Here is a 55,904-nt window from a genome sequence, read left to right on the forward strand (position 1 = left end):
AGATCATAGGGGGTCATTAGATAGCTTAAAGACCGTTGCAACTCAGTCATGTATATAACAGAACATTCACATACTGTAAATCTTAAAATTCATACTTGTAAACTCATCACATATCAATAAAATTACAATTACAATTTCTACACTATCTAGGACTTCCCGCTATTATTGATAAATCTAAAAAGAAAACTTTTGCACAATTGGTTTCCAGGTGCGTAGAAGGTTTCTAAATGGAAGAAAAAATTCCTTTCACCAACACGCAAAGAAATTCTTATTAAGGCAGTGGCATATGCTATACCAGTATTCCCTATGAGTTGCTTCATGATACCAACTGGAATATATAAGGAAATTAATCAGATTCTAGCTAATTTCTGGTAGGGGCAGAACAGGAAAAGGGGATGCATTGGATTGCTTGGAGCTCGCTGTATATCAATTGAGGGACTGGGGTTTAAAGATCTTCAGGGATTCAACATTGCATTGTTAGCGAAACAAGTTTGGCAAATGATTTCTAAACCAGATTCTTTAATAGCACAGGTCCGCAAAAGGAATATATTTTCCAAATTTGGATATTCTGCATTGTGATGTGGGGTCGAACCCTTCGTGGGCATGGAGGAGTCTATGCAAAGGAATGAATTTAATTTCTTCTGGCATTCGATGGCAAATTAGTGGTCATTCAGTAAAGGCTTTTAGAGATTCATAGATACCCATAGATTCCCTACCAGTAATACAAGCATTGCCCTTTTTAATCCTGATAGATAAAAATGTGACTCACTTTATTGATTCTGATCGCAAAGCATGGAAAGTTTCTCTCCTCCATCAACGCTTTTCACCTACACAAGTTGCTGCTATTCTTGGAATTCCCATTAGTATGAGAAATTCAGATGATATCTTGATATGGCATTTCCAGTCATCAAGATGCTACACAGTAGGATCAAGATATTTTCTTTGGCGCACACAACAACGACTAGGACACCCAGTTCCTGTACCAAATATTGGTTCGATGGAGAGTCGTCGATGGAAGCATTTATGAAAAATGAATTTCCCAAATAAGATTAAGATGTTTCTGTGGAAGCTTTTATCAAATGCATTACCAGTGGGATCTCTCCCATACCGAAGACTAAGTAAAGAAGGATGTTGTCAGTGGCGTGGCGCCTCGGAATCTAGGATGCGTCTTTTCTTTTTGTGTTACTTTTCTCAGCATATTTGGCGTCTGTCTCCCTTAGGCATTATATCATCAGTCTTTCAGTTGGACTCATTTCTATCAGCAAGGGATAAGCTTCGACAAGACCTCTAAGATGAAAGTAATGATGATTCAACAATCAGATTGGTGGCATTCACTCTATGGAATATCTGGAAAGCGAGGAAAATGTTAGTGTGTCAAGGAAAATGGCTTTCAGAAGAGGATATCATATTAGCGATGTTGCTAGCAGAAGACATGTAAACAGAGGTAGTGTTGGTTTTCTTCCCAGGAACGCAAATGACCAAGTAATACAGTCTTTCTCTAAACTATATATAGGCATAAGTGATCCCTTAATGTTAGAAAGTCTGTCGCTATGGGATTGCATGGATTGGGCATCAAGGTTCCCTTGGCCAAAAGTTATATTTGAGGGAGATGCTCTAAAAGTCATTCAGATAGCTGAGAAATCAACTCTGATTCCTTCAGCAATCGTCACCATTTTTACTGATATTTTTAATCTAATGGAGTTATTTAGGCATGTCCTAGATTTTATAATAGTCTAGCACACAGCATAGCTAAAACAGTCTTTCAATCTTATTAATATTATTCTATCTTTGTTAAAAAAATAAATTAAAAATAAAAATAGTGAAATAATAATAGTATTAGTATAATAATATAATATTAATATTAGTGGAGTTATCAAGTCACTAATATTGAGAATCTTGAATTCTATAAAGTAATATGGCAGTGATTAAAGATCAAGTTGTCCACTTATACCTAGCCTCACATTATAACAGGAAAAAAAAAAAAAGGCAAAAGGGAAGCATGATGATGATGATGGTGTTTCCTACTAGACACCTTTTATAATCAACTTGCCACAAGCATCAAATTTAAAGATACGAGGCTTTATTTTGTTCATATTATGAAAGATGGAACTAGGAGATTTTAAAATATAATATTTAAAAAGTAATATACGTGTGTAAATGAAATAAATAAAAAATCAGTTAAAGTAGATTTGATATTAAAAGATTGATTAAATCACTTTAATTATTTATTTTTTTAATAAAAGTTTAAAAAACTTTAAAAAAATTAGATTATCGACTGACGTATGAATAATCAGCTATCGATTTTTTTAAGTGATTCATAACCAGTCGGTAGTCGGACCTTTTAAAATATACAAATCTCTAGTCCTAAGAAGAAGAAGAAGAAGAAGAAGAAGAAAGAAGAAAAAAGAAGGAAAGACCTAAAGTCTAACTACCATACTCAAAGCTATAAGTCCATTATCATGAAGCTTGAAGGTCTATTACATCCTATGGGAGACAATCAAGACAAATCTTGAGATAGAAGAGGAACATCAAAATTCTCAAAGGAAAAAGCCTAAAACACTAAAGAAAAAGAAAAGACTAATATAATAAGAGAAAAAAAAAGATAAAAGATAAAAAGAATCATTCTTGAGGTGGACTCTTAAATTAGTGGCAGAATGATAATCAGAATTGTAGCCTGGAGAGTGCAGATCTCTCATATGGGTACTGAAAGTAATATAGTATTGCAGATTGGCTTGCAAAATCTGAACAAATAATAATGATTTTTTTATATGTATGAAATTAGCCAATGATAGATGTATATTTTAATTTGAATTAAATTACGAGTTGAAATATTTCTCTTTTTATTCATAACTAAAAGAATTAATAATAATGATTTTTCTTTGAATTAAACAAGGACAAACTTCCAAATACATTTAACCAAAAATGAGATTTGGAAAAGAAATGGCAATCCACTTGTTTGCTTTGGCAAGTCACTGAATCATTGGCCAATTTCTGAGGCAGGAATTGTCCCCAACAAGCAGTCTGATGTTTTCAAAACTTAAAATTATTTTCCAAGAATAATATTCATACATATAATTTTAATATATAAACATAATCATCATATGTAATGCCTATATTTTGAATGCTAATTTATAAAAATATAATTAATATATTGATTAATCTAATACTTACTAATTAAATGACAATTTTAATTTTAAATAAACACATTAACTATATTTTTATTATTAATCAGTCTGTAAAATCAATGCATTAATTAATAATATTATAAAACCTAGAATATTAAAAAAAATTATTGAGAAAGAATCTTAAAATAATAGAATTTGATTCTAATATTATTAATTAAATCATTTATCAAATTTGTATTATATATATATCTAATGTACTTTAATTAAATTAATTTTTAAAATAAATAAATGTAGTTTCAATTCTTTTAAATTAAAATAAATTTATAATCAAAATTATAATAACAATTCATATAATAAACCAACAAACTAATTTATTAAAATGTTTCACTTGTATATTAAAATGGATAAATAAATAATACACATTTATTAAAAGTCAACAATTAGAATACAAGTCAATATATTCAAATATAATATACTTATAATATATATATCATCCTATTTGGTGATGTACCGCGCAAAAAAATAAGAAAATCTTACCCCATATTTTTTTAACCAAATTGTGGCAATTCTGTATATGTCACTCCAGAATTGCCACAATTTGGTTAAAAAAAATATGGGGTAAGATTTTCATATATATATATATATATATGAGTACGCTTTGAAAGCGTCTGCCTTGTAACCACCCCAAATATATACTTCAACAGGAATTACATAACAATAGTTGATATAATAAAAACTTCTGGAAAAATGTCCGCCCGTAACCCAATAGATAAAATATGTTACATAGTCCGTTTTAGGGATTGACGACTTACCCATTCATTGACTTTGACACTCTTGTCATAACTTTTACAAATTTATATATGCATAATGAATATATTATAATTTTAAAAAATCTATCGATTCATAAATCAATTAAAAACTTAAAATTTTTAGTTGTGTAAATTTTAGTAAATTTATAAATTTTAAGACTTTATTCTAAATGAGCATTTAGTTTAATGAATCTGAAAATTTACTTGCATGCTTATGTTTTTTTTTTTTTCTTATTATTTTCTTTTGTCTTTTTTGTGGGTTCTATTGAATCTTCCATTCGTACATCCAAAATAGCCAATGGAAGAGTCAGTTCAATTTTGACCTAAAAATAATAGAACAATCATCAGATGCTGTAGATTCTCCCATCAACAGGAAGGAATGGATGAATGGGAAAATGACTTTACAAAACTTTAGTTGAACCCCCAATGCAAGAACTTCTCTTATTGCCCAACAGAAAGAAAACTTAAAGTCCCAAAACTCAAAAATCCATGAAAGTCCTAATTAAGAGCTGATTGAAAACTTTAAAATCTCTCCATGAGACCCAAACTTTGAAGAACAATATCAAACAAACCCCTAAATCTTTATTGCTTTACTTTATAGGGTGAATTTTGAGGTCTTTCCATTAGAATCCGACTGAAATTGGGTTGAGATTTTTATTTTTAATTTTTGCTAATCTTTGCTTAAATTATAACAGTTTTTCTAGAGAAGTACACTGTGTAATATATATATATATACTTGCTTTAATTTACCGTTTGATTAAGGTGATAAAATTATTTTCTTGAAGGATAACAGCAATTATATATACCACTCTTATCACTTTGCAATTACTTTTACAAATTTATATATGCATAATGAATATATTATAATTTTAAAAAATCTATTAATTCATAAATCAATTAAAAACTTAAAATTTTTAATTGTATAAATTTTAGTAAATTCATAAATTTTAAGACTTTAGTCTAAATGAGCATTTAGTTTAATGAATCTGAAAATTTACTTGCATGCTTATGTTTTTTATTTCTTTTTTTTTTCTCCTAATATATAAAATTACTAGTAAGTCATAATTAAATATTTAATAACCCCTATAGTGATTATTTAAATAATGACCAATCTTGCATATACTTAATTATATATTAATACTGATTTATGATAAATACATGAACAAATTTATTTAGATATTTAGATATTGTTTTTCATTTTAAGATCATTTTATTTCATAAAGAAATTATAATAACAATATAAAAAAATTAGATTCTTACTAAAGTATAACAACTTCATAGGGCAAATCATAATTATTTAATAACAATTTGATCAATCAGACATAAAGGTATTTTCATGGATTTAAAAGGGAAGATTTTGCTTCCAAAACCTATTATTAAAAGGCTCTTGAGTTTCATGTGTTTATTTTCTGGACATCAATTTTATTTTATTAAATCTCTAAATTTTTATCTTTTTCATTTATATTAAAGAATTTTTAATTAGAAAATAAGAATTTAATATACATATTCTTTGTCGAAAGATCATATTTAATTATATAAATTTTATGTATATTGAGTTGTACATCAAAATTAAAGATAATTAATAATATGATATATTTATTATTATATTATATTAAAAAATTTAATTACCAAATAAAATAATAAAATCTGTAATATAATCATATTATATATCATTACCAAATATAATCTAATAATTTTGTTAATGGGTTTTGCCGTTTTATCTTCTTTTTTATTTGGGAATATATCTATATTTTATTTCTTTTTGCATTTTTTGCAAATAATAAACTGACAAAAACAGGCTGTCATATATGCCCATGTACATTTGCACTCTCCCTATAATTGGACAAATGTTGTCTTCTCTGTGGAAAAAGAATTAAGTGTTGTACAACACCGCCAATAAGTGATTATTTGTGGGCCAAGGAATTAGTGAACACTTTCTGTGGTAGGAATTGCCTCACAAAGCGCTCATTCTTAAATATAATTTAGAGCTTCCCAAAGAAGAAGGAAACACAAAAAATTATAAATCCAATCAAAGAGGTGGCACTATTAATATTTTAATTCATAATCTTAAAATTCTATTAGGGATCCCATATTATTTAATAAAAATAATATATATCAATAATTTATAAAGGATAATATTTAATTAATTATCCATATTTATTCGTTTAACTATACAGACACTCATTCATTTAATATAGCATGAGAGATAATTTTAACTTTAAATGATAATTCGATGTCAAAATTAAATTTCAGTTGCACTTATAGAGAATATATTTCAATAATTTATAAAAATTAAGATCTAATCAATCAAGTGAGTAGTTCTAATCATTTTGATGTTGAATAAAACTAAACTCAATTTTAATAGTTGATTTTACTCTATTTTAATCAAACTAATTTAAATTTTTAATAAATTAAATATTTTATTTATTAATGTAAATAAGATCTTAATCCCTTTTATTGTGAATGATATATAGAATTATTTAATGGTCTATTAGACCTTAAAATATTTAAAATATATAAATCCCAGCCAACAATCGAGGTGATACGTTTATATATTTATATAATAACTAATTAATTGATTTATATTTTATAATTTAAAATAAATAAATAAATAATATTTATTTTTAAGTAAGGATGAGTAGATAAAAATTATAAGAAAATTATACTTGATATATGTTTCTATATATACACCCCCACCCCTCTCGCCGACATCGGGGGACTGGGGGCATGGCGACCCCCGCTCCCCCTTGCAATTAGCAAACATGTTCGCGGGGTCGTTCTGCAGGGCAGGTTTCGACAATGATCCTTCCGCAGGTTCACCTACGGAAACCTTGTTACGACTTCTCCTTCCTCTAAATGATAAGGTTCAGTGGACTTCTCGCGACGTCGCCGGCAGTGACCAGACCGATAAATGATTGATATATATTTATTAATTTTAAATAATAAAATATGTGATATTCATCCAATATTAAAATATAAAATACTCGTTCGTATATAAAGTGGGATATAGATACCGAGTTTTTAACTAGTTAAAGATATCTCAAAATTATATATCTAAAAGAACTACAGTGAAGTCATCCCGTAATGGGCAGGGTCAGCTGTGTAGATAAAGTACTGCATCCATACTTCACCATAAGCAAATCCAAAGCTTAGCTCTGCTCAGAAATTCAGCTGCTATTGAACTTAAAGCTCAACTGAAGTACCCTAAAAAGAGAAGAAGAAGATATGGATGAAAATAAAAAAGTATTATCAATCTTTATTTATCCTGTCAAGTCATGCAGAGGCATTTCTGTTTCTCATGCCCCACTGACTCCTACTGGTATATATGGGGATCAATTTTTTTATTTTCTTTTTTACTTTTTCTGAATCCATAGCAGCTAACTTCTTCTACAGTTCATGTTTTTCTGTACTTATTTTTTGCCTTGTAATGTTTGTTTGGGAGTTAAGGATTTCGATGGGATCGAAATTGGATGGTTTTGAATGACAGAGGGAGGGCACGTACCCAGAGAAATGAACCAAGGCTTGCTCTAGTTGAAGTAGAGCTGCCCCAGGAGGCATTTTTGGATGATTGGGAGCCTACAAAAGATTCCTATATGGGTAAATAATGATTCACTCTTCTGTAAATCTTATTTATCTTAATCTTGATTAAGCTAAATTTATTTAATTAATCATTTCCGTTTGACTGACAGTAATAAAGGCTCCTGGAATGCCTGTGCTTAAAATATCACTAGCAAAACCACAGGAAATATCAGATGGTGTCTCAATATGGGAATGGTGTGGCTCTGCGTTAGATGAAGGAGTTGAAGCTGCAAAGTGGTTTTCTGATTATCTCGGAAAACCCAGTTGGCTTGTACGTTTTAACTCAGGTTAGTTTCAGGTTTTGTTGCATATTGTGATTTGAAAAACATTGCATCAAAATGGAACAGTGTTTGTACTGATCATCAGGTTTTGCTATATGTTGCAGGATTAGAAATTAGACCCGTTGTTGATAATTATGCTCCTGGACACAAGGTTATGTTTACCGATTTCGGTCCATATTTGGTAGCATCTCAGGTTAGTAAATTCTCTGTGACATTAAACATAAGTCAATTTTCTTTGCTCGGCTGCTCCGAGGCGGTTATTTTCATCTATCTATCAGGCCCAGAAATGAATAATATATGTTTTTAGTATTAAATAATAGAATTACAGAGTAATTATGTACTATTTAAATGTAAAACACTCTGATGTTGTGCTCAGGCCTGAATCTTGTCAAGTTATCCTTGCAGGGATCATTAGATGAACTAAATAAACATCTAAAAGAACCAGTTTCAATAAACCGTTTCCGACCCAGGTTAGATTCACGCCATATCTATTCATCTTGATATTTTGTACTAATTTAAATTACTCCATCTGGATGCATGGGTTATTAATTTCTTAAATTGCGATCTCATATGTCACAGCATACTAATTGATGGTTGTGAACCATTTTCTGAGGACTTGTGGAAGGAAGTTAGAATAAATAAATTCACATTTGAAGGTGTCAAGCTTTGCGCTCGATGCAAGGTATAAATTTGCTTTCATTTAAGGCAACCTTGGTTTCCTTTCAGTTCATAATAGGCTGTCGGCTATATGATAAGATTTTTGCATAATTTTTATTATTAAGATTTCAGATTTTCTTTAATATTAATGGATAATGTATGATCAACTCAATCGTAACACTTTCATATAATAATTTTGTGTGTTTGGATGTCTAAAGAACACTTATTTTGCCTTGTAGATACCTACAATTGATCAAGAGACCGGGGTAGCAGGAACTGAGCCAAATGCAACACTGAAGGAACTCCATTCTGATAAAACTATGCGGCCAAATAAGAAACAACAAGGAGAGGTGAGATCGATATATGCAAAACTACTTCCCCATGTTCCTTCTAAGAACACCATTCATACAAAATATAATCATGTGATGTATGCTTGCAGGTCTACTTTGGGCATTATTTAGTTTGGAAAGACAGTGTCGATGGAGGGAAAGGGAACATAATTAAAGTTGGAGATCCTGTTTTTCTTCTGCAGAAATATTCTTCTACAGAAGAAGTTGATGTTTGAATCCAATTTCAGAATGTCAGATGTGTATGAAGATGGACTTTGTGGACTATCTATGATGGATGTAATCTAAAGTAGTTCGGAGTGGAGATAACCCATATAGTTTACCGTAATTAACTAGAGATTAAGATTTAATTAAGTCGAGTCTAGTCGATTTGCATCTGATACAAGCAAGTTGCAGATATATAATAAGACTTACCAAAATTTATTACATAATGCAATTGCAACATATTTCAGGACATATTAAGCTAAGCTTATTCAAGAGTGTCCTTTTGAAGGTTTAAGCAGCTTAATTTCTACTCTTCCTTTCTTTTATATTCCATCAAGCATGTCTACATTCCATGGGAGGAATGGAGGATGATGCTTCTCTTTCAAATGCATAAATCCTTCTCTATATGTTGTGGGTCAAGGACTTCTTCTCCTTCCCCTTCTTCAAACTCCGATTCGTATTCTTTATAGAGAAATCTCCGATCAAGAATAGAACAAGATCGGAAAATCATTAGGTATGAATATGTTAGATACCTCTGACTCGATTGGTGAAATAGTTTCATTGTTGCTTCATATATCTCATTCTATATCTCTGACATGGTTGGTGTATATCTTCCAATGTTTGCAACTTCTTACACACCCATGCTTCAGTTTAACAATATTGACCACTTCACAAAATAGGTTGAACAAGATGATGTTGTGAACAAGATTTTAAAATTCATCGCATGGTGTGGCATAATTCTGGATTACAAGCACATTTTTACTGATTTCCTGCTGACCCTAGTGCAGAACCAGCATAGAAAGGAGACCTTACTACATGACTTCTTAAGTTCAAAACTAATTCTCATAAGTGGAACTTTACTTGGGTGAGTAACAAATGAGTGATAACATGCTAATGCTGGACTTGTCATCTTCACATCTACAAGGCAAGAACCTTTCAAAAAATAATTTCCATGTAATGTGCACCTAAGTGGAGGGCCTAAAGATATTCTGTTAACAAATAATGAGTATCTGAATTATTTAAAAGGTGGAGCACAACATGGTCGCACAAACTTAATAAAATAAAATAAAAAGAATATAATGTAATGTTAAAAGAGAATAATTAATATATCAGAATTACATAGAATCTTTACCATTAAAAAAATATTATCTCAAAAGATTTAATATAACTATATATTTAATACTCAAATTTGAGACTTTAGTTAAATTAGAAAAGACTTTTACGATTTATCTGCAAGCTCTTGGGTTTTGGATTTTCTATTCCACTCTACAATTTATATACTGTGGAGATGCTTTACATAAAAAAATTTACATTGGAGAAAGGCCAGCCTGAACACAAGGTGGCACCATGAAGTAGTTATAGTTATACACATACAATATGATCGATTTCACCAGAAAGGATGCCACCTGAAATAAGTAAAAGAGTAGCTAGCAACAACTACAGATTAACACAATATTTTGGACAAAGAAAGCATCAAGTATTCCATTGGAACTCTATTCAACTTAGCAAGAGGTTAACAAAAGAAAGAAGAAAGAAAGTAAAATATCCAATGGGTTCATTACATTACTCTTTCGTGCCATTACAACCGCAGCAGGCTTGTTCAGAACCTCATTAGCAGCACCAAGCTGATTAACGGCCTATGCAGAACCCAATTGCCAATATCATATAATAGAAAATTTCTATTATTTCAGATATAGTAATATCAGAAGGAGTTCCCTCTCACGAGCACTTGGCTGTATTCTGAATGTCACTACTGCAAGTTTCAAATAGTGATGGACCTTAAGTTTCAAAATAGTGTAGAATCTCACACTTATCCTTAGGTTGGCGCATCGGACTTTAGATTTTGAACGATATCGGAAAAATCAAACAAGAAATATTTTTTAATTATCTTACTTTTTTCAAATCAAATTTACCATCAATAGATAGCCATCGTATACTGCCACTAATGTGTAAATTTATTTTTAATACCTGTCGATAATCTTTGTCATATTTTCTTTTATATTAGAGGGTCGTCGAGAATCTGTTGCTATTTTTTTGTATTTTAAAAATATTTATTTATAGCCATAGCTAAATGCATGAATTAATTTTTTTAAATTAATTAATGTTTTAATTAATTAGCATATTTCAAAAATTGAAATAGAAATAAGAAAGTGAAATTGAAAAATAAAAATAATTATATACAAAAATGCAAAGTCAAAATACTGTATAAAAAATAATAAAGTAAAGTATAAATAAAAAAGTCTCTAATCGGAGGTAGTTGATGAGGAGGAGTCACCATAGTCCTGAGCCAAAAAATCTAGGATAGCATCGCAGACGCACCGGCTGGAGTAGGCGCTAGTGGTAGAATGAAACCAGCATCAAACATGCGAACCATATGCTGCATCGTCCGCTCGAGATCTGCTATGTAGGCGCCATACTCCTGATCCAGGTCCACTCGTATCTCATGTCTGAGTGCCTCCTGCGAGCGATCAAAGGCAGTGCTGCTAGAGCTATCGGAGCTGCGGGGCTGGGTAAAGGTGGGCGCCTCTGAGCCCAAGGCTGCTCTTTCTCCCTGTCGATGACATTGACGAACAGTTGGGACATGTCAACCGGTGGAGGGTCAGACGAACCTTCGCTGAGCTGAGATGCAACAGCTGCCCGTGCCTCAACAGTATCCTGTAATAGATAGAAATTAAAATTAATTATCATATTAAATTGAAATAGTTGGACTAGTAATTGAAATTTTTTTAATATGTTATAAATAACTTACAGCGATATGCTGGGACTTGCTGTCAACGAACTGGCCATTGGTCTTGCTGTATTGGTGAAACAGCTCAAAGGCAATAGGCTCACAATCCAATTCTCTGGTCTAAACAAAAGAAGATGGTTAAATTAAAGATAATTATTATATGTTATAAATTTAATTAACTCTTGTAAATAAAGTACATAATTTTCATTCTTACCAGTGCCCGCCGGTGATCGATGGATGACCTCGATCTAGCAGTGTGACGAGTAGGGCCTGTACCCGGACTAACAACCTTGCTGAGACGGTCCTTGTTGTGGCCTCAGCGCCTACCTTCACCTTGGGCCTTTTCTAGTAGTCTGTCCAATGGGCCCAGGTGTCCTTTGCGGCACATCGAGGCCACTTCCCGCTCCTCTTCCAGCTAAATACCATGTCGCAATATCTCTCGGTTGCTTGCCTATTCCAAGCAGGTCGGAGTAGTCTTTGTACCTCGGGTCCTAAGTGAAAAGTTTTTACAAAAACAAATAAAATAAAAAAAATATATTAATCATTTGTAAATAAAAAATATTGAATAGTCATAATATTTATTACCTTCCATTCCATGAAGTACGAGTCCTTCGTCTCTTTAGGCACGAATCGCCACGCGTACTCCTCGCGCTCTATGGCATTCTTGAAGATCTTTATGGCCCTCGCCGAGCAGAGATGAAAAGATACTAGCCTATTTACAATAAATTTAATACAGCTAATTTAGACAAGAAAATTGGATATAGTTATAGTAATTATCATATCAAAAAAATAATAAATTTTATTACCTGTCATTCTCAATCCATATATGTGGCTTCGAATTCCTCGATGATGATCCAATAAGTGAGGTCCCCTAAAGTGTTGGCACGGGTGTAGTGAGAGGTAAAACAGCAGTGGATGGTGAACTGGTGGCGAGTGGTGGAATAGTAGTAGCAGGTGAATAATTTGTGGGTGGTAAAGACAATAGTTGCCTCGATGAGGGTATAGAGACAGGTGTAGAAGAATATGTTTGGGATGTCTCCATGATAGGGGGTAAGGATGGTGGAGTAAGCCATCCGCGACACTCAGTAAGTTTAGTGGAGTAAGTCATCCGTGACAGTCCATACGAGGACGTCTGTCTACCATCTGAATTATCTCAATTTTTCCAATATTGCAAATATTATTTATTTATTTGAAACAACATTCATAAGAAGCTTAAATTAGTATATAACATTCATATTTTCTTATCCCTACCATTATTAGATTTTTTACAATTTATATTTATTTTTAAATTTTTTAATTAGTATTTTATTCCAAGAAATAATAAAATTACTAAGTTAGTTATTAATTATAGTTTTATACAAACTTTAATTATTAATTTTTGAGATATTCTTTTACCTCTAAAATTCGACAAAATCTTTTCTATAATATGGACATACCCCGTAAAATGGATTCAATTTCTAAGTAAAGAATATTTCAAATATAGTGACAAACACAATACACATCTACAACATATTTAACATGTTTGTCTTATTGTTCTATTTATTTAACATATCCATCATATAAATCATAAATCTAACGTGCACATCACTAATTAAACATATATAAATTTCAATTATATAGCCACAAACACAATAAAAAAATTTCAATTGAGCATACTAATTTATATATTAACTTATTGGATAAATTAAAAAAATAATTATACATACTGCTTGCTAATCCCCGTACGTGTCTTCTATCAAAAAAATTTAAAAAAATATATAAATACATATGAATATTAAAAATAAATGTTTATAATAACAGAATTATAAAAAATAAATTTAAAACTAAACAATTATAATTAAATAATTAAACTAATAAGAAATACTGAATAGAAATTTATAATAAAAATTACACCTTAAACTAAATAATAATAAATTTAACAATATTTATCATAACATACATTATAAAAATTAAACCTAAAACTTAAAGAATTATAATTAAACTACATTAACATAAATTTAACTCAATAAATATAAATTAAATTACATATTAAAAAATATAATAACATAACTTGTAAAAACTAAACCTAAAACTAATAAAATATTAACAAATTAAATATAATAAAAAATTTATTTAATAAATTTAACCTAATGTTTTGTATAGAAAAACAAAAAATTTGATAGAAAAAATAAACTTAAAAAAATTTAATGTAAAAAAGAAATTAAATTAAACTAAATTAACATAAATTTTATATACATAAATTAAAAAAGATAAATTACACTAAATTAATATAAACAAAAAATTTAAAATTTACCTTCACCTAATTTTTTTACCTAATATTTAAATTTTAAATTTAAATTAAATTATATAGAAATTAAATATAATTTTTTTATATTTCATTTTTTAACTTTATAATTAAATAATTAATATTTAACCAAAATCACATAATTAAAAAAATAAAAATAATAACAATCTAATAAAAAAGATAAAGCTTACCTGTTACCGGAGAGAAAGGCAGAGGACGCCGACGGTGCCAAGAAAATTAAAAGAAATTTTGAAATGCAAAATTTTTTTAAGAAAAGGAACTTACCTAGGCGATGTCGCGAGGGAAGAGGGAAGGGGAGTGGGAGGATGGTCACGAGAGGGGGAGAGAGGGAGAAATAGAGAAACGAGAAAAAGAGAGGGGGTTGTGCTGTTTTAAAATTTTTAAATTTTAGGGTATCACAAAAACCATAACAAAATGTTAACATTTCGTTAAACACAATTACCAACATACACCATCCGTCGCCAAACATTAGGTCATAACAGAAAACGCTGTCGTTTAGGATTAACGACGGACGCTAGCTGTCATTAAACTATAGAATAATAATTAAGAATTCTAAGATACTTATCATCGCTATTTGGTGCTTATAGCAATAGGAAAGAAGATCGTCACTATCTTTACTAGCTTAGTGACGACTTCTTCCATCGATAAACTAAAAGGAAAGGCGCCCTAAAATTTCGTGCCAATATTTTAGCAACGACATGCTCCTCGTTACTATATTCTGCCATAGAATCATTGCTAAGCCATCGCCAAATTATGCGCCAAAATTTGGAGCCATCACTAGCGACGATATAGTTTTCGTTGCTAAGATGTCACCAAATTGATATCCATGCACTATGTTGCTAATCCATTGTTATCTTGTTGCTATCTAGCGACGGCAAGTAGCCGTCGCTAATATCTGTCGCTAAATACAAAAATTCTTGTAGTGAGAGTAGGTTTCAATATGTATATAATCCAAGTCTAATAAACCAATAAAATTATAATTTTATCTACTTAAATATAACAAATCTAAAATTACAAAACCCAAGTGTACATTCTATTTTATATATTCATTTTTATTATAAATAAGTATGTAACATGTTATTTTACTATATGGTTATTAAAGACAAACAGTGATCTATAACTTTACTATTTTTTATTTTTATTCTGTTTAATTTAAGTCTTTTATATATTTTTAGGTAAATTGCAAATGGTTTAAGTTAAAAATTTATTAAATAAAAATAAAAAAATTTTAAATTTTATTGTTGCATTTGATAACAAACTGTTCCGTTAGACCCTAAGTTTTAAATAGAATCACTTTAAAAAATCAAACTATTCAGGATAATAATTTTTATATTATATTATACTTCTATGATTCCATTTTAAAAATTTTAAAATTTAATTTAATTTTATAGATTTTTTGATATTCAAATTTCAACCACGCTCAAATTCTATAGAATTTAATTTTATAAAATTTTAATTTAAATAAGGTAATATGGAGTTTTTGGGTACTAAAAACAAGTTTAGGGATTCGTAAGCGACAAATTGAAGTTTAGGGACACGACACACCAAAATCCAGAAACTCTGGGCGAAAATTACTCCATTATTCTATTTTTCATCTTCTTAACAAGTTCCCTCTGCCCCTATGTTAACGACTTTCTTAGAGCTAATCACTGTTAGGTATAAAATCAAAACTTAACTCTTTCCCTCTCTTTTCTAAGATTCTTTGCTGCAATTCTCAAATTGATCAGCCCTCTAATTTGCAATTATTTTATACAATTTTACAGATTTTCTGAATACTCAATGCCAAAATGCCCTCTGCACAACACAAACGTCTCCATCTTCAAGATTCTAAACAATAAGAACAACAACTTATATTACTATTCAATGCGCTTTCATTCTTCAAGAACCCTAAACCAAAATAATGATCTTGAAAACGGCAGTGAACCAGAGTCGTCTCCAATATCTGATAAAATTTTTAGTTCACCCCCCAAAATGGGTTCTTTTAAGGTTGGTGATTCAACTTTTTATTCACTCATTGAAAACTATGCATATTCTGGTGATTTTAACTCATTAGAGAAGGTTTTGAATCGAATGAGACTCGAAAATAGAGTCTTCTCAGAAAAGAGTTTTTTTGTTATGTTTAAAGCTTATGGAAAAGCTCATTTGCCTAATAAAGCTATTGAATTGTTTTATCGAATGAGTTTTGAGTTTTATTGTAAACCAACTGTTAAGTCTTTTAATTCAGTACTTAATGTTATTATACAAGCGGGTTTTCATGATCGTGCTTTGGAGTTTTATAATCACGTTGTTGGTGCAAAAGATATGAATATATTGCCTAATGTACTTAGTTTTAATTTGATTATTAAATCTATGTGTAAGTTGGGCTTAGTTGATAATGCAATTGAGCTGTTTAGAGAAATGCCTGTTAGGAAATGTGTACCTGATGCTTACACTTATTGTACTTTGATGGATGGGCTTTGCAAAGTTGATAGGATTGATGAGGCAGTTTCTTTACTAGATGAAATGCAAATTGAGGGGTGTTTTCCTAGTCCTGCTACTTTTAATGTGTTGATTAATGGGTTGTGCAAGAAGGGTGATTTTACGCGCGTTACAAAGCTTGTTGACAATATGTTTCTTAAAGGTTGTGTCCCTAATGAAGTGACGTATAACACTCTTATACATGGTTTGTGTTTGAAGGGGAAGTTGGATAAGGCACTCAGTCTTTTAGATAGAATGGTATCAAGTAAATGTGTACCTAATGAAGTCACATATGGGACAATCATTAATGGACTTGTTAAGCAAGGAAGAGCTCTTGATGGTGCTCGTGTGCTGGTTTTGATGGAAGAAAGAGGGTATCTTGTGAATGAGTATGTTTATTCTGTACTAGTTAGTGGGCTGTTTAAGGAAGGAAAGTCTGAAGAGGCAATGAGATTGTTTAAAGAATCAATGGATAAAGGATGCAAACTCAACACTGTTCTATACAGTGCACTTGTAGATGGTTTATGTCGAGATAGAAAGCCAGATGAAGCAATGAAAATTCTATCAGAGATGACTGATAAGGGTTGCGCACCAAATGCATTCACTTTTAGCTCATTGATGAAGGGATTCTTTGAGGTGGGTAACAGCCATAAAGCAATTGAAGTGTGGAAGGACATGACAAAAATTAATTGTGCTGAGAACGAGGTTTGTTATAGTGTACTCATTCATGGGCTATGCAAGGATGGGAAAGTGATGGAGGCTATGATGGTGTGGGCGAAAATGTTGGCGACAGGATGTAGGCCCGATGTTGTGGCTTATAGTTCAATGATTCAGGGCCTTTGCGATGCTGGCTCAGTAGAAGAGGCATTGAAACTTTACAATGAGATGCTTTGTTTGGAACCTGATTCTCAACCAGATGTGATAACATATAACATACTTTTCAATGCTTTATGCAAGCAGAGTAGCATCTCTCGTGCTGTTGATCTTTTAAATAGTATGCTAGATCGGGGATGTGATCCTGACTTGGTAACATGCAACATATTTCTGAGAATGTTAAGAGAAAAGCTAGACCCACCTCAAGATGGGGCGAAGTTTCTTGATGAGCTTGTAGTTCGCCTATTAAAGAGGCAAAGAAATTTAGGTGCTTCCAAGATTGTAGAAGTGATGTTACAAAAGTTTTTGTCACCAAAAGCCTCTACTTGGGCAAGAGTTGTTCATGAGCTATGTCAACCTAAGAAGATTCAAGCAGTCATTGACAAGTGTTGGAGCAAACTATATTGCTGATTTTTTAGGTATGCATAGGATAACCTTAGCATTTTGTTTTTCCTTATTCCTTTTCTCCTTTTTATTTTCAATTATTCTTGTTGGCTTTTGTATTTTAACTCACTGATTAGTTCTAACATGTGAATTTTGAGAAGTTTCTTGCTCGTCACAGAAAGGAAGATGAAAAGAAATATGACTTCTTTTATGTGTTAGTTTGTGCACTTATATACTTTCAAATAAGGAAATTGTTAACGACACTCCAATCTGATTTTGTATTCTGTAGTGAAGTGCTGAAATGATAATTTGGGAGATATATCACTGGTTAATATCTCATTTAGTTATCGTGTCTAAATGTTTTAGTGGGGGTTCCTTTTCCTCATGTTCTTTTTGCATGAAAAGGAATTTTGAACTTTTTCAATCTTATGTAAATGGCTTGTAATGTTGTACATTCAAACTATGGTGCACATTTCTCAAGTTATATGAATTTTAAGGTTCAGTATGAAGAATAAGGGAAGTCTAGATTGAGGGGTTTGAATTTGGACCAACAAGAGTAAAAGAAGGAAGAAAATTTAGCAGCTGTTATGATGCTGCAAATAGCAACTTGGTCTACCATAGAATGCAGCAGTTGAAAGAAAAAAAAGTAACTCAAAGACCAGAAAGAGAAGAGAGAAATCTCACTAGGAAATCATGGTATTGGAAACTACCAACATAAATTTGTACTTTACTTACTAAAGTCTAAGAACATAACTAGGTTATGAAGAAAGAAAGCTGAAGGCTTCCTTGTCCTGTAATTATCACTTATCCCAAACTAGGAAAATATACTAACCAGTTCTGGATAGGAAGAAGACAACCTTCTATATAATAAAAATTCCAAAATAATAGTGTAGGAAGATACTAATTAGATGTTAGATGATACTCCTTGATAGAAAAATTATAAGAAGAATATGAAGTTTCAACACTACCAAACTTATTCCTGAACTTGTTTTATGGACTCCTTGTTCCTTTTAGCCTGTCTTTTGAACATTTTAACATCAAAAGTCTCTATAAATTTATCAGGAGAATGCGCAATTTGGAGGTTATGAATGTCTCATGTTATCAAAATGTTGACTTAATAAGTATTGCTTTGATAAGGCCACATTGGACAATGATGCCGATATTAGGAATCTTAATTTGTTGCATGTTATCAAAATGCTGACTTAAGTCAGCGTTTGATAACACCTACAAGAATTCCATTGATAGGGATCTTGAGTCAAATTATTTTGTCTGTGTCTGTTTTTTAAGTGCATTTTATCTCCAAAATAAGTACTAGTCAACATATGAGTTTCATTGGATATTGATTTCTTTTCCATAAACAACTACAAGTAGTATTCTTTTATTTATATATTAGAATTACTCAGATATTGTGGTTCAGATTTTTAATTTCAGAAACTATCTTAATACAAGGATTGAGGATTGTAGGGTGAAGGATAACAACAATTATTTAATGTCCTTTTTCTGCCATGTCATCATCTGTGACTTCACCTGGTTCTGGCTTCTGTTGCTGATGGGCCATATCGTAAGTCGCATGAAGACCAAAAAACACATAGTAAAGTAGCATTATAGCTGTGCATATCCCAAATCTTATAAAAGCCTGCTTACTCAGAGATCCCATGAGAAAGATGTTTGTTGCAATTGACCAGGATGGAAGCAATGGAACAAGTGGAAACCCCCAAACTTTTGGCGTTCTTTGCTGAGGAGAATCATGTGTATCCCTATAGTCCGCAGGAACCAACAAGGAACAGATATGACATATCCAAACCACCCATTTGGTTTCAGTCCCCAGTATGCTGAAGTCCCCATGGATGATGCAACAATGATCAGCAGGAAGGAAACTAACTTCAAGAGGTTTATTTGTGGCGTTGTCTCTCTTACATAGTATCTCCTCACCAGAAGTGCAACAGCCATCATCATGAAGATAAATAGGGTGCTCAGCAATAACAAGCTAGCCAAGATATCCAAGCTAGAGAATAGAGCAATGAGAGCACTTGAAATGGTTATTAGAAATGTAGCATATATTGGTGTTCTGGTTTTTGGATGGATAAGAGCAAACCAAGGAGGAATCATGTGGGCACGTGCATATGAGTTGTATACTGAGCTTGTCCAAGTGCCCCTACTAGAAGAACAGTGATCATCCCCTTAAGAGCACCAAGCGATACCAGGTACTTTGCCCAATTCATGCCTACACTCTGAAAGGCAACAGAGTAGGGTGCATTTCTGTCTATATCTGTGTATTTCTGCATCACACTCAGTGAAAGTGCCATCAAGCAGTATATCACAGTAATGATTGACATTGAGCCAACCAGTCCTAAAGGTATGTCTCTTGATGGGTTTTTGGTTTCTTCTGCCATGGTCGCTATATTGTCAAATCCTCCATATGCAAAGTAAACAATTGCAGCTGCTCGGAAGATCCCTTCAGCTCCATAAGGAAAAAACGGAGTCAGATTGGAAGTGTTGGCATGCACAAACCCTGCAATTATCACAAATATAATTACTAAAGTATTGAGTGCAGTTGCTATCCAGTTGAAGTATGAAGTTTTCCTTGTGCTGATCATTGCTATTGTTGCAGCAATCACTAAAACCCCAACAGCAGTCGGGTCCAAGAGACTGAAGCCTTCTTTTAGATGTGTTTGGATGCGTAGAGAGTTGGAAGGACGATTTAGAAGAGTTGTGAAATAGGAAGTCCAGGCTCTGGCTACTGCTGCACTCCCCACAATACTTTCAAGCAGTATGTTTCCTGCAGTTATGAAAGCCATACAATCTCCTAACTCAATTCTTAAGTAAGCAAATGAACCACCTACCACAGAGATTTCAACTGCAAATTCTGTGTAGCAGAAAACAGACTAGTATTGCTGAAGCTCCAGAAGCAACATAGGACAACACAATTGCTGGTCCTGCATGATCACGGGTTTCTTGGCCTGTGAGCACAAAGATGCCAGCTCCAATAACTGAACCGAATACAAATCAGGTTAGATCCCACCAGGTGAGGCATTGCTTCAATTCATTCTCACTTTGTTTCCGAAGCTCTCCAATCTCATTGGCATCATCTGATCTGCTCATAAGACGGTCCTTGAAACGAAAAAATGTCTGTGCTAATGCAGAGAAGTAGCTATTCCAGCTTTGGAATGATTCTTCTGGTAAGAAATCTTGTTTTCTAATTCTCCAATAACTTGTAGGTTGAACTTCAACACCCTGTTCTCCCATGGAATCCTTTACTTGTGTGTATTGTATTTTCACAGCACTTTGTGGTCTGAAGTACTCATATGAGCTTCAGCGTGTCCGTTTGGGAATTTCTGTGGAATGTGAGATTACATATAAAAACTCTCATTGGTAGTTGAATTGTCCAAGTTTTTTATTTGTCATATCCCTGTACAGCAGTTCACATGGAAGATCCAAACAAAACAGAGGCCTGTCTTTTCATACCAAGTAGTCCGCTAGTTCTTGGCTCTATGTTACCTTGGCACTGCCGGCTATTTTACGTGATTGTTAGTATAAAGAAACGCCAAAGGTTACCCTTGAAGGGCGGTGTTAATGGCGCAGGTCCAGACATGCATACGCTTTCATCATATTGAACGAACCATGTCTCCATTAATAAGGTCACCATGAGCCATTTTCATATGGTAATGGAACTAAGAATTATCCTATCATGGCCACTCTCTATGTGCAACTGTCATGCGAGGGCTGTAAGTTTTCTGGATGCGCTGGGAAATCACATAATTTGGGCAGCTTCATCCGAGTTTGGATAAGAGATTTTGAGTAAGAAATAGCTAGACATATTGCTAAATTTGGTTTTATTTTTTGACAACTTTAAATATTTATTTTCATTTTAAGAAAAAAGTATATAGTTATATATTATGATAAAAATAAATATGTCACTGTTAAAAAAAAATTCATTCAGTTGTTTTCACTTCAATTAGCCAGTAGAAAAAGATAAACCGAATTACTCTCTTCTTATCTAGATTGCAATTTGACAATATTGAGTTTCAAACTCACATTGTTAAATACGATTACTAATGACAGTGATTGGAATAAAAATAATTGAAACTTGTGAATCAGTTCTTTTTAATAAAAATAATTATATATTTTTTTATCTAAAATAAAAATATATATATTTAAAATTATTAAATTATTTTTTTATTTATCCCTTAAAGTTTATAACTCATTTTAAACTTTGATTACTTGACTTATTAATATTCATTCGTCCTACCATATGAATTTTAAGGTATATTGAGTTTCATTTCTTTTTTATCTTTTAAGCAGAAGTGGAACAATGGAGATTCCATCTTAACTTAAATTGATTCATACCGAAAGCAGTATTTCAAACCTACACTTGGCTTCTACTTATGTTCTTTAGCTCCAACATTTTGTCTTCTCTTTTTCTGTCCTTCGTTCAGACAGAACATATGGTCCTTTTTCCAGTAGAAGATAACTGGCTGTCTGTGGACTTTGACCCCTTGTGCATTTAAGTCTTGCAAAACAGATAAAATCAAACTTCCAGCCAATACCAATTAATTGAAAGAATAAAAAAAAAATAAAAAGAGAGACAGAAAAGATAAAATCATTAAGGCCCAATGCAATAATTCAATTGGAAAAGTTGCAGGAGGTCTTATGCTGTGTTGATATTTTTCTCCCGGAAAAGTGCAATCTGGAATGACATTTCAACGTCAGTTTGGACTAATAGACTAGCATATTTGGAGTTACAATTATCTTACTAGAAATTTTAATTTTCCAGAAGAGAAAAGTAAGAAAAAGAAAATCAGGCAGTGACCATTTTATTATTAAGACAGGAAATGTACTGAAAAAAAAAAAAAAAGACGTGCAACTCCACCAACCTTAAAAACAAAAAGGAAAAGGAAAAGAAACAGAAAGGGAGGCGAGAGCAGAGATAAGTCAAATGCTACTCTATAATGCATGAAGAAGGATTGGTAATACAAAACTAGCTCTTAGAGCAACTACAAAACATCCACTACTTTCTAGATTCTTTCTATCAAATAACTAATATTAGTCCAGCCGAACTAGTTTCCAGGTATTTCAAGAATAGAAAAAGAAATGTAAATTGGAGAAATCATGTTCATGATTTCCAAGCCTTGCACACTTTACTAGCAAGATATCTAGTGGCATTAATACCTCCCGCAGCCAGGAGACCAGAGATAGCCTGCCTTGCACTGGAGATCATGACAGTACGCCTTAGAACCTTGTGCATGCATTTAGCAGCCTCTTCTCTGGAACCAATGATGACTTCATGTAAAAATCGCCCTGGAAATATCAGATAAAAAATTACGTCATTTTAAATTTTACAGAGATTAAATTTAAAAAATTCACAAGTCAGGCTTAGAGCAATATGTTGGCAGCAGGCATGCTCCCTTGCAAGTGCTGCCGACTGCTAAGTTATGTGAATCAGAGGATGTAAATACAAGTACATAAAATTTGAGTACCACCAAATAGAAGCTAATACCAGAATCACTCCATAATTTTTCCTCTCCTAGCTTCATCCCCATTTTGCTTCTGACTAGGGGCGGAAGAGCTCGCACAAGAGAACGAGTCACTGACAAACCACAATCCTGGTTTTGAGAGCATTTGAATAAGAATTTCTAGATGGATATAGCAGTGACAGTAGTACAGCATGGATATGCATACAAATCCCTTAGAGTTGCTGCTAGAATACAAATGCATAAATAACCCTGGGCTAAGAAATTTTTTTTTTCCTTACAACTAAATATTTCCAAAACACATAATTTAACGACTTGTTTAGTAAATAAAATCCTAAAGCATGCTAGTGAGAAGTCAGTACCATCTCGAAGATGCCCATAAAAGACGTTATTTCAGTAAATGCATAAAAACACTGAAAATCTAGATGCTTCCATGAAATAATGCATTCTGCATAGCATGAACTAATGCCCTAGAAAATGAAAAATTCAGCATATATTGGATAAAAGTTAATGGCTGAATGCTTCCCAAATCATGGCTAAAATGTAGAGGACTAAAGAGCCCAAAAAGAAGTTGAACAGAAAAAGGATAAACAATTTTGTGTTAGAAAGGAACTAGACGTCTGCATAAGGCCAGGTATGTTTAATTAGCTTATTGACTCGGTAAGAAACAATTATGCTTAATCATACAACATTGAACAAAACTCCAAATTGAGAACTTGGGAATCTAAATAAACCTGAGAGATATTTGACTGGTAATCACTTGATGAGAACCTCAGTAACTCTTTTGCCTCATAGTCTTGAAGAATTGGTCTATACATTGAATGGAATAAACCAAATTGCCCTTGTACAATCTTCTTTACCTGTAACAGGTCAAGAGGAATGAGAAATAAAGTTCTCATTTGCTAAATAAGCCATGTGGCATGTACACTAACAATATCACAGTAAAACAAAATCATGAAATGTCCTATAGAGAAATGGTGTAATGAGCCAATTACAATTGGAAAACTAGCAGAGGTGAAATTGACGCTAAATAATAAATTCACTATTACTACCATCCAAACCAATGATTTAGATCTCAAAGGAATATCTTTGGCATTAACATGTGATTGAGAACATACTCAAGTTTGCAAAGTAAATTATTCATCAAAAGTAGACAATAAAGTATACTGAAAGTTAATATTCCGAGCCCTATGTTAACATTCCCTGAGCCAAGGTGTGCAAAACATACCTTATTTTTGTCTTCTGCAAAAAGCATGCGCAAGTCACCCATATATGAGAGACTACAAATTTTAGAATACAAATCTTCCTGCATAAGGATGAATAACATGATGATTCTAGTAAAGTGGAAATGGTGAGAGGTCTGGAAAGAAGCAAACCTCGGTGAATTTCGATGGCAAAAGGAGGAGAGCAGCAGAGAGTGCAGCCCTTAAATTGGCGGAGTTTACATTCCCGATATCCAAATTATCCACAAGTATATGAACCTGTTGAACAAAATTTCGAAGAATGATGGCATTCATAAATAATCAGAATATAGGAAAGTACAAGCCCCAACAGCAAGCAAAACCTCAGAATCAAGTGATGCAGTTGAAGGAACGAATGGGCAATTAGTCCTCAACAATTAGGCTAGAATAAGATTGATTGTCGTTGGAACAAGAGAAATGTTTATTGGTTTAGACAAACCTTTTTGTTATAAAATTCAGAATCACAACACAATGGTAGATGGACTTCTAGCAATCCTTTTTATACTAGCTATAAAAAATGATTTAATGGAACTAACCTACCCAAAGATTAAATTAAAAAAACTTAAACAAAAGTAACCTGAACAACATTGAATAAAGGAAACTTGAGAAACATCAATATGAGTACTAGAAGACAATAGAAATATTACAAGCATAATAAATAAGCAAACTGAATAACATATACTCCTGCATCACAAAGGCCAAAAAGGAAACAGTAAGATTTAGATTCCCACTGACTTCGTCATGTAACAAAAATATATTTAAAGTAATATCCATCTATTGATACTTATAGACAATTAAGGAGAGCAAGTTCTAGACCTTATAATTTAAAATGCTAGTGGGTGGGGAGAAAATCAAAATCTGATCATTTATTGAGTGAGAAATGGCCCTACCTGAGCCAAACCCCCCTGCTATTAACAAAACAGATTCACGTGCAAATGCAAATCTAGAGCAGCATATCATGATTCCTAATAGAGAAAAAAACAGAAAGGTGACTGCAGACAAACTGAACTCTTAATGATACTTGGGCTCGCTAAGGGATCAAGTCTGTTTGTTTCAATATATAAATAAACCAGCCTCAAGGATGGTGTTTCTCAAATTGAGATGAGCCATAACTTAAATATGTTAAATTTTTGTGAGCTGTGAACATATATGTGTAGACGTGCATGCATGTATGTGAGCAAGGACACGATGCACATTCATAAGCAAGTGACAAGTTCGAAATGCCTCTATAGATATTTATAGTTTACACAAATTTATGTCGATTTGACTATGCTTAAGCTTGAACTCAAGTTCAAACTCAAGTGGGCTTTGAAACCTTACTACTTTTCCATGAGTTACCAACCAACTGCATGCACTAAGATTCTGATTTTCATTTCAATTATAACCTACTCCAGTTCATCATATTCAAACTAGTTCAGTTCAATCATAAATTGACTCAAAAAGAAATTCAGAAAAAAGAAATTTAGACTATGATAGAAATACAACAAACAAACTATAAAGATATGCAAAATCAGGGGAGACATACTGGTTTTTGTAGACGACCGCTCAAGTAGAACCTCTCCCAATTCAGAATGTCCTGAACCAAATCATGCATTCTAACAACTCCATATTTGAGCATCTGCCAATTATTGCTTGCACATGAGAAGTCACAAGATAGTGGATGATATCAGGATAAAGGAAAAGGAAGTCAATAAATGGTATCCATGAGCACATAAAAACAGATTTATTTTCTTAGTTTATTTGAAAGATAAAGGATACCTTGTCATTCCATGTTATAAAAGGATTGAAGTGCACTCCAACACCAATCTCATCTGCAACTTCAGTTATCTAACATGATAACAAAATTATAGCATCAGAAATATGATAACAAAATTATAGTATCAGAAATATGATAATAAAATGAGAGGGAGAGAGAAGCATGTACCAGTTTTGCCCCACCAAGGTGCACCATCCAAGAGGCATAGTGATCTCGATTCAACTTCAGATTCTTAACATTGTGATAAAGAAAAAATAGAATGAGATACATTAGTATCCAAAAGGAAAGTTGGGACGTAGATATGCATTTATCCTTTAATCTTTACCTCAGAATGCCATTGTCGGGGATCTGATACGCCAAGAATAAAATCTACCATAGATGACTGGAAATGAATGTTCATCAATGGAAATGAAATCGTACATGTTAAAGATTTCCTATATTAAAGAAACTAATAACTCTAGAGAAGTGCAGGACAAAAAACCTTGTCTTGATTATTAGGATGGAGAGCTGAGCCATAGACACAACAAAACTCTACCGAGGGAAGGACTTCAAGAAAATTCTTAAGCTCATCTTTTTTCCCATTTTCCATTATGACACTTGGCCGTAACGTGGAGACGACGACTAGAAGAAACCAATCTGTAGGTAAAGTTTTACACAAATGGTTTCATGATAATGACCGATGAACACTTTTTAAGTATTAAATAAACAAAGTCAAAAAAAAATGAGAACATTCTTAATCACCTTGTTTAGAAAGTCTAGAATTTAAAAACTCAATTCAATTGAATTCTACTTAGTCAACTTTCATATTTGGAAGGATGATAGTTGCTAGAGTTAAATTCTTTTCAACCTAAATATTTTCCTTTTACAAAGAAAAAAGAAAAGCCATTTTGCAAGAAATGAAGTCATGTCAAAAAAGTAACATGATTTTGCAAGAATTCAATTCAACTGAACTCTTGCACGTGAATTGTTCAAAACAAGGGCCTAAATGTTTTCTGGTAAAAAAAATAAATCATTTCTTGAAGTGGATTATGGGCCTCTTTTTCAATCAAAGTAAAGGATGAAGAATCAAGATCAAATTATGGTTTTTTAAAATGCAAAACAGATAGTCAAATATCATTTCTTGAAAGTTGCATCCAAAAAACATTGCATCTTGCAACCAAATAGCAATAGCAATAGGTGTAAGTAAGAAACATACACAGATTATAATATTATGAAGTGAAACCACTATTCCAAAATTGATTAACATACTGAAACAAAAATTATATAAAAAAAAATAAAAATGAGACAACAAAGCTATTAACAATTCTATACTAACCCAATTTCACTTCTAGCATATATAAACAACTCTACCTGAATTATTAATTCAGAATGTAAAGTGAATTCCTATCAGGCAATTTGTCAAACAGTTGATATGCACGCAGAAAAAAATTCTTCTCCGAACTCAACATAACGGAAGACAAACATATGCTCTAACAAAGTTGAAACATGAGTTCGTAACTGGTTTTGATTTTCTTGCAAATATTTTCTTCAAAAAATAAATTCTTGTAATGAGGCAGTTGGAGTAACAACGACTAAAATGGAAGGCCTGTGCTAATATGATAATATAAGATATAAAAGGGAAAACTTGCCGGCTCCTTGTAAATATTTAAAATTGACGGTTCAGATTTTACATCCCCATTTATCTTTTGCTCTTACTATAAGAAAGTATTTTACATCCCCTTTTTCTCTTTTTAAGATAAGAAAGTGGCTACAATACTTAAATTTGTTTTTATTCATGTATGGTGAATTTGTTGTAAATTAAGCTAATAATTTGAGATACATCAATAATAAAAATAGAACACATAGATTTTACGTGAAAAATCTACAATCAGATTAGGTAAAAAATCATAGGTAAAAAATAAAATAAAAATTATAACTACACTTTAATTTTAAAGAAAATATATTTTTCCTCTAATTTTTCTTTTTAACGAAAGATAGAGGAATGTGATTGGAATGTCTAGAGGCTTTGCACCTTTTGCCTTTCATAGACAGAAAGGTGCTTAGCTTTCAAAGTACTATTGTATTATTTTTGGTGATAAGAGTAATTTCTTGATTATCAAGTCTATTTTTTTATAATATTTTTTTTAAATAATTATTATCTTCGAAAGAGAAATTATTGAAAAAATATTATTAAAAATAAATTTAGTGACCAACAAATTATTTTTCGCCGCATAATTGTACATGATATCCGAGAATAATTTTTTAGCCACACGACGGTACTTGAAAGCCAAGCACCTCATGTGTACGAAAGGTAAAAGGTGCAAAGCCTTTAGCCATTCTATTTCCATATCTTGGGAGGCTCCTTACTTTAACCGGTCCTCATGTTCCTCGAATGGATCTCTTAGTTGCCCTAGAATTGGAAGATCATTTCGAGATCTTCGAATATATTCGAGATTTCGCTAAGAAAAGAAATAGAGAGAGATAGAAAATAAGAAAAAGTACTCTCCTTTGTTGTTTTTCTTTCCTTTATACTTTGTAATACTTCATTTGAAAGTTTGCAATAGTATTTCTATATATTTCATCCTATTTATTTTTTTTAAGATAATCTCAATTTTTCCACTATTGCTTCTATTACAACTTTTAAGAGTGAATAGTAATCTAACTGATGTGGAGGATTCATTTATTAGTGGCAACCACAGAGCAAACAATAAATAGAAACTAACACTAAAATCAAGCTCTGATATCACTTAGTGTGAATTAATTAGGACGAACTAGAGTAAAATTACAGTTAATAATTTGAAAAATAATAATAATAAAGAAAAATTAGACTAAATAATCATAGGTAAAAATAGAAAAATTTTACTAAAAAAAATAAGAGATTACAAATTTTGTTATAATTTTAAGGAGAATACTCACTATTTCTCTAATTTTACTTTCTTTAACGAAGGATGTAGTAATAGTATGGCTAGAAGCTTTGCACCTCTTGGCTTCCAAACACCATTGTGTATTTTTTAGCCACGTGTGGCCAAAAATAATTCTTGGTCCATCCCTTCTTTTTTCCTTTTCTCTTGTAATATTCTTTTTAAAAATATTATTTTTAACAGAATGTGCTGTATTACACGTTTGGTCGGTGTAAGCTAGGAAGTAGACTTAAAATTTGAGATTTTTAAAGTCTTTATAAATTATTGATATTAATAGAAATTGTTACTATTACATCGAAAATTATCAGTATTTAAATTAAAAAAATAAAAAAAGGAAGATGATTAATATAATAATGACCAAATATTATCTATATCTTCTATTATAGAAATAATAGAAGAATAACATATATAAATAGATATTTTATATTTTAATATTTACTGATTGATATATTTAATTATTTAAAATTAATAAATATATATCTACTATTTATATTTATCTTGGTATATAAACAAAGATATCAATCATTCATTTCATAGACATAACCCTAGACTAGATAAAAGAATTTCTACAATCAATATTTACGAGTAAGGTTAAGATGTAATAGCAATTGCTATTTGGTGTGTGGTGACTAGACTGATTTAAGCCCTGAAAATTTTAAGCCCAGTCAAGACAGCAGCATTTATTTCATAATAATTCATGCTTGTAGATTTTGGTCCCTGGTTTGGGAGGCCAAATGAATCAGCATTTATATCTTCTAAGTGGACATTTTATCTAGACTAGTAATCTTGCCATCACAGAATTAGCTTCACACCACCCCCGCCCCCCGCCCCCCGCCCCCAACCCACCCCCCCCCGAAATTAGTCTTTTACGGTATGAGCTTGTGATACAAAAGAAGTTCACAGAGATATATCATAATACTATTATTATTCATTTATCAAAAGAGGGGGAAAATTGCATATAACCGCAGCTTTTTTGAGAAAGAAGTAAGCCACTTAGCATGTCAATGTCCCTAAGGAGAGCAATTCTTGTACTGATACCAAGTCAGGAAGTACGGTTGCACCAGATTTTCTCCACTCCTCAGCATCAGGAGTCTTGAACCTATCCAATAGTAATGCATGCATTCCTACACTCTTGGCCGGCAAATAGTCTTTGCGCATGCTATCCCCAATGTGCAAAGCTTCTTCTGGTGCAACATTTCCAGCCTTCTCAAGGGCAATTTTGTACATCCTTGGATCTGGTTTCTCTACACCATCAAGACCAGAGAACACACCAAAGTCCCACTCTGATCCCTGATTTTCCAACAAAAAAGAATAATAACAGTACCATTAGGTTTTCTTCATGAACAACACGGAGACGCAAGTAGAGCAAGGATTTGAAGTTCTCAATTGTTTAATGCCTAAACAGACACATGCATACTCATGCACAAGTGTCGTAGCTGTTTTTGTTTTTTCATTTTTGTGGTAAGGTGGTATCACAAGACAGTTTCATGCATTGTGATGAATCCACCTCTCTAGTCCTAGTGATCTTCTCCCATTATCTTAATTTAATTAAAACCAACAAGGTTTTAGTTTACAAACCACTATAGCATAGCAAGATTACAGGAGGCATTGTTCTAGATGATATTTGTTTACCTGATTCAATCCCAAGGCTGGAAGGATCACATCATGATACCGGTATTCTGCATTACTTACAATCCCAACTAGAAGACCCTTCTCCCGTGCCCATCTTAGGAAAGGTTGCGAGTCTGGGAAGATGCTATAAGGTGCAGATGAACCAAATGATGCATAAACACGCCTAAAGATCTTCTCAAAAGTCTCTTCGTCATAATCATATCCAGCCTGACAGAAAAAGGAATTGTATGTCTTGAATAACCTATACTGAAACTTAGAAGAGTATACACAAAAATAAACAAATAATTAATTAAATACTTCATTAAAATGATGCTATTCCTACAAATCAGTTCTCTACCGCATAATAAATTCTTTAAGAGCATCTGAACATAATAATGCTCCTTCTCTTCTAGAAGCGTTGACATTGCCCCTAAGCAGTGTTACATGCAATTACTAGTAACAGGCCATTAATGGAGATCTATATAAATTGCTAAATCCTTTACCTTCATGAAGGAATTTCTGACAACTATTTTCCACCAGACAATATTAGGCATTTTAGCTGCATGCCCAAAACATGGATACTTTTTGGCCATCTCTGTATACGCCAGTTTGAAGCCCTCATGCACACGTTTGTAGTCAGGGCAAGGAAGTCCAACAGATTTTGCTGCCATGCAGTAATAGTCACCAAGCTCACCTTTGTAAGCGATGAGTGTACCAGTGACATCCACAGTGATACAGCGTAATTTTGACAAGAGAGACATGACAGCAATTGCAGCAGTTTCACAACTACTCCAAATGGTGAATAGTAGGGAGACTTCAATTTCACCTTGACATAAACAATACGATTAAAACAATGAACATGTTATGGAACAAACAATTCCTTCAGTAAATGTAGATCTTGACTGGTTCATTGTCTGCATAATTGAAAGAATAGGTTACCAGATGCTAACATGTCTAATTGCCTTCACGCGAGTCAAAGAAAGACAAAGGATAGCAGCAAACTCTCCTGTGACTAGTAAACTACTGAATGTGAACATACAAAACTTTCTTAAACAATGTTGATTTGGTTTGAACATTGAGCATGTTCATGACAAATGCCTTGCCATCAGGCCACTCAAATTTTTAATGGACAAGTGATATTAAACAATATAGAGCAATGTATTTCCATGGTGATCTACACAGGTTAACACTTAACGGGTATCAGAAAAAAGAAATTCAGAAGGAAAACGGACTAAACTAACCTATATCTGCCAAGGACAGTGTCTATTCCTTTATAACATGTTTTCAATATTGAGAATATGTTTACTGTTCATTTGATATTTTTGATATTGAAATGGTAAGTTAACTACATCTCATTTAAAGTAACTTAGGATAAAACTCAATGCCATGAGTGAATATAGGTAACTGAATTTGGCAGACAAATATCAAGAATACTATTATCTATCCCTATGATTATAGAAGTTCCTGAAAATATAATCTCCATAGAAATCTTTTACCATTCTCTTTCTCACACTCAAATTTCCTTGGTAATGTCCCAATTCCTTCTTTTTTCTTTCTCATTTCTAAAAGTAAGTTCGCTTGAATTGGTTCCTTTCTATATCGATATTGAAAACATATTGACGAAGTTCTTCCAACTTATTGATAAAGACTAACCTAGATTCTTGCTCCTAATAAACATATCAATACTTTCTACTCGAGCTCTATCATGTGATATTTACAATACAACCCAATAAAGCACAAAGGTTCTAGTCTATAACAGAACAAACCATGTCGAGCTAAGAGCACCCTTGTTCCTATATGCTACTGCTCGAAACCTTGTACTAGATCCTCTCCAGAAAAGCAAATGGAACAACTACGCTAAAAGTAAATCCACTTACTATATATATTGAATGGAGATTTTAAGGAGTTTCATTTGAAAACGAAAGCCAAAATTTTTCTTTCAAAATATAAATCCTTACATAGGCCAAAAGAAGTTCAGAAAAAAAATTGAATTTTGATTAGTAAATTCAAGACTAAATTATAAATGTGATGTAGATCGAAGTGTATAATTAGCTCAGTAACACATTTACAGATGGTCTGATGGAATCCACCACATTAATATAGTGTCACTGACACCTGATACATCATTTTCCACAATGGTGATGCATATGCATATCTAACTTTTATCACCTGCATCATTTTTCCTCATTTTTTGTTCATTTTAACATTTACTTGAGTACTAATTACTACAAAATACACTACCAAAATTGCTCATAGAATGTAAATCCAGATCAAATAATGAATAAAATAAACCAAGCAAGATAGTGACTTCACTTCACCAATGCAAGGGAGAGGGTCAACAACAAAATCCAAAAAGAAAACAGATCTTTCCCTTTAATCCTTAGAAAAGAAAAATAGAAGTACTTACCAAGATAACATATCCAGAAGAGTAAAGAATTAAAATGATGATAACAAAGAGAAACAAAAGTAACCCAGTAAAGAGAAATGAAAATTAGACATACCCAGAAGCTGGAATCAAACGGAATCTAAAATTTCTTGGTGGAAATCGCCAGTACTCTGGTTTTCTTCTGTTTAAGGAACCTGAAGGTATGTTTCCAGTTGCCAAAGAACTAATAAGCTTGCAGAGGTAACTGGGACCACTTCCATATATATACACACACAGAATTAGCATACACTTTACAAACTTGGGTGAGAAAGAAACGTGGTTTTCAAGTACATATTACATCCTTTTTTTGTATAATTTAGTACTACTGACACCCTTAAATGTCTGTATAATTTTGTTTTCTTTCTTCAACCCCCTTTCTTTTTCTTTATTTCATTTTCATCCATATATTTTAGATCTTCTGAAGAATTTTTCATTTCCAAATAAAATTCTTCGAAATAGTAAAATTCATTTAAAAGATAATAATTCAAGTAATTTTTCTACAGTTGATTTCATATTAAATTGGAATTATCAAGAAGATAATAATTCGAACTCAAACTTGAGAAGCATGGCTCTAGCGGATAAATTAGCAATAAGCTTGGCTATAGAAAATTAGATAGTAGAACAATAATTGTAACTCATGTATTAATTATCTTATATAACAAGTTTTATTATTGTTATTGTTATTTAGTTTATAATTGTGTTATCCATTTAGTTTCTTAATAAATTAAAAAATAAGCTTAGTCAATTGCTTATGACCATATGTTATTATAATAATATATATCAGTAAGAGAGGAGCTTTAAAGAATTTTATATTTTATATTTTTATAATTAAAATTAATAATATAATTAGGTGTTATAATATTTTTTTTTACACAAAAATAGTATTATTGAAGCTTAAAGGAATTTTCTTTTTAATAGTAGAGAGAACAAAAGAGATAAATTATCATTTATATGTTTGCCTCCAGACACCAATAATTTCCTTTTTCTTTCTTTTTTCCCCTCAAAAAGGGGATGTACTTTTTATTCAGGAAGGTTCGTGATTAGCAAACTCTGGAAAAATAATGGGGGTAAAACTAGAAATAGTAAAAGAAGGATGGGCTCCAAGCAAAATCTAAAAATGAGAAGATTGGTCACCAAAAACCGTGGACGCTTGCCTGTGGTATTATTAACTGCTACAGGTGCAGGTTTTGTAATTATTGACCTGGGCTTTGGGTTACCCAAAACTTACATCCCCTTGTATTCTCTCTCTCCCATCAAACCACTGCATATTATTTTATAAAAAAATAATAATATATATTTATTAATCTTATCTATAATCCACGTAGATGCATTATACACTTAAAAATTAACATGTTATTATTATTTTTTGCCAAAAGGTAGGGATTATCATTAATAAAAGAGATATTACAAATAGAATGAAGATCTGAGTCATTTTTGTTAGCTATCAGAATTACCATAGAGCCTAGAACAAGTAAGGGCACGTTTAGCTATTGCATCAGCCGCCCAATTGACGATTCGAGGAACAAAATTAAAGAAATAGATACTAAAATGAGAACTTAACCATTTAATGTCATCTACAATTGTTGACAGGTGCTGAAAGGAAAGTGTAAAGTCATTGACAATGTCTATTACTAATTTATAGTCTCCTTCAAAAGGGACTTTGCTAATACCTTTCTCCTTGGCCAATAGAATAACACTCCTAAGGCGCATGGCTTCTACTATTGCAGTATTGGAATAAATTCGAACCTGATTGGCCTTGGTAAACAGAACTGAGCCATTAGCCTGACATGCTATTACACCCTATGCATCGCACTTTCTAGCCTTATCAAACTCCCCATCAAAGTTTAGTTTCATAATTGGTGTTGGTGGAGGTTCCCACTGAGGCTGAGTTGGGGGGCCACGGCAGTAAGGAATCGTTTTCCGATGATGTCGAAGCAAAGTTGGAGCTGATATGGAACTCATGATGATAAGTGAGAGCTTGTTGCATAACTTCTTAATGGGACCAAAATTTACATTCAAAAGCCAAGGGTTCCTAGCCTTCCACAGAGCCTAAAAAATTGCAGCTGCTTTGGATATATTAGTATTAAAATTTGGCATCTTTCTGAACTGATTCATCATGAAACTCTAGCATGCTTGCATGTCATTATCAACCACCGACTCAGTTCTGATGGATAAGGTTGAGCGTGACCATATAGTATGAGCCCAAGGGCAATGAAGGAACAGATGGTCTAAAGTCTCAGATGCTCTACAACGAAAACACAGACCCTCAACATGCAGCAGCCTGCAGTTAATCGCTTCCCCAATTGGCAACCCGTTGTTCAATAACTTCCAGAAAAAGACTCTTATCTTGTTAGTTACCAGTAGATGCCATACCATATTCCAAAAAGATGGATCCTTCGCTTATTGCTCTTGGCTGCTCCTCTTAACAATCCGATCATTAGTTGACAAGGCGTATCCAACGTGGTAGCCTGACTTGACGTTGTAAACTCTGAACTGATTAAACTGCCATATTAATTTATCTCTCGCTCCTATAATGCTAAGTGGAAGTTCTAGGATGGCAGCGGCGTCATCAACACTAAAGATGGATCTAACCAGATTTTCTTGCCAGGTAACAAAGTGTGTATTAATTAGTTGAGACACTCAATGTACTTCATTTAATAGATGAGTCCGACCAGATGGCTTGAATGGAAATCTTGTCGATATCCATGTATCGTCCAAACAATGAACTGTAGTTTCGATTCTTTTAAAATTGAAGGTACCAGTACCATATCAAATATAAAAGGATTCATATCGTATCGTACCAATTTTTACGGTTAAATACAGTTCGGTTCGATGTTATTTTCGATTCTAAAAAATTTTAAAAAATACAACTTTAATCTCATCTTTAATCAAATACATTTAGAAAAAATATGATTACCAACCTAAAGAAAGTAGCATGAAAATATGAATTAAAATTACAATCATATTCTTAACAACTTGTTTTACAATTCAGTTACTTGCAAGTATAACAATTCATTCAATGTTTAAATACAAACTATTAAAATATATGTTACTGCTAACGTAAAAATATTTTATATATGGCAATCATTAGAATAAAATATTTTTCACAGTTGCAGCCAACAATCTACCCATCAAAAATAAAAATAAAAAAGTAAAAAAGAAAAAAAAATATCCGGGATTGAATAATGACGGCACAATTATGGGAAGAGAGCGCGCTAAAGAGGAAAACGTCTACGCGAGTCAATTCTTGCTTCTGCATTTTTGCGAACTAATTATGTGTGGCGCTAAAGAGGAAGACGTCTAGGCGAGCCAATTTCTTCTTTCTTCCTTTTGATTTTTTGTCTAGAAATTTGCCTTAGGGATTTTGTCTTTCTGAATTAAAAATTGAGAGGTGCAGCGGTGTGTTCTAAAGAGGAAGACGTATACGCGAGCGAATTTCTTCCTTCTTCCTTCTTCCTTTTGATTCTTTTTATAGAGTATAAAGTACATTATAATATTAAAGTTATTTTAAATATGTAGTATTTTTTTATTTTGATAATAATTGCTTGAATAATATAAAATGATAAATATAAAATATTTTTTTATATAGTATAAAGTATTTTATAATATTATAGTTATTTTTAATAGGAATTATTTATATAATATAAATAATTATTAATAAATATATGTAAAAAATTTGGATCTACGGTTTGGTCCGGATCAGTACAAGACGGATCAGTTATGGTACGGTTTGTACTAAAGAACCAATATCATATCGTAATAGAAAAAAATTTTGATAAATTCAATTCGGTTATAAAAAATTTTGGTTATTTCGGTTCTGGTATTTTTCGGTACGGTTATTCGGTTCGGGTGGGAATCACCGAAATCCATGCACAGCCCTAGTCCCACAATAAATTTGCCACTAAAGACCATACTTTAATATTTCTCTCCCTTTCATTATGCTTTGCCATCCCCATGATGACCTATGGCCATAACTTGCAGACATAAACTCACCTGAAGGATAATATTTACCTCATAAGATCTGGGCCAGGAAAGAGTTGGGGCATTATATAAGGCGCTAGCATTGTTAAGCCAATAAGGCTAAATTAAAACTTTCCAAGTCTCGAAACCCCACCCCGCCTTCCTTTTTTGCACGACATAACCTCCTTCATGAAATCCAATACAAATGATGTGAACCTTCTATGGAAGAGAAGGATACACGCCAAGATTGATATTTATAAGGTTTGCCAAAAGATATTTGCGGAACTATCACCCTTATTTATAAAGAAATAAGATCAATAGCTATAATTGGATGAATTTAATTAATCCTAGAAACTAACAAGTTAATAGAATTAAATTAAGGTAGAAGTGAAATCAAAATCTAAACAATAAGCTTTAATCTCAAGAACACTTAAAGAAACTCTTTAAGTAAAAATAAGATTTTCTATTCAATCAAAGATATATATGCTTTTGCAAAATTACATAGCTCTATTTATAGAGTTTAAATAATCCTAATCCTAGAATGACTAGAATATGTGGCCAAGACTCCTAAATAAACAAAACTTGAAGTAAAAGAGTAGCAAACTCCTATTTTGACTTGGACTTGTTAAAAGAAGACTCCTATTTTGATTTGGATTTTGACTTTGAATATTCAACCTTGGACTTGGGCTTTACGTTTGGGCTTGAATTCAACATAAATAAGATATGATCTTCATGTCTTCACGTTGGGCTTTGATCCATGAATGAAATATAATTAATCAAAGTTGAATCTTGATCTTCTAAGTCCAACTCGCTAACCTTGCTTCTTAAATGCATCTTGTCTATCACGTGGACCATGAAAGAACATAAGGTAGCCTTGAATCTCTTGCTTTTAGCTCGTGTGATTGGACCCACATACTTCAATGGATCCATTCGTGGCTTGCTTGGTGGTGAAGGATCAGCCTTGATTTTATCATCCCCTCCCTCCTCGAAAGGATTCGTCCTCGAATCAAGACCTTCATCAAAATAAAATGGAGATAAATCAACAACATTGAATGTAGCACTAACTTCATACTCACCGGGCAAGTCAATCTTGTAAGCATTATTGTTGATGCGTTCCAACACTTGAAAAGGTTTATCTCCCCTTGGCATCAACTTGCTTTTTCTTTGGTTTGGAAATCTTTCTTTGCGAATGTATATCCACACCCAATCTCCGGGTTCAAAGATCACCTTTTTTCTTCCTTTGTTGGCGTGTTTAGCATTTGCTTCATTCTTGCGCTCTAGATTAGCTCGAACCTATTTATGCAATTTAAGTACATATTCGCCTTTTTCTTGCCATCACGGTTAGTTTGTTCCTTTAAAGGTAAAGCAATCAAATCTAAATGACTCAAAGGTACAAACCCATAGACAATCTCAAAAGGGCAGAATTTAGTTGAAGAATGCATGGTTCTATTATAAGCAAATTCTATATGCGGCAAGCAATCCTCCCAACTTTTAATGTTGCATTTTACCATGGTGCGTAGTAGTTGTGATACTGTTCTATTTACTACTTCAGTTTGATCATCGGTTTGTGGGTGATAAGTTGTTGAAAATAACAAGCGTGTACCTAACTTACTCCATAAAGTCTTCCAAAAGTAGCTTAAAAACTTAGCATCCCTATCATTAACTATGGTTCGTGGCATACCATGTAAATGCACTACCTCTCTAAAGAATAGGTCAGCAATATGTTGTGCATCATTAGTTTTCTTACAAGCTATAAAATGTGCCATCTTTGAAAACCTATCAACAACAATAAATATGCTATCATGCCCATGCCTAGTTCTAGGTAATCCAAATACAAAATCCATAGAAATATCAACCCAAGGTGAACTAGGTATAGGGAGAGGCATATACAAACCATGTGGTTGAAGCTTAGACTTAGCATGTTTGCACATAATACGATTTGCACAAAATCGCATAACATCCTTTTTCATGCAAGGCTAATAAAAGTGATCATGCAATACATCTAAAGTCTTTTGAACACCAAAGTGTCTCATCAAACCACCCTCATATGCTTCTTTCACAAGTAAATCACGCATAGAACAAGAAGGAATGCATAAACATTTTTCAAAGAAAAGAAAACCATCATGCCTATAATACTTATCAAACTCACCTTGTTCACATGCCTTATACACTTGGCCGAAATTACTATCATCATGATATAAGTCTTTTATTTGTTCAAAACCTAGTAATTTGGCATCTAAAACAGCAATTAAATCATACCTTCTAGATAAAGCATCGGCCACTATGTTATCTTTACCTTGCTTGTACTTGATGACATAAGGGAATGCTTCAATAAACTCACTCCATTTAGCATGTCTTCTATTCAGCTTGTTTTGACCCTTTAAGTACTTCAAGGATTCATGATCGGAGTGGATCACGAACTCTTTGGGTAGCAAGTAATATTGCCATACTTCTAAAGCTCTAACAAGTGCATAAAGTTCCTTGTCATAAGTTGGATACTTCAGGCTTACTCCATTCAACTTTTCGCTATAATAGGCAATTGGCTTTCCATCTTGCATTAGAACAGCTCCAATACCTATACCGGAAGCATCACAATCAATTTCAAAAGTTTTATCAAAATTAGGAAGAGATACAATAGGAGAAGAAGTAAGTTTTTGTATAAGCAAGTCAAACGCCGATTGTTGTGCTTCTCCCCAATTAAACTTCACATTTTTCTTCACTAATTCATTCAATGGTGCGGCAATGGTACTGAAATCTTTCACAAAACGCCTATAGAAGCTTGCTAGTCCATGAAAACTTCGAACTTCACTTGCATTTGTGGGAATCGACCACTCTTTGATTGCCTTTACTTTTTCTTCATCAACCTCAATTCCTTTTACACTAACAACAAAACTAAGAAAAAAAAGTTTGTTTGTGCAAAAATCGCACTTCTTAAGGTTAGCAAACAAAACTTCTTTGCGTAAAGTTTCAAGAACTAAACACACGTGCTTTACATGTTCATCATAAGACCTGCTATAAATAAGTATATTATCAAAATAGACAACCACAAACTTGCCTATATAAGCACCCAAAACATTATTCATTAATCTCATGAATGTACTAGGTGCATTAGTTAAACCAAACGGTATGACTAACCACTCATATAAACTAAATTTAGTTTTGAATGTTGTTTTCCATTCATCACCCTCTTTCAATCTAATTTGATGATAACTATTTTTTAGATCAATCTTAGTGAACACAACAGCCCCATGCAACTCATCAAGCATATCATCTAACCGAGGTATAGGATGACGATATTTAATAGTTATTTTGTTAATTGCATAGCAATCGACACACATACGCCAAGAACCATCTTTCTTAGGGACAAGTATAACAGGAACAACACATGGACTTAAACTTTTTCTAACATAACCTTTATTAAGAAGTTCTTCCATTTGGCGTTGTAGTTCTTTGGTTTCCTCGGGATTTGCTCTATATGTCGGCCTATTGGGTATGGTAGAACCGGGTAGAAAGTCAATTTGGTGCTCAATTCCACGAATCGGTGGTAACCCACTTGGAATTTCATCGGGAAACATGTCCTCAAACTCCTGCAAAAGAGACTTGTAAAAAAATTCATGATTCATATAGTTATTAAGACTATAAAAAAGAATAAATGAATTGAATTCATGAATTTACCTAAGTCAGGAAAATCTGTTTTGGCTTCAAAAGATGAGCCTCTTCTGATGAAAAAATGGAAATATTACCTTGAAAATTTATAAAAAAAAGTGTGCACATTTCTACCTTTCTTTTTGGAACTCATTTTTTTGAATTTGATTATTCACTTACAGGGAGTCCGTGCTATCACCCCAGACATGCGCCTGCCACTTTTTGAAGGCAAAGAAACATTAAGATCGTTAGTGGTTAGAAAACTTTCTTTGTAAACAAGCACAAGTATTTGTTTTTGTGACATTAAAGCTTTCCTCACATCTCTCTCTCTCTTGCCACAAAGCTCACTTTTCTCTCTTTTGCACTCAACTCACCTTTTTCTTGCGCCTCACAATTCAATGTTTTCTTTTTGCGCAAACTCTCTTTCTCTCCTTTTTCCTCTCTTTTCTCACACCCCTCATGGTTTTCCACACAGCTCTCCTTTTGCTTGTGTACCTTTTCTTTTTCACGTGCTCTCTCTCTCTCTCTTTCTTTTTCTTTTTCATAGGCTTGCCCTTTAAGTTTCATTGTACGTTGGTCTTCATTAACAGTCTTTAGACTTAAAGGTGTAAGAGTATAAAGTTTATCGTGAAGTGTAAGACAATAGCAATTTGAACGCCCCTTGTAGATGACATCTCTATCAAACAGCCATGGCCTTCCCAAAAGTATATGACAAGCTTGCATTGGGATCACATCACACAATACTTCATCTTGAAACTTTTGCACACCAAACGCCACTCTAACTTGCTTTGTAACCTTGATACCTCCCGAATCATTCAACCATTGAAGAGTATATGGTTTTGAACGTTTGGTTGTTGAAAGTTTCAATTGATCCACCATCATTGTGCTAGCAACGTTAGTGTAACTACCACTATCAATAATTAAAACTCAAGGAGTTTTTCTTACCAAACAGCGTGTATGAAAGACGTTCTCTCTTTGGCTTTCATCATCAGCCCCTTGTTGCACGTTCAAGGATCTAATGGTGACTCCACATAGCTCACCTGAATGCCCCTCTTACTTAGCTTCATCATCGGAATAGCAATCTTCCAATTCGGGCATTGAATCTTCATCACTTTCAGCTCCACTTTCTTCTTCATTAGCATACACCAATTCACCTCCTTTTAATGCTAAAGTGCGTTTGTTCGGACATTGAGAAGAGATATGTCCATAGCCTAGGCATTTGAAGCATTGGATCCTTTTGGACTTTCCTTCTTGAGTTCGGTTTTTATTGCTTTGATCCCCCTTTGTTTCGGCTTTATTATCTTTAGACACTTCCTTTTCTTTATTTTGGGCAGAATTTGTACCTTTCCAATTGGATTTCCAATTAGAATTTGTTGAAGAGGAGTTCTTACTCTTTTGCTTCAATTGCGGCTCTATCTTGATTGTCATGTGTAGCATATCGTCCATCTCTACATAATGCTGCAATTCAACAAGATTAGCAATATCTTTGTTAAGACCATGCAAAAATTGAGCCATAGTAGTCTCCCTATCCTCTTCTATATTGGCCCTAATCAAAGCAATCTCCATCTCTTGATAATACTCCTCTATACTCTTTTCCCCCTGTACCAAACTTTGTAGCTTATTGTACAACTCTCTATAGTAATGAGAAGAAACAAAATATTTTCTCATTATTCGTTTCACTTCGGCCCATGTTTGGATCTCCCCCTCACCATTCCTATGCCTATTACTCACTAGTTGATCCCACCAAATTGCGGCATAATAGGTGAATTCAACTACGACTAATTTTACTTTCTTCTCCTCACTATAGTTATGGCATTCAAATACTCTCTCAACCTTCTTTTCTCACTCTAGATACAACTCGAGATCATTCTTACCTTGGAAGGAAGGAATTGTAAGCTTAATACTACCCAAGTTTGAATCTACCTTATTTCTCCCATGATGAGTTTTGGTTCTATCTCCCCATTCTTCTTCATCTCTCCATGTTCCTCTCCTCGCTCTAGACATACTTTCCTCATCTCGAAAGCTCCTACCTCTCGATTCAGATTTGATTTTTATTAGTTCATCCATCATTTTAGCATACCTATTTTCGCTATCAAGCCTTTATCGTTCAAGTTTGGAGTTTATAGCCTCCATGAATGCTCTCATATCTGGAATTCTATGACCGGAATCTTTGGAAGAAGACTGGTTAGACATGGTTTCAAGAAGATTGGTTTCTCCCTCACGTGTTTGCACTCAATCAAAAAAAGAGTTTGTCTTTGTGCCCTTCAAATTAACTCAAATTGTAAAAGTTAAAATCACAAACAACTTAATAAAACACAATTAACAAGCTAGAATAAAAATTAATTAAGCTAAAGATGAATTAGAGGAAAAGGAGAATAAAATAACGAACTAAGAATAAGGATAGAAGTAGAAGAAATAAAGAATAACAGGAAGATAAAGAAGAATATAAGAAACCGAATAGTAAACAATTAAGGAAAAGTAGAATAGGAAAATGAATTGAAAAGAGAAGGTTATGTGATATCTTCAAACCTGATTTTCTTTGGATTTTGACCTTGACCAAGTCAATCTTTTTTTGAATCAGCTCCAAATCTTGCTTTCTATACTCTTTCTTTTTTTCTTTTTTTTTTTTAAAGCCTCACTTCGGATCAATAATTCAGATCCACACATAATTTTTTTTTTATAACCAAACAAGAACAAAACACACAGAGCTTAATTTGATTGAAACGTCTTGAAGACTTTGATCAAGAAAATTAAAGGAAATGAAATAACAAAATAAAGATATCACAAACCAATTTATCTAGAACGTCTTAAAGACTTTAACCAAACAAAAGAGTATGTGAGAAGAAGAATAATGAAGATAACAAATAGGATACGTAACCAAACCTTGTAAGCTAGCTCTGATACCAAATGATGTGACCCTTCTATGGAAGAGAAGGATACACGCCAATACTTATAAGGTTTGCTAAAAGATATTTGTGGAACTATCACCCTTATTTATAAAGAAATAAGATCAATAGCTATAATGGGATGAACTTAATTAATCCTAGAAACTAACAAGTTAATAGAATTAAATTAAGGTAGAAGTGAAATCAAAACCTAAATAATAAGCTTTAATCTCAAGAACACTTAAATAAACTCTTTAAGCAAAAACAAGGTTTTCTATTCAATCAACATAAATAAGATATGATCTTCATGTCTTCACGTTGGGCTTTAATCCATGAATGAAATACAATTAATCAAAGTTGAATCTTGATCTTCTAAGTCCAACTCGCTAACCTTGCTTCTTAAATGCATCTTGTCTATCACGTGGACCATGAAAGAACATAAGGCAGCCTTGAATCTCTTGCTTTTAGCTCGTGTGATTGGACCCTCATACTTCAATGGATCCATTCGTGGCTTGCTTGATGGTGAAGGATCAGCCTTGATTTTATCATCTTGTTTCCTTCCAAATGATGATCTCGCCAAAAATTACTGATCATACGATTAATGTCCTGACATAAGCCTTTAAGGAGTTCAAAGCATGACATAGTATACAACGGGAGAATCAAGGCCACTGCTTTAATCATTATTTTTTTCCTCCGCAGATAATAGACTCTCCTTCCAACCCTCTAATACTTTTCCAACTCGTTCCCTCAATTGTTGAAAAGTCTGCTTTTTAGATCGATATACCACTGCCGGTAAGCCAAGGTACTTATCCTGGCACCTAATGCTTGATATGTCCATAACCGATGCTAGCTCTTATCGCAGACTCTCATGAGTGTTCTTTCTAAAGAAGATTGCAGATTTTTCCTTATTCACTATTTGACCACTCGCAATATATAAAATGAACTATATCCAACAACTCTTTGGCCTCCGCTCGCAATGCTTACTAAAGAAGAGTGAATCATCCAGAAATATTAGATGAGAAATCTTTGGGCATCGCCTTATTATTTTAATACCAAAGGTCACTTGTTCTCTCTCTGCTTGGAACAACAATTGAGAGAGTCCTTCCACACAAATGATAAAGAGATAAGGAGAGAGAGGGACTCCTTGCCTTAGGCTCTTGGAGGGTCGAAAAAAACCTTGGGTCTCGCCATTTATTTTAACTGAGTAGGATATAGATGATACATACTCTATAATCCATCCCACCCATTTTGGATGAAAACCTAATTTGAGCATCATTGCCTTCAAAATTGCCACTTGACTCATTCATACGTTTTGCTTATATCTAGCTTCATTGCCATGCCTTTAAAGGCTATAGTCTTGTTTTTCAAGTTATACATCAATTAGTGGGCTATGAGTATTGTCTGATATGAGTTGACCCTTGATAAAAGCACTTTGATTCCCACTGATAATATTAGGAATAATTTTATGCAGTCGTCTTGTCAAATTTTAGAAATAATTTTGTAAAAAGAGGTACACAAACCAATAGGACGAAGCTAAGTCATATTCCTCGACTGATGCACTTTCAGAATCAAAGATAATACAGTATGATTAAAGCTTTTGAGAAGCTTCTTAGAATTAAAGAAACTCAAAATCACATTACATTCATCATTGCCTATGACATGCCAATAAGATTGAAAAAACAAGATAGTCATACCGTCTCCACCAGGTGCTTTGTTAAGACTAAGAGAGAATGTCACTTTCTTTAACTGAGCATAAGTAATCGGTCTTACGAGGGTCTGGTTCATACTTTTTGTAACTCAACAATCAATTAGCTCAGTGCCCCTACTAATATTTTGCGGGTTTGATGATATATAATTATCCTTAAAATACTCTAATGCCACCTCTGAGACTTCCATTGGATTTGTCTTCCAGCTGCCATTGCTATCTATAAGACTTAAGATAGAATTTTGTTTCCTCTGTTGTATGACTTGTGCATGGAAAAATAAGGTGTTACGATCACCAAGATTTAACCAGTCCACACGCACCTTCTAGACCTAAAAGCCTCCTCCCTTAGAGCTTCTTCGGTAATTTCCTTCTCCAGTTGTAGCACTTTAAAACTATCCCAAGTTGCATTGTTCTTCTTAATTCTCTTGAGCTATACTTCCAATGAATCTAGCTTACGTCTGGCATTAGCATAATTTTGTCGTTTCCATGCTATCATTTATTTCTGACAGCTTTTTAATGTCTAATGAACTTAGAACATAGGGGCTCCAAAAAAATTTCCTTACTAAGCCTTAGCCAAAATTCGACCAATGTCCTCATTTTTAGCCCACCTTGCATTAAAGGACATGGTTTTCACATTCAGCGCTACTCCGGGCAGGTATTTAGCAAAAGTGGCTTGTGATCCGAACAAGTTCAGGGAGGTGGGTCACCTGAGCCAACTGGTAGAATGTACTCCATGTCGTGGATGATAAAACACAGTCTAAACGAGCCTGTATATTATGGGTTCCACTTCTTCAGTTCTTCCATGTAAGGGGATAACCAATATAGCCCAAGTCTAATACCCCCATGCAACCTATAAAAGTTCCTCGCTCAATCGTATAATGAACCTCCCTATTTTTCTTGAGCGCTCAAGAAAAGATTAAAGTCATCATATAACACAAAATCCATAAGTAGGCAAGATTTATAGGATATCAACCGTTGGCACTGGATCCTTCGAGTAGAGGGATCACTACTTAGATAAACCAATACCAGATCCCGTAAGTGATTATGATGTCCTTCCAAAATTCTACAATGTATAAAGAAAGGTTCAATGTTATGTATGTCACAACTGAATTTTTTTAATTAATAATTAATATTCATTAGCATGTCATTAAACATGTCATTAGCATCATAATTATGTATGACCCATTTTATTATATTATGTGGTAAATAAATCAATTATTTAGTTACATATTGATTTAATTGAAAAGTAATGATTTTGGACAAAATTGGAAAGTTAGAAAGAAAGAGGATTAAATTGTAAAATTTTCTATTTTTACACCAATTTACCACCTCTTCATTTCTTCATTTCTACATATACTTCCTATTGATCTCTCATTCTTCTCCTTTTCTTCTTTAAACCTTTCATGTAAATTTTGATTTCCTAATCAAACTCTACAAACTTTTAGTAAGTAAGAATCTATTTCTTCTTATAAGTTTGAAGGATTTGGGCTTTCATAATCAAGGGAAACAAAGGTTCGTCCAAAGGCAAGGAAGTGGTAAGAGAAAAAGAATAGGATTACTTTGTTATCCTATAAATTTTGGTAAGTATTTAATAGACTAAACTTTGTGTATATTGAGGAGGAACTGCTACATTTGATTACTTGATAATCTCTTGGTTGACTGAGTTGATATTGGTTATGTTTTTGGCCTGTTGTAAAGTGAATTGATTGTGATGTATTGTGAAGTGAATTGATTGTGATTAAGGATTGATTACTCTTGAATTGATATTGTGTGATTGGGAAAGCTGAGCTGGGTGGATAGCTACCCGAGTATGTGATATGGCAAGACTGAGCCGGGCGGATAGTCTTGTCAAGTGGTCACTGAAATGTGAAAACGTGAGGAAATGTGAGGATGGGTCATTTGATCCTAATTTGATAGAAATAATGTGGAATTGAATTATTTGACTTGGTTGAGTTTGAGATTATTTGCATTATGTGAGATGAAATTATTTGTTTATGAGAATAATTGAAATGGTTGAATTTATGATTGTCAGTTAAGTGTTGGTATAATTTTATATATTTAATAAACACTTGATAATTCTATCCTAATATACTATAGTTTAGTAAATTAAATGCTTATTGAGTCGCTAACTCATTTCTTAGCAATTTTTTCCAAGTTAGTGCAGTTGTAGATAGCCTTAGCTGTGCATTGCTCTCTTTGCAATGTGGGTTAGAGGAGTTATCTCAAGCATTGAGGCATTTTGGGTACTTGTGTGAATTAAACTAATGTATAAATACTCCTTATGTATATTAAGTATGTTATACCACTTAAATTGTATGAATGTATATTGTAACTAAGTAATAAATTATGATTATAAAGTTAATTATATATATATTGCTATACAATTGGATGTTGAGTTTGGGTGCTACAATGTACTTGCACTAGATCAGAAGATTTCCTTTCTACATAGTGACCCCCAGTAATACCCATCGGATCCACTTCATTGACTTCCTGAAACCTGTACCATCACAACTGTTCCTTCATGACACCAATCTTATTTTTTGTTTCCAAAAGACCTACCACCTCTAGGGAATGGGAATTGCAAATTCGCTTAAGTGGACGGACTGTCAAGAGGTTCCCCACACCTTGACAATTGTAACAAATTACTTTCATGGCTAATGGTGGTGCCATTTCCCGCTGGCATACCCCACCTTCTCTATAATAATATTATCATCGACAACAATCTTACGTTTCTTTGAGCTATCCTTCCTTCCATCTTCATCGAGTCTTCCTTCTAAGCTTTCATTTTGGTTTGAGGTGAAACATCCTCTATGTGCAAGTTGTTTGAGTTTCATTTTTGGTGGTTGAGGCTGGACGACAGTAGAGGTAGGTTGGACATGGAAAGTTATGGGTTTAAAGGTGGTATAAAAGGGACATTGGGGCAAGGTTAGGTTGTTGGGTTATGGGCTTGGGGGCATTGGGCTTTTTAGAACCTCAGCGAGAGAATTGTCTGTCTCTTTGACATATTGGCATGCCAAAATTACTACATCATCCACGCTATATTGTTGTTTCAAGCCAGTTCTAGGGATTAGTAGAGGCCCAAGTCCAGATTGAAAATTGAGCTTTCTTTATTGCTAATAGAAGGATCTAGGCTTAGCATCAAGGATTGGGGCTATGGTAAAGATGGACAAGCTTCTAGATACTTCATGCCTGGGTAGGTTGGAAGAAATAGGGTTGGTTTTATTTAACTTATTGGGCTTCATGGATTGGACATCATAGTTTGGTGTGTCCAGTAGTTTGAGACTTGCAGAATTATAGTTGGGCTGGTTCAGTATTCCGCCCTTGATATGTGTTGAAAGATTGGGGGATTGAGAATTGGGTGGGTTGGTTAGGAGAGGGGCGACAATGGATATCAAAATGGAAATTTTTGGGAAAGAAGTTGAAAAAAAAAAGACTTTGTACCATTAGGATCATGGAAAGCTTTTGCTAGTGGATATGGTAGAAAGTTGGATAGAGCTTCGCCTCTTGCCATTCCATCCATTGTTGGGTTCAAGACATTACTATTAATGCCTCATTCTAAGGAAGAAATGGAATGTTCCATATTAGAGGACTTTAATGAATTGAAAAAAAAAAGAGAAAGATTAACTCGGGCAAGACTTGAGAGGGTAGGTAAAGTTTCAAATTTAGGGGCCTCTTAGGCGAGACAAGCTACTTTTAGCTAGGAGCCTCTTTTTCTCCCGTTCTTGCTTCTCGTTATCTATACATAGAATTTCTTGATTGATTTGGGTAAGTCTTCCAGCGATATCCATGGAGAAAAAAGGGCATCTAATGCTTCTGCCATCAAAAAAGGTTAAGCCACTATAATAGCAATGGGAGGACGATAGGGGGGGTGGCCAATCCAAAAAATGTCCTAGTGGTAAGCTACTCACTTTAAGACCCATAAATGTGAATATTACCAGAGAGACCCTGAACAAGGCATGGAGAACCAGGAGAGAATTCTTAGTCGAAAAGCTCAAGGAAAATATTTTTATGTTTTTGTTTGCACACATCATGGATGTCCAAAGGGTTATGGATGAAAGACCATGGGCAGTCAATAATCAACACCTAGTACTGAAGAAGTGGCCGGCGGATCAACCTCTAGATAGCTTAAGTTTCCACCTTACTCCATTTTGGATTCAAGTAGTTGGTCTAGCCTTAAACCAAATGAACTTCAGCAATGCAGAAATCATTGACTCCCTTTTTTAAAGTTTAGAGGAGGTAGACCTCATATAGGGAGAATCAATACGTTGGCAACACTTCATGAGACTCATAGTTTTGGTTGATGTTCGAAAGCTGCTTCCTACTGGATTTAGGCACCATAAAAAGCAGGGAAGAAGTCAACGGCTATATTTCAAGTATGAAAAATTCTCGAATTTATGTTTTGACTGTAGGGTATTAGGGCACACCTCTAGATTTTGCCCTATTAAACCATATGCCAAGGAGATGATTTTGCTGAATCAAAATATGGAATATGGCTTAAAGCTTCTCAACCACGACAACAAGGCTTAAAAGTAGAACACCAAGATCGAACAACCTATGTATCAAAGGATAGATGTCCATGGCTAGGGATCCTAGAAAAAATGGAAGGGCAAGCAAGAACTGTTAAAAGTGGAAGTTCTGCAGGAATTGCTAAAAAATGGAACCGTGTCAGGAAAAAAAGAGGTTGCATTAGAATTTCGATAGCGAGGACTAGACTGTTCAAGGGTACCCAGGCCCGCCTCGCACTCTTGGTAGGGCTTGGACAACGATTTTGTGTAACCCATAAAAGCCCAGACTCTAGGGCCGGGCTTGGGATTTATATAAAAACCCAACTCCGGCCCGGCCCGGCTCGATGTATAATTTAGTTAGAAACAAAAATGTCATACTTGAGACTCGAACTCGTGACCTTCACTTATAATTAAGTGTTATATACCACTTGACTACCTATTTTTTCTGTTTATAATTTTATTGTTATTAATAATATATTGAATTTAAAATTTGAATATTTGTGTTGAAATTAGGTTTAAATTTTGAATATTTGTATTGAATTGTCGGTTTGGTCAAGCCAAGCCCGACCCGAGACCGTTCAAGCCCGACCCGAGCCCGTCCAAGCCCGACCCGAGCCCGCCCAGGCCTGATCCGAGCCGCCCAGATCCGACCTCTGTTTAATGCCTAGTGAGGCCGACCGGGCCGGGCCGGGCTTTTCATAAAATTTCGGGCTCGGGCTCGGGCTCTAAGATATTAAAAATGTCTCGGGCCTGGGCGGGCTCGAGCTTCTCCAAAATTAAGTCAGGCCCGGTCAAGCCCGGCCCGACCCATGAATAGGTCTAGCAGGGACCAACTGGTATGAGATAGGTAGTGCAAATCTCCAAGGAGGAAATCAGCTCGAATGTTGGAGTCATGTCAATGCCGATTGAACCAATCTTACCAGCTACCAATTTCAGATGATGGTGTTTTACCAAAGGCAGTCAGACGAGCTGCGGAGGAGGCAGCAGAGGTCATAGCGGTGGAGGTGGCTCCAATTCTACTCTATTTGATTTCATCGGAAAAGCACAGGGCAAGCCTAAATCCTCTTATGTATCAAAACTTCACTAGTCTGCATAATCACCATAAAGTAGAATTAGTCACGGTTGTAGTTCTGATAATCCAATTCTCCCTGCATTTTCCTCATTCGTTTCTTCACTTCAACATGGACGAGCCATTGCTCTCCAATTCATATGTAGCTAATATTGTCTCATAGTATAGTAATATGAACAATATTCATACGAATCCACATCAACTTGGAATAGCTGATGTTGATGCATGAGGACACGATATCTCATAAATTTAGAATCTGTTGCAATTGCATGCTCGCTTTGCCATATCAACTTGAACTTTTGATTCAATTTTTTTATCAATATCATACACTTGGTCAGTGGATAATTTTACCAACAAATATTCTACGAGTTTATTTACTTTATATTTTAAATTGTAACAAGTATAATTAAAAGCAAATACTCTTTTTATATGATGATTTTAAAAAGTTACTATTTAGATACTATAAAGATACTAGATATTAGTATATTATATAAATAATTGAAATATATTTTATTTATATTTTTTATGACAAGATATTTGAAGTATATTGTCAATATACTATTAGTATATCTTATAACAGTATATATATATTTAAATTATACTTATATTTTCATGGATAAAATATAGTTTTCATTTAATATTTTTATGCTAGTTTTTATAGTTTTAACAGAATATCCATTAATGTAGAGAAGTTTTGAATTTTTTAGAATTAGAGTTCATAAACTTCGAAGTTAACAAAGTCCATGTTTTTGTACTTAGAGCAATAATGGTATTACTTTCATTTCTCAAAAAAAAATAAAAAATAAAATCTATAGTATTACCAATAAGATAGTATTAATATACTATAGTTATATATTTATAATTGTTTAAGGTTAAAGTTGTAATTTATGAAATCATTATACATTTGTATAAAAAGATACAACAAAGATATTTAAAATATTCTTTTTACTGCATATTTTAAATATTTTAATATTATAATTTAATAGGTAGAACATTATTTATTAATACATATCTTGATGTAAAAGAGATACTTTTGATATATTTTATGCTCTTTATTGTGAATATGCAAAAAAATATCAATAAGATTGTCACGACCCCACCCGTGGATCCATGACCGGCACTAGGGAATGGGTAGGCATAAGGCCACCGAAACCTGTAGTAAGCCTGACACTCACTGACTTAAACAAATCTCATCTCAAATTAATATTATTAAAGCCATAAATTATCTTAATAGTTACATTCTACATAAATACTTCGGTGTGCCAGAAAAATTAGGCGAGACCCGAAACTCATAAAATTTACAACTGATACATCTCCTATTACTACTGCGGAGAATCTAAGATTTTACAATTTGACATACCAAATCAAACACCACCCGATGATGAAGAGGTCGAGTTACTGAGTAAGAGTCGCGGGAAGACTAATAGTCACGAATCTGAAAAACAGTAAATGGAGACTGTCAGTCTCGAGAGTGAGCTAAAATCATATATCTAAAACAGTTTCAAACATCTCAGTATCACATTATTAATTTTAAAATAATTAATAAATCACGTGAACCATACATGTCATGTTAAAACATATGTGTCATGCCATACTTAAACAAAATTTATTCCACATGCAACGGGACAGAGTACTTCAGTAGAACCCTAATCCCAACTCTAACATCTCGATTTATTTCAACACTTATGTCTCAACTAACCTCAACTCTAACATCTCAAAACTCTCATTCCAACAGGACTGGCGCCCAGAGAGCAAAGCTCGACCAGGGACCTTACCTCCAGTCCGGTCACTTAACTCTCAGCCTTAGCCTTTCGGCTCTCTTATCCAATAAGACTGGCGCCCAGAGAGCATAGCTCGACTAGGGACCTTACCTCCAGTCTGGTCACTTAAATTTCCAAATAAGCCAGCGCCTAGAGAGCAATGCTCGACCAGGGACCTTTACTCCGACAACCACACTCTACTAAGCCCAGAGAGGATGCTCGACCAGGGCAGGTCCTAATCTTTCTTTCTTAAATTTTTTACCTCTTTACCCTTTTTTCTATCTCTCTCAGATTATATTGGAACACTCATCCAACTCCTATGTTCTACTGCCGTCCCATCCTGAGTCATCATGCAATATTAAAATTAGTGATAAAGGAAAAACATATTTAAATAGTAATTAAAAGCATCATGCAAATAATAATAATAATTAAATGAAAAATTGAAATTGCAAATGAATAATCACAGTAGCAAATCAAATTTTATGCATGACACGTGCATAAGCGATATATGACTTTAACTCACAGGTTTGGCGACCTCCTAACTCTGCTCCGATGCCTCGGTTGGAGCGAGTCGAACAAACAGACTATCTAGTCATGGAAAATAATTTATCAAAATGCTGAAACAATCGATCATTAATCCTAGGTCTAGACTCCTAGGACTGACTGTCTAAGAATCTCGACTCGAGAGAATTCTACCGAAAATCTGGCAGAACCTCCCCTACAACACGGACATTACCCCCCGTAAAAACGGGTCCAGGACCTGCCAGAAAAACACTTCAAATATCCAACAATTCAAACAACGGGAGTCGGGTCCCCAAACTTCACTATTTCCAGACTCCGCCACACAACACAAAATACGAGGCAGACAAACTGACCGACAATTATTTTTGACTCACAAATATCATCAAATACTCAATATAATCAATAGACACAAATTAAATTAAAGAATTCTAAAATTAACGGGCCAGAGATAATTACCGAGACGCTCAGTCGCTCGGTCGACTCGCCTCCAGCCGCCGGAGTCCGATCGACGATCTGAACACACCATCGGACTCACAACGACGCGCTGATGACGATTCTCACTTCCGATTTTCCGATCCGCCATCCGGTCATCCAGAGAGATTTACGGACGATCTCGACCGTCGATTTGCAAACGAAGTCCGATCGCCACGAAACTAGTGCCATTGCGAAGCTTGAGCTGAGGAGAGTCGGGATACGTTCTTTGATCGTCCATCCTCCGCCGGAGCTCGCCGGAAAAGCTGAAAAACGTTGGCTGCCACTCTAAATTTCACTTTGCCGGATCTTGCAACTCTGGCCACCCCAGGCGTCGCCGTTGTTGCCAAAAGAAAGCTCTCTTCAAGGGGAGCCGATCGCCACCAAGATCGGCCGGAACGACGCTCAGAAGTCGCTGCCACACGTCGCGTGATTCTGCCTACGGACTGATCTGCGCCAAGCCGCCCCGTCCGGTCGTCAGCGGAAGGACACCGCTCTCTCTCTCTCTCTCTCTCTTCCTCTCTTCTTCCCCGATTATTTTCCTTTCAATATCGACATTTGGCCCCCAAACTTTTTCTTATTACAATTTGGTCCCTTAACTTTCTTAATTACTTACAATTTCATCCTGCAGAATTCCAATTTAACCTCTAAACTTCTTTTTAGCCTTTCAATTAAGCCCCTAACTATTTAATTTGGGCCAAATTAGAATTATTGAAAATACAAAATTACAAAAATACCCATGACCGACATAGATATTTACCAAAATACCAAACTCACAAATTTCCATTAAAACCCCATAAAAATAAAACTATACTTTGAATCCTTATTCTAAAATAAATTTTCAATTTAGTCCTAACACAAAATTAATTTAAATAATAAATTTCCAACTTAAAATTTAATACTACTGATCAATTATAATACCAATTTTCCCCAAAATTCTTTTATAAACATCCTTTACAATTTATACCATAATTTTTTTAATATATAATTTTATTTATATATATATACATTTGGGAAAATTTTGAATAACCAAATAAAAATATAATTTATTCCTCAAATAATTTATTTAATTAACTCCTTAAAAATCAAACTAATTGGATATGGAAAATAACTCATTTATTTGATTAATATTAAAATTTCCATTAAATCATTTCAAATTAAACCCAATAAAAATGAAGCTAAAATTAACTTAAATAAAAACTCATTATTAAATATATAAAAATTCCGGGTGTTACAAAGATATTAGAAAGATATTGTTGATATTATAAAACCTTAAAAACATACATTGATGCATCAGTTTTTTAAAATTAAATTAAAAGTCAAAATAAAATGGTATTGCATAGAATTCCTTCAATATTTTATTATCACAATACACATATAATAGCTTTTTTTTCTTTTGCAGAATTAGAAAAAAAATCTTTGCTATTTTCAAATACAATGAACTTTAATTGAAGTTTTCTGTGTCTTACCTCGACTTTGATATATTCTATTGAAATTTCTTTCAATCTAATATTTGAGCTTTAAAAAATACATAAATTGTTATTAACTTATAAGTTGTAGCTTGATTTGAATATTTAAAACTGAATCTATGCTTTGATTCGAACCTAGTTTCTTTTTTATTGTTTTGGTTTGCATTTGCAGTGAAGTTTTTATTGGATTAACATGTCTTCTTCTTTGATTTTCTGATTTCGTTTCAATTTGGATATTACAATGAAATTGATTTTGTGTCAGATTTATTAATTTTTTTTTTGTTTTCAAGAGCACTGTTTTTAGAAGAAAAAAACTGAACTTGGTAGAAAGGAGTTGAAATAGTATAAACAAAAATATGTCGGTTGAGATGCCATATAAACAAAAATCACTATTTTATAGCACAAACATTATATATATGTGCTTTTCCCTATAAATAATGGTGGAGGATTGGATGAGTCTATGCCTATGTTTGATTGAAAGGAAAGCAACATAAAAATACAACATTCTAAGTACTGGTATGTTTAAAAAAAATGAGAAATGCAATGATATTTGAAGAGAAAATGATTGATCCAACAAAAGTGGTAGCTGGAGTTAAAAATGAACAATTACATTTTTAGTGTCTGAATTTGTCAAAAAATAATAATCGAGTGTTGAATTTTTGGAACTAACAATCGAGTGTGGTAACCTGTAACTTCAAGTTTTATTTAAATTTTTGTAGATATAGATGAGAGAGCAAAAATTTTTGAACATATCAAAAAT

General features: G+C 33.4%; 5 protein-coding genes across 12 annotated transcripts; 2 read left to right on the top strand and 3 right to left on the bottom strand.

Moving 5' to 3' along the window:
- Nucleotides 1–6,976: 6,976 nt before the first annotated feature.
- Nucleotides 6,977–9,254, top strand: LOC8267552 (mitochondrial amidoxime-reducing component 1). Its single transcript, XM_002528096.4, has 8 exons — nucleotides 6,977–7,253; nucleotides 7,382–7,531; nucleotides 7,624–7,800; nucleotides 7,899–7,987; nucleotides 8,200–8,264; nucleotides 8,374–8,476; nucleotides 8,691–8,801; nucleotides 8,891–9,254. The coding sequence occupies exons 1-8, from the start codon at nucleotides 7,160–7,162 to the stop codon at nucleotides 9,014–9,016; spliced, it is 915 nt and encodes a 304-aa protein (XP_002528142.2). The 5' UTR covers nucleotides 6,977–7,159; the 3' UTR covers nucleotides 9,017–9,254.
- Nucleotides 9,255–15,577: 6,323 nt separating this feature from the next.
- Nucleotides 15,578–21,130, top strand: LOC8267553 (pentatricopeptide repeat-containing protein At4g20090). 3 transcript variants are annotated; one of them, XR_007215584.1, is made up of 4 exons: nucleotides 15,578–15,691; nucleotides 15,799–17,784; nucleotides 19,167–19,953; nucleotides 20,361–21,130. XR_007215584.1 is itself a non-coding variant. In XM_048373272.1 (3 exons), the coding sequence occupies exons 1-2, from the start codon at nucleotides 15,657–15,659 to the stop codon at nucleotides 17,774–17,776; spliced, it is 2,013 nt and encodes a 670-aa protein (XP_048229229.1). In that variant the 5' UTR covers nucleotides 15,578–15,656; the 3' UTR covers nucleotides 17,777–17,784; nucleotides 19,167–21,130. The 3 variants fall into 3 exon arrangements, 2 of the variants coding, with proteins under 2 accessions (XP_048229229.1, XP_025014732.2); XM_048373272.1 differs by having other exon boundaries at nucleotides 19,167–21,130; XM_025158964.2 differs by having other exon boundaries at nucleotides 19,435–21,130.
- Nucleotides 19,104–20,995, bottom strand: LOC8267554 (cationic amino acid transporter 5). Its single transcript, XM_015724765.3, is given in 4 exon segments — nucleotides 19,104–19,492; nucleotides 19,495–19,872; nucleotides 19,875–20,634; nucleotides 20,636–20,995. Coding segments are annotated over 4 exon segments (1,755 nt in total). The 3' UTR covers nucleotides 19,104–19,235.
- A 1,547-nt stretch (nucleotides 21,131–22,677) lies between the features above and the next one.
- Nucleotides 22,678–27,967, bottom strand: LOC8267556 (phosphatidate cytidylyltransferase, mitochondrial). 4 transcript variants are annotated; one of them, XM_048373442.1, is made up of 11 exons: nucleotides 27,846–27,967; nucleotides 26,699–26,853; nucleotides 26,543–26,599; nucleotides 26,386–26,448; nucleotides 26,220–26,288; nucleotides 25,987–26,079; nucleotides 24,597–24,701; nucleotides 24,449–24,526; nucleotides 23,955–24,080; nucleotides 23,247–23,352; nucleotides 22,678–23,047 (listed from the first exon to the last, which is right to left on the bottom strand). In XM_048373442.1, the coding sequence occupies exons 2-11, from the start codon at nucleotides 26,804–26,806 to the stop codon at nucleotides 22,863–22,865; spliced, it is 990 nt and encodes a 329-aa protein (XP_048229399.1). In that variant the 5' UTR covers nucleotides 26,807–26,853; nucleotides 27,846–27,967; the 3' UTR covers nucleotides 22,678–22,862. The 4 variants fall into 4 exon arrangements, with proteins under 4 accessions (XP_048229399.1, XP_002528146.1, XP_048229401.1 ...); XM_002528100.4 differs by lacking the exon at nucleotides 27,846–27,967 and adding an exon at nucleotides 27,568–27,823; XM_048373443.1 differs by lacking the exon at nucleotides 27,846–27,967 and adding an exon at nucleotides 27,568–27,825 and having other exon boundaries at nucleotides 22,841–23,047; nucleotides 23,227–23,352.
- Nucleotides 27,968–30,025: 2,058 nt separating this feature from the next.
- LOC8267557 (haloacid dehalogenase-like hydrolase domain-containing protein 3) lies at nucleotides 30,026–33,450 on the bottom strand. Of its 3 annotated transcripts, none has more exons than XM_015724769.3 (4): nucleotides 33,230–33,450; nucleotides 31,232–31,542; nucleotides 30,750–30,956; nucleotides 30,026–30,407 (listed from the first exon to the last, which is right to left on the bottom strand). In XM_015724769.3, the coding sequence occupies exons 2-4, from the start codon at nucleotides 31,487–31,489 to the stop codon at nucleotides 30,111–30,113; spliced, it is 762 nt and encodes a 253-aa protein (XP_015580255.1). In that variant the 5' UTR covers nucleotides 31,490–31,542; nucleotides 33,230–33,450; the 3' UTR covers nucleotides 30,026–30,110. The 3 variants fall into 3 exon arrangements, with proteins under 3 accessions (XP_015580255.1, XP_015580253.1, XP_015580254.1); XM_015724767.3 differs by having other exon boundaries at nucleotides 31,232–31,642; XM_015724768.3 differs by having other exon boundaries at nucleotides 31,232–31,554; nucleotides 33,230–33,449.
- Nucleotides 33,451–55,904: the final 22,454 nt, after the last annotated feature.

This window comes from Ricinus communis, chromosome 4, assembly GCF_019578655.1.
Source record: "Ricinus communis isolate WT05 ecotype wild-type chromosome 4, ASM1957865v1, whole genome shotgun sequence".
Lineage (NCBI taxonomy): Eukaryota > Viridiplantae > Streptophyta > Magnoliopsida > Malpighiales > Euphorbiaceae > Ricinus > Ricinus communis.

Bases quoted from the DNA above. Each gene is read 5' to 3' on its own strand.
- LOC8267552 (XM_002528096.4), top strand. From the start codon at position 7,160: ATGGATGAAAATAAAAAAGTATTATCAATCTTTATTTATCCTGTCAAG. The intron at 7,254-7,381 runs GTATATATGGGG...TTGGGAGTTAAG, and splicing joins TGCCCCACTGACTCCTACTG to GATTTCGATGGGATCGAAAT. The intron at 7,532-7,623 runs GTAAATAATGAT...TTTGACTGACAG, and splicing joins TACAAAAGATTCCTATATGG to TAATAAAGGCTCCTGGAATG.
- LOC8267553 (XM_048373272.1), top strand. From the start codon at position 15,657: ATGTTAACGACTTTCTTAGAGCTAATCACTGTTAG. The intron at 15,692-15,798 runs GTATAAAATCAA...ACAATTTTACAG, and splicing joins TTAGAGCTAATCACTGTTAG to ATTTTCTGAATACTCAATGC.
- LOC8267556 (XM_048373442.1), bottom strand. From the start codon at position 26,806: ATGGAAAATGGGAAAAAAGATGAGCTTAAGAATTTTCTTGAAGTCCTT. The intron at 26,449-26,542 runs GTAAAGATTAAA...CACAATGTTAAG, and splicing joins CCCGACAATGGCATTCTGAG to AATCTGAAGTTGAATCGAGA. The intron at 26,289-26,385 runs GTACATGCTTCT...TTATCATGTTAG, and splicing joins ACCTTGGTGGGGCAAAACTG to ATAACTGAAGTTGCAGATGA.
- LOC8267557 (XM_015724769.3), bottom strand. From the start codon at position 31,489: ATGTCTCTCTTGTCAAAATTACGCTGTATCACTGTGGATGTCACTGGT. The intron at 30,957-31,231 runs GTAAAGGATTTA...TTTTTCTGTCAG, and splicing joins TCAGAAATTCCTTCATGAAG to GCTGGATATGATTATGACGA. The intron at 30,408-30,749 runs GTAAACAAATAT...TTGGAAAATCAG, and splicing joins CAGCCTTGGGATTGAATCAG to GGATCAGAGTGGGACTTTGG.